The sequence below is a fragment of the Rana temporaria genome, chromosome 1 (assembly GCF_905171775.1).
Source record: "Rana temporaria chromosome 1, aRanTem1.1, whole genome shotgun sequence".
NCBI classification, from domain to species: domain Eukaryota; kingdom Metazoa; phylum Chordata; class Amphibia; order Anura; family Ranidae; genus Rana; species Rana temporaria.
The window spans coordinates 560702137-560774225 of record NC_053489.1 but is presented as its reverse complement, the minus strand read 5'-3'; the positions used below and the strand labels follow the sequence as shown (position 1 = coordinate 560774225).

The following is a 72089-nucleotide window of genomic DNA, read 5'->3' as shown; positions in this document are numbered from 1 at the left end:
GGAGGAGTACAACTGGGGGGGATCTGTAGTGGAGAAGGATCTTGGGGTTTTGGTAGATCATACGCTCAATAATGGCATGCAATGCCAAGCTGCGGTTTCCAAAGCGAGCAAAGTCCTTTCTTGTATTAAGCGAGGTATGGACTCCAGAGAGAGATATCATTTTGCCCCCCTGTACAAATCATTAGTAAGACCTCATCTGGAATATGCAGTTCAGTTTTGGGCCCCAGTTCTCAAAAAGGATATCGGAAAACTGGAGAAAGTGCAGAGAAGGGCAACCAAACTGATAAGAGGAATGGAGGAGCTCAGCTATGAGGAAAGATTAGAGGAACTGAATTTATTCACTCTTGAGAAGAGGAGAATAAGGGGGGATATGATCAACATGTACAAATATATAAGGGGTCCATATAGTGAACTTGGTGTTGAGTTATTCACTTTACGGTCAACACTGAGGACAAGGGGGCACTCTTTACGTCTAGAGGAAAAGAGATTTCATCTCCAAATACGGAAAGGTTTCTTCACAGTAAGAGCTGTGAAAATGTGGAACAGACTCCCTCCAGATGTGGTTCTGGCCAGCTCAGTAGATTGCTTTAAGAAAGGCGTGGATTCTTTCCTAAATATACAGAATATAACTGAGTACTAACATTTATAAGTAAAGTTGATCCAGGGTAAATCCGATTGCCTCTCGGGGGATCAGGAAGGAATTTTTTCCCCTGCTGTAGCAAATTGGATCATGCTCTGCTGGGGCATTTTGCCTTCCTCTGGATCAACTGTGGATATGGAGTTGGGTGTATGGGATTGTATTGTGTTTTTTATTTTGTTTGTTTATTTATTTATTTATTTTTTTTGTGGTTGAACTGGATGGACTTGTGTCTTTTTTCAACCTGACTAACTATGTAAGGTCCCCAACTCATCTTGATCCCCCTTCCCCAAAAACATAATTTTATTGGGCCATCAGAGGTGGTGATGAATCTGATTAGTGATCCATTATTTTTTTGGGTCTTAAAATACTCTTTCAAATTAATGATATCCTGTTTTTGGCAAGAATGTTTTTGGATAATCTGATTGCAATGTTTGTTTGAATTTTTTATTTTTTTTACTCCACAGTTCCCTACTACACCACAGGAATGGCAGACTGTGGCATCAGAGTTTGCGCAGCGTTGGAACTTTCCAAACTGCGGAAGAGCCATTGATGGCAAGCACGTCCGCATCGTACCACCACCCCGTTCGGGATCCTATTACTATAATTACAAAGGGTTCCACAGTGTTGTGATGATGATGCGGTGGTGTCGGCCAATTACGAGTTTTTATTTGTGGATGTGGGGAAAAATGGGCAGATGTCTGACGGCGGAGTCTTTGCCCAGACCAAGTTCGCCCAACGGCTTCAATCGGATGACCTGGGATTGCCACCTGCAGAGGAGAATGAAGAGGGACTACCCTTTGTCTTTGTTGCTGATGAGGCGTTTGCACTGGGTACCCCACCTGATGAGACCTTTTCCCCAAGGAACCCTCACCCCTGAGAGGAGGGTTTTTAATTATAGGCTGGCCAGAGCCAGAAGGGTGGTCGAAAATGCATTTGGCATCATGGCCAGCCGGTTCCAATTATTCCTCACCGCCATCAACCTGGCGGAATACAAATGGAACCATGTCATCATCTGTTGTTGCATTTTGCATAATTATTTAACCACTTAAGGACCGCTCACTGTATATATACGTCATTTTTTTAAAGATGGATATCTCGGTAACGGCAGCAGGTGCTTCCACAACCGAGATATCCATCTTTTCAGTGAGCGGTCCTGTCAACGATAACCGTGGTCTCCGCAGCGGATTCGCCGCAAGATCACCATTATCGGCGGTGGGAGAGGGCCCCCCCGCCGCTCTCCCGCGCCCTCCGCCACTTACCGGAGCCGTCGGCAGCGGTGGAGGCGATCGGGTCCTCTCCCCTGCTCGGCTGGGATACGAGTGAGGGCAAGATGGCCCCCACCCGTCCCCATAGCATAGCAGGGCGTAAGTGACGTCAAAACGTCACTTCCGCCCATGCTTCTTAAAGCAATATTTTCTTGTTGTCATTTTTCCAAATGACAATTTGTTTGGTCTTTTTGACACCAGATCTCATAATTAAGAGGACCTGTCATGCTTTTTTCTATTACAAGGGATGTTTACATTCCATGTAATAGGAATAAAAGTGATCCATTTTTTTTTGTGTAAAAATTAATAAAATAAAAATAAATAAATAAGAAAACAAAAAAAATACGTGAGTAGCGCCTGCATATGAAAACGGTGTTAAAACCACACAAGTGAGGTATCACCGCGATCGTTAGAGCGAGAGCAATAATTCTAGCCTTAGACCCCCTCTGTAGCTCAAAAGATGCAACCTATAGAATTTTTTAAACGTCGCATATGGAGATTTTTAAGGGTAAAAGTTTGATGCCATTCCACGAGCGGGCGCAATTTTGAAGCGTGACATGTTGGGTATCATTTTACTCTGCGTAACATTATCTTTCACAATACATAAAAAAATTGGGCTAACTTTACTGTTGTCTTATTTTTTAATACAAAAAAGTGAATTTTTTCCAAAAAAAAGTGCGCTTGTAAGAGCGCTGCGCAAATACGGTGTGACAAAAAGTATTGCAATGACCGCTATTTTATTCCCTAGGGTGTTAGAAAAAAAATATATATAATGTTTGGGGGGTTAAAGTAATTTTCGAGCAAAAAAAAATGTTTTAATCTTGTAAACGCCAAATCTGAAAAACAGGCTTGGTCCTTAGGTGGTTAAAGAGACATTCTTCGAATTATCTATCCATTGTGCCTGATGAGGCCGTTAAACAAATGCCATTGCCGGCCCATGAGGCTGGCCCTATAGGCTTGGCCCCCCAAAGCGCCTGTGATGTCTGCCAAAGATATGTGGATTATTTTATGGGTAGGGGGGCCATTGCAATGCCTGATCTTTCCAAAAATGTATTTTGGAATGAAAAAGTCTTTTTTTTTTTTTTCTAATTTGGGTTTATTTGATCTTTCTCCTAGGTTATCTTAGTGCCATTGTAGTGCCATGTGTATTTTCCTTTACTAAATACCCATCATTGTTAATGTAAACAACACAAATATTTATTTGTTCTTTTAGGCAGCATTGATATAAGAAGCCACACATTGTTGAGTAGAAAACATTTTTTTATTGTTTCACATTTTAAATGTGTATTTTTTTTGGTGTTTTTATTGTTATTTTTTTAAAAGATATATTTTTTAGGTGAAAACTTTTTTTTTTAATTCCAAAAATATATATATATTTTTTAGATAGTATTCCAAAAATGTTTGATTTACAATCACATTTTTTTTTTAGAATCTAAAATGTATTTTTTTCTGGTTAAAACGCATGAACAATGTAACTTTTTTCGTTTGTCATTGTTCATACGTTTTAGCACGTAAAAATAAAAATTCAGATGATTCCCAGAAAAATAATATTTTTTAAAATACAAATAAAAACAAATAAAACATTACCAACAAACAAACTTAAAGTATAAACATTTTTTTTTGTTCAAACCCTCCCAAGAACATCAATCACATATTTTATTAGTTGCTCCACCCTTTTTGTATTTTCCCTTATCTGCCCCAAACTGGTGTTGATGTCCTCCAGGTCAGCAGAGCAGGCCATCACCTCGCCAATTAGCATCTGAGCGCTGTGTGTATCAAAGCCGTCCCCAGCCAGAAAAGCTCCTGAAATTTGGAAACACACAAAGTATTATAAATATGCAGGCCTACATCTATTACCTGAAGCTGTGGTGTATGACACTGACCTGTTGTGGTGCCACTTTCTCCTTCCTCCGCTTCTTCTTCCTCCACATCCCACGGGGGTGGGGCTTGGGTAGGAGGTGTGGGGTTTCTTGGCTCCTGTCTGGAAGCTCGTTGTCGTCCTATGAGATTGTAACAAAAGGGATACTTGAGTCAAAAAGATTTGAGGCCTGAAAGAGGAATATGAATCATTCTTATTGTAAGTGTGGTCCAATTGTCTGTTTTGTCAATACTTCTAAGCTGAACACATGATTGTATCCATTACCAAAGCTGCTACATTTATCTATTTTTGGTCAAGTTTCCCACATGGAAACACACCAAGTATCCACTGGGTCACCTGTGTGTGACACCCTAAATAGGTTGTTCTTGTGGCCAACACTTGTGCTACTGAGTCCACATGTATAACCAACTGCTGAGCATACTCTCCTTACTGTATATTGAATTCAGTTTGATTAGTTAAATCTAGTTAAGAACACATCTACACTAAAAAACACATAAATAGTTCAAAATGTCAAGTTTCATGTTTGTGGGCACAATAATTGGTCGTATGAGTCGTCGTTCATTCGCTCACTAATAATAAAATATGATCTTTTTGTCTGATACAGTGTTAACTACATTTGTCCATGCCTAAATAGGCATGATGAAATTTCTAAAACACTGTATCAGACAAAATTTTATTATTAGTGAGCGAATGAACGACGACTCATACGACCAATTATTGTGCCCACAAACATGAAACTTACATGGAAAATTACTCTCTTTTTCTAATGACTCTTTTAATCTTCTGGTATTGCTCCGGCTCTCTCAATTTGATGTCAGACCATCTTTTGCGGAGCTGTTCCTGTTCCCCCCAAATTTGTGGTACAGACTTTTGACCACTTTGTCCATTATTTGGGCCTTCACCTTATTAGGGTATTTGTATGGGCCATGCTTAGCATCATAATCCTCCCTCCTCAATATTGCCACCATTTCCACCATCTCCTCAAACGTCATATTTGTGGCCTTGTATCTCCTGGATCTGGTGTGTGGTACTGCCTGGGTTTGCTCCTGGCTAGAGGTTGCCACTTGTCGAGTGTCCGCCATGTTGTCTTGCACTAGACAACCGAGAAGGGGCGGGGAAAGTACTAGAACGAACTTCAGGGGCGGAGAAAACGTGAGGAGCTTCACGCATGCGCAGTGTATAAAGGGATACCGCATGGGTCAAAACGACGTTCAGTGTGTGGAAGAAGGCGGAAGGAACGGACGTGTACAACGACGGTACATAACATGATTTTTTACTTTATTGATCAGTGGATGAGTTTGTGGCCAATATATGGTGAGAAATAGTGTTGAGCAGAATATGCCATATTCGATTTCGCGATATATCTCGAATATATATTCGAATATTCGAGATATATTCGCTAAATTCGAATATTCGTGATATTTTATCGAAATTAAATGATTGCGATTTTTCGCTATTGCGAATGCGAAAATAATTGCGATTTTTTGATAACTGCGGTAGGAGCACTCTGATTGGCTCAGAATATTCGTGATATTTTATCGAAATATCGCAACATGCGAATGCGATATTTATTGCGCAATTTCGAGAAATGCTGGAGGAGCGCTCTGATTGGCTCAGAATATTCGTGATATTTTATCGAAATATCGCAACATGCGAATGCGATATTTACTGCGCAATTTCGACAAATGGTGTAGGAGCACTCTGATTGGCTCAGAATATTCGTGATATTTTACAATACAAAATAATTGCGAATATTCGGCAAATGCGGAAGGAGCACTCTGATTGGCTCAGAATATTCTTGATATTTTACAATACAAAATAATTGCGAATATTCGGCAAATGCGGAAGGAGCACTCTGATTGGCTCAGAATATTCTTGATATTTTACAATACAAAATAATTGCGAATATTCGGCAAATGCAGAAGGAGCACTCTGATTGGCTCAGAATATTCTTGATATTTTACAATACAAAATAATTGCGAATATTCGGCAAATGCAGAAGGAGCACTCTGATTGGCTCAGAATATTCTTGATATTTTACAATAGAAAATAAAAAGTGTTTTGCATTGGTGGTGATTCTTTACTCTATCCATCTGTCACAGCCGTTTGTCAATCAAACACCTTGAAGATTGAACACGTTCATGCTGCATGCTTTGGACTTTTTTTCACTTCACATATCAAAGACATTTTTATGAAAGATTATTTTTCTATTATTGGGACTATATTTCTTTTATATATTTGTTTCACTGTGTATTTCACAAGTTATTTGCGCTTGCTTATTTTATAATTTGCCCACATGTCTTGTCACTAGACATATTTTTTATTCTTGTTGAGCGACTCCATTTTCTGTCTTGTATTAAATTATGTTGTATAACATTTTTGAGTTGCTGCTGTATTCTCCCCTTTTTTAAGGTATGCGCAATTTTTTCCTTCTTACAAAAAATAATAATATCAAACATACAAATATTCATAACAGAAACATACACAAAGCCCCCCCCCCCTTTTGCATCAGAGACAATCAGAGTTCTCCTACCACAGTTATCGAAAATTCGCAATCATTTTCGCATTCGCAATAGCGAAAAATCGCAATTTTTTTTTTTCAATTTGGCAACATAAAAGGATCGCCTCAGCTTAGCTACTCGGCCCAGGGTCTCTAATCATACCAGCAATGCTTTTAGACGTCGATAGGATGTGATCTGTTTTAAAAATCAAATTGAAAAAATGCGAATATTCGGAATTGCGAATATTCACCGCGAAATTCGAAATATAGCGCGATTTCTCGAATATGCTATATTCGAGTCGAATATTCGCAATGCGAATATTCGTGAGCAACACTAGTGAGAAAGTTTATTAGTAGAGGCTTGACTGACATTAGTTTTTTTTGTATTGATTTTGACGTGCAGAAAACACGGAAGCTTTCAAAGACCATGATTTTTTTTACTGAATTTGTGCAGAGATGGAGGGATCTGCCAATATTGTGGCAAACAAAAAGCAACCTTAATAAAAAACAAAGAGGGAATCAAGCACTGGAGGGCCTGCTTGCATTTGTACAGACAAATATCCCCACAGCAACAGTCAAGACTGTGAATAAAAAAATTGCGACCATTAGGGGCACATATAGGACTCAACGAGCGCTAGTCCTGATCTCAATGAAGTCTGGAGCTTCTGCTGATAAAGTATATAGGCCAAACCTCTGGTACTACAGCCAACTCCATTTCCTGGATGACCATCTGGAGTCCAGGGCATCCCTTTTTACCCTTCCCCCCAGAAGGAGCTCCAGCCTTTCCTGCAGCCAACCCTCCAGATTTTCTGTAATATATATTAGCATTCAAATTGCATCTGTCATGAGTTGAAAAATGTGTGTGATTTATGAAGATAAAAAATAAACTTGCTGCTGTGCCTGCTCCTAGGCCTGATCCTGCTCCTCTTCCTGAGCCTGCTCTTGGTCCTGCTCCTGGCACAACCTCGACTCCAGGGACCCAGCCTCCGTGGACTCGGGCTGCAGGGAAGACTGCAGGGAAGGGGAAAACCAAATCCAGGAAATGAGGAGATATGTGATGCTGCTATTGGTCCCAATTTTTTGGATCATATCCTTGGTTGTTTGCTGTGGGGAACTGCGTCTTTACAAATGCAAGCAGGCTCTCCAGTGCTGCTTTCCTGGCTTCTTTGTTTTTATTAACAGAGTTTTTTGTTTGCCTTCAGCCTTTATTTTATGTTACTTACACCAGAATAAATGGATTTTTTGTTTGCTGACAAAACTTGACCATGTGCTCTTATTAAAAATAGAGGGCCAGATTCAGGTACCTGCGCTGCGGCGTAACGTATATCGTTTACGTTACACCGCCGCAAGTTTTCAGCGCAAGTGCTCGATTCACAAAGCACTTGCCTGTAAACTTGCGGCGGTGTAACGTAAATGCGTTCGGCGCAAGCCCGCCTAATTCAAATGGGGCGTGTACCATTTAAATTAGGCGCTTTCCCGCGCTGAACGTTCTGCGCATGCTCCGTTAGGAATATTCCCGCCGTGCTTTGCGCGAAATTACGGCGCCCCGATGTGTTTTTTGAACGGCGACGTGCGTTGCGTCCTTTTGTATTCCCGGACGTCTTACGCAAAAAAAAAATTGAAATTCGACGCGGGAACGACGGCCATACTTTAACATGGCTGGTCTAAATCTAAGCCATGAAATAGCAGGCGTAAGTTTGCGACGGGAAAAACCAACTAGCGACGACGTAAGAGAATGCGACGAACGCGCGTACCATCGTAGATCGCCGTAAACAGCTAATTAGCATACCCGACGCAAACTCCACCCAGCGGTCGCCGAAGTATTGCATCCTAAGATCCGAAGGCGTACAAAGCCGTACGCCAGTGGGATCTTAGCCAAAAGCCGTCGTATCTTTGTTTTTGAATTACAAATAAAGATACGATGCGGCAAATTTGAAAGTACTTCGTACTTTTTCTGTGAATCTGGCCCAGGAGGGGACATTTAAAAAAATACAATTTTCTAATTAACAAGGGACACTAACCTCCTTATTGGGAAAATTATACTAAATAATAATGTTGTTGTGGTAACTTGACACACTCCAAAAAAATAAAATAAAATGGAAAGCAGTCTAAAATATTATCCAATTAATAACCAAAAAAGAAGAGCTACATTAAAAGATTTAAAATATACAGAAAACGTTTTAGAGGGACATCTGGCTTCCAAAAAATCATTAAGATTCATGAGATAACAATAAATAATAAAGTAACAAGCTTGTCATAACTATGTGAGAATATCAGCAGCAAAAGATTTGGATTAGTGTAGCATTAAAAAGAAGAAACGAATGCGCTGCATTACACGATGCAATAATTTACAACATAACGAATGTGCTATCTCCATTACGAACGCTAGTTTTACCAGAACGTGCGTTCCTGTCTCATAACTTGCTTCTGAGCATGTGCAGGTTTTTTCACGTCGTTAAAGCCCACACACGACCAATTTTTACAACCTGAAAAATTACAAAGTTTAAAACGTCGTGAAAAAATAGAGCATGTTCAAAAAAAAATGTGGCCGTTTTTCAGAACCCGAAAAATGCTCTGAAGCCCACACACGATCGTTTTTTAAATGACATTTAAAAAAAACGTTTTTTACAACCCGAAAAATGATCGTGTGTACGCGGCATTAGGCTGGATTCACACTTATGCATTTTTAGAGCTTTTTGCATTTAGCAGATTTGCACTACAGTCCATTTAACATGGTTTCCTATGGAACACGTTCTGTAGTGCAAATCTGCAAAATGCAAAAAACACAAAAACTGCATATGTGCGAATCCATTCAGTGCAGCATGTCTGCAATTTTGCGCTTACGGTTTACCAAAACCATATAATGTGAGGTCAAACCTAAACACTTTAAATTTGTATGTCATCAGGCAAGCCCTTGCACTACATAGTTGAAGGTAAATCAAAATTAAATTGAATAGGAAAGCTGTATAATGTATGGCCAATGTAACACTACCACCCCCCCCCCCCCACACACACACACACACACCAGTAGTGTATTTAGGTTTTGTGCTGCCCTAGGCCTTACTAAACTTCTGCACCTCCTAATTTAAATATGACCCACCCCTTCCTGTCAAGGCCACACCCTGTTTTTTTTTTTCATTTTCAGGGGGGGGGGGGGGGACACTAGTTCTGAGGGCCCTGGGGGTGGGCAATGGATTCCCTTAATTTGCATAGTTTTTCTCTCACATCCTGTTTGGCTATGGGGCAGGAAGTGAAGGAGAATCTCCGCAATTGGACAGGGATGGTAAAAAATAAGCTGACAGGGGCTATAACCCTCCCTTACTCTATCCAAAATGAAAAAAAAGTGATTATAGTTCTACTTTAACCACTTAAGGACCACCTCATGTAAATATACGTCAGCAGAATGGCACGGACAGGCACATGCACGTACCTGTACGTCCTCTGCTTGACGTGGGTCGGGGGTCCGATCGGGACCCCCCCCCGGTACATGCGGCGGTCGGTAAGCCTCGGGGAGCGATCCGGGACGACGGCACGGCTGTTCGTTTATAGCCGCCCCGTCACGATCGCTCCCCGGAGCTGAAGAACGGGGAGAGCCGTATGTAAACACGGCTTCCCCGTGCTTCACTATGGCGGCGCATCGATCGAGTGATCCCTTTCATTAGGGAGACTCGATCGATGATGTCAGTCCTACAGCCACACCCCCCTACAGTTGTAAACACACACAAAGTGAACCCTAAATGTTACAGCGCCCCCCTGTGTTTAACTCCCAAACTGCAACTGTCATTTTCACAATAAAGAATGCAATTTAAATGCATTTTTTGCTGCGAAAATTACAATGGTCCCAAAAATGTGTCAAAATTGTCCGAACTGTCCGCCATAATGTCGCAGTCACGAAAAAAATCGCTGATCGCCGCCATTAGTAGTAAAAAAAAATAAAAAAAATTAAAATGCAATAAAACTATCCCCTATTTTGTAAACGCTATAAACGCGATAAACGATTATTGCGATTTTTTTTTTTACCAAAAATAGGTAGAAGAATACGTATCGGCCTAAACTGAGGGAAAAAAAAAATTATATATGTTTTTGGGGGATATTTATTATAGCAAAAAGTAAAAAATATTGCATTTTTTTCAAAATTGTCGCTCTATTTTTGTTTATAGCGCAAAAACAGCAGAGGTGATCAAATACCACCAAAAGAAAGCTCTATTTGTGGGGAAAAAAGGACGCCAATTTTGTTTGGGAGCCACGTCGCACGACCGCGCAATTGTCTGTTAAAGCGACGCAGTCCCAAACTGTAAAAACCCCTTGGGTCTTTAGGCAGCATATTGGTCCGGGGCTTAAGTGGTTAAGCACAAATTTCTGATCATTTTATTGAGAGGACTAAGAAAATATAACCATGCCAATGGTACAACAGAAACATAGCACAGTGAGGAAGGTTTGTGGTTCAGGATGATAGAACAGTCAAAATTAGAAGCGCCCCCACACACACACACACACACGGCCATCTTAATAGCATCATGGGCCCCTGGGCAAAGTAATGCTCTGGGGCCCCTACAATGGAGACAGTGCAGGTAAACAGAAATCACATAGGTAGGAGGTAGGGGATATCTAGGGTGTAGAGGGGTCAGAGTTCTGGGGGGATATCTGCAGAGGCGGCTCTTTAATTAGGCAAATTAGGCAGTCACCTAAGGCCTCGCACTCACAGGGGCCTCACGGCCGCTTAACATTCCCAATGCATTACCCCAGTTTTGAGGGACAGGGGACCTTATTGCTGCTGTGCTCAGGCAGCGTTAAGAGCCCTGACTCAGAAGAGGGGCCGCCAGCGCCCTTAACAACCAGTGAATATCGGTGACACCACCCCTTGTGACGTCAATGACCCAGTATGCCCTCAGTCAATTATGTCACAAGGGGGCCGGTTCACCAGGTAATGTCACCCCGCCCCTTAGTTATTAAAATGCAGGATCTGGGGGCCACCCTGTTAAAGGGTGCTTCCAGATTCCGAAAAGTTCTCTGCCCGCAGACCCCCCCAACCACCGGCCAGGGTTGTGCGGAAGAGGCTCTTGTTCTTGAATTTTTTTTTCCCATCATGGGTGTGAGTGGGGCCCCATGTCAAGTTTTGCCTAAGGCCTCACAAAGCCTTGAGCCGCCTCTGGATATCTGGGATGTAGAGGGGCAGCCCGGGTTCAAGGACCAGCTGTTTTAAGGAAAGGGCAGGGGCCCCCATGCAGCTGGGGCCCCTGGGCAGTGCCCAGGTGTGCCCTCTCATTAAGACAGCCCTGCACACACACACAGTTGCGGAATGCCGGGCGGAAGCAGAGCGGCTGCTTTATGGGGGTGCTAGACTAATTTGCCTAACAGTGTAGTGCAAGCCGGCGGGGACTCTTTTTGTGCTGCCCCCCCTGCAAAGTGCTGCCCTAGGCCTGGGACTTGTTGGCCTAGGCCAGGATACAGCGTTGACACACACACACTTACAATGCTAGGAGTTGATTTACTAAAACTGAAGAGCACAAAGCTTGCTGGAGCTGTGCATGGTAGTCAATCAGCTTCTAACGTCAGCTTGTTCAATTAAACTTTGACAAAAAGACCTGGAAGCTGATTGGTTTTTATGCAGAGCTGCACAAGATTTTGCACTCTCCAGTTTTACTAAATCAATCCCCTAGTGTTCGAATGTTCCCCTGTACCCAGAGTGGGGGCACCCTAATACAGGAGGTGTGTTACTGGCCAGGTCACCAAGTGAAAACAGAATTGAAAAAAGACTAACTAATGCAGCTACCACTGACTAGCCGCTTCAGATGGGTGTGAGCGTGGGAGAGTGAGGACGTCTCCTCCCAAGCTCCCTGCTGTGATTTCGGAAACGAGCTCCAGACGGACCTGAGTCGGCATTTTTTTCACATAAAAAGATTAGACACAATGGCCATTAGTGGCCTCCGTGGAAGAAGGATGGGAGGTCCTTTTTTTTTTTCTCTCCTCTTTTTACACAAAAAGATCAGACACAATGGCCACTAGAGGCCTCTTTGATAATAGGATGGTGGAGGTTTCTTTCACTTTTTCTCTCCCTCTCTCTTGCCTTTTTTCTTTTCTCTCGGGGTATAGTGTGTAGGGTTAGAACGGATATACTCCACAGTAGTTAGGGGAGATGTGGAGGAGGGGAGGTGAATCTTAATTTATCCCTTTTTTTACTTTAAATTTTTTTTGTTTGTTTGTTTGTTTGTTTTGGGGGGGGGGGTAGAATAATCGATAATGCTTTTGGTAAAGACAATTCTGTCTAGGTTTTTTTTTCCTGCAATGTATCATTGTTTCTTATGTAAATGATGGAACATAAGAAAGTATAATGTTGTATGGAATGTTGTTGTCAATAATAATAAAACATTTTGATTATAAAAAAAAAAAACATGCAGCTACCACATCCAATATCGCTGCAATATATTGCATTTTTGGTTTCAGGTTTAACCACTTACAGCCTGCCCGCCCTCATTTTACGTCGGTATTTGAAGAGGGATAGCGTTGTTATGGCAGCAGCTAGTTACCATAACCCGGTATGCTCTTCTTCAGTCTTTGGGCTGTCTGCTTTGGGCTGTTCGCTAGCACCCCCCCCCCCCTCTCAATCTGCGGTGTAGAGGAGGGGAGAGGAGAGATGAGTCTGGCCATGCAGCTGGGACCGCTGGACATCGCTAGCACCAAGCTTCAATCCCCCCCCCGCTTCTCATTCCGCGGGGCAGAGGAGGGGAGCTGTGTCACTGTGTACCCATATAGCTGGAACTGCTGGACTTTAGCTAGTAGCCTAGCACCAAGCTTCCCCCCCCCCCTCTCGCTTCTCACTGTGCGGTGCAGAGGAGGTGAGGGAGAGGAGATATGTGTCTGCTCAAGCATCTGATGTAAGGGGGGCCTCTGTGCAACCTCTGATGTAATGGGGGGCCTCCGTGCAACCTCTGATGTAATGGGGGGGCCTCCGTGCAACCTCTGATGTAATTGGGGGGCCTCCGTGCAACCTCTGATGTAATGGGGAGGCCTCCGTGCAACCTCTGATGTAATAGGGGGGCCTCCGTGCAACCTCTAAAGTAATAGGGGGGCCTCCGTGCAACCTCTGATGTAATGGGGGGGGCCTCCGTGCAACCTCTGATGTAATGGGGGGCCTCCGTGCAACCTCTGATGTAATGGGGGTGCCTCCGTGCAACCTCTGATGTAATTGGGGGGGCCTCCGTGCAACCTCTGATGTAATGGGGGGCCTCCGTGCAACCTCTAAAGTAATAGGGGGCCTCCGTGCAACCTCTGTATAATAGGGGGCCTCTGTGCAGGCTCTGATGTATAATAGGGGGCCTCTGTGCAGGCTCTGATGTAAGGGGGGCCTCTGTGCAGGCTCTGATGTAAGGGGGGCCTCTGTGTGGCCATGACAGGTCCTCTTTATACTTCTATATACATGTATAGAGCTGTAGCGCTACCCCCTCAGGAGCCGCTGGTTGATTTGGGATCGGCGTATTAAGTTACCTCTAATCGTTGTCTAGGGGTGATGGTAGTGAGTAGAGCAGTAAACGAATGTCCAATCAGCGGATAAGGTTTTCTGAAGGCTTTATTTCTCGGCCCAACACGACCAACATTAACATGAGGTAGGACAGAAAAGGTTGATGAAGTAAGAGAACCTTGCAGTATCAGGCCTGGATAAGAGGAAAGCAATCCTGCTCTCAGTAGTAGGAGTTACAGTTCATTGCCACTCCAGCCAGAGTGGGTGAAGTGCCCCCGGACAGACTCCTGCCACGAGCCTGGCAGCCGAAGTGTCACTTTAAGGATGCTGGGAGGAGCAGGTCTCTGCCACAGACCTGGCTCTGATGGGGCCTCTGCCACAGGCCTAGAACTTGGATGAGCTAAATAGTTGAGCTTATCCTCCCAGTAAATGTGCGCTAGGGTCACTGGTTGACAGTGGAAGTGTACCTGTCAATGTCCTGGTCACCAGATCCCCGGTGGTTCATTCAAGTCTCTCAGACAACCTGCCTCCGGGTTCTCCTTGAGCCGATCCCCCACCGCACGGCATACAGCCTGGGATCTCCTCAGTAGAAGGGGGACCCAGTCAGTCACTGGGGCCCTTTTGTGGCATCAGTTGCTCCAGGCCAGGAGGGTCCAGAGTCTGGAACTCCGCGTTGCGTGCGACCCCAGGCCAAGTAGGCCATAGTGGTGGGGCCCGCAATGTGCGCACACCCTAAAGGTGGGTGCCGCACCTGGAACCAGGAGCCCGCAAAGAACCAAGAACGGCTTCCACCACAAATACTCCCTCCCAGCATGCACAGCAAGGCTCAACTCCTCCCATTGGCTGCTGGGAAGAAGCGGCTCCGCCTGGACCTCTCTGGTGCCACCTGCAGGCCAGAGATGGTACTGCATCCCTGGAACGCAGTCTGACCCACAGAACAATGCATATTTGGCGACAGATACATTTAACACAATTAGGAATGAGAGCAAATGATCTATCTCATTCCCCACTAACTTTAGCGTAGTGCCTTTACTGAAAGTAAGGGGGCGCTACAGAGCCATGACAGGTCCACTTTAGTTATCCTGATATAAAATAATGAATGTGGGGGCATTTTGGTGGGCATTTTTTTGGGGGGGGGGGGCATTTCATTCTTGGTACCAGGCAGAACAATGTCTTGGGCCGTCACTGACTGCAAGATCACTTTTATCGGTGGCGGGAGAAGGGTCCCCAGCTCCCGCCGCTTTGGTGCCCTACACCCGAGCCGCCGGCAGCGGCGGAAGCGATCGGGTCCTTTCTCCTGTTAGGTGTGGAGACGAGTGAGGGGACGTCAAAACGTAATTTCCGCCCATAGCTCTTAAAGCAATATTTTTTATTTTTTTTATTTTTTAAACTACATGTTTTTTTATTGCATTTTAGTGTAAATATGAGATCTGAGGTCTTTTTGATCCCATATCTCATATTCAAGAGGACCTGTCATGTTTTTTTCTATTACAAGGGATGTTTACATTCCTTGTAATAGGAATAAAAGTGACACAATTTTTTTTTAAAAAGAACAGAGTAAAACTTTTAAGTGCCCCATCCTGCCAAGCTTGCGTGCAGAAGCGAATACGTGAGAAGTGCCCTCATATAAAAACAGTGTTCAAACCACACGTGAGGTATCGCCGTGATCGTGAGAGCAATAATTCTAGCCCTAGATCTCTTCTGTAAGGCCCCTTTCACATTGAGGAGTTTTTCAGGCGGTAAAGCGCTAAAAATAGCGCTGCTATCCCGCCTGAAAAACTCCTGCACTGCAGACTCAATGTGAAAGCCCGAGGGCTTTCACACTGAGGCGATGCGCTGGCGGGAGACAAAAAAATCTCCTGTCAGCAGCATCTTTGGAGCGGTGAGAGGAGCGGCATGTATACCGCTCCTTCACCGCTCCTTCCCATTGAAAACAATGGGAACCGCGGCAATACCGCCCGCAATGCGCCTCTATAGAGGCGCATTGCGGGCGATATTAACTCTTTATCGGCCGCTAGCGGGGGTTAATACCGCACCGCTAGCGGCTGATACCCGCGGCAATTCCGGCGGTATAGCGCCACTATTTTTAGCGGCGTTATACCGCCACCGCAGCTCCCGCCCCAGTCTGAAAGGGGCCTTACTCAAAACATGCAACCTGGAGATTTTAAAGAATAAAAGTTTGTTGCCATTCCACGAGCGGGCGCAATTTTGAAGCGTGACATGTTGGGTATTAGTTTACTCGGCGCAACATTATCTTTCACATTATAAGAAAATTGGGATAACTTATTCAAAACGGTCAATTTTTTCCCAAAAAAGTGCACTTGTAAGACCGCTGCACAAATACAGTGTTACAAAAAGTATTGCAACGACTGCCATTTTATTCTCTAGGGTGTCAGAAAAAATATATATAATGTTTGGGGGTTCCAAGTAATTTTCTAGCAAAGAAATGTTTTTAACTTGTAAACACCAAATCTCAAAGAGGCTCTGGGCTTAGGTGGTTAATAACGCTTTAATGTAAAAATAAAATAGTAAATTAATGGATGTGTGGAGATCTCCAATCGCAGCCCAGCACCTGATACAGTAACAACTGCACAGAGCGCGTGCGGCTCCAGGAGGTGTCTGACATCAGCGGTGACAGCGGTGAACCCTTTCTGTTTATTTTTGCTACATTTTCAGTGATATATTGTACAGGCATACACTTATGGTTTCTGTTTTACCTGCTATCACTTGATTACATTAAGACATCACTGCACTATCATTTGCTTGTTGATTTTTCTTTCATGTTATCTTGCTGAGACGTTTATCACCCATACAATATCTGGAGGAACTGATGGTGCATATGCAGAGTCTTCTCTTTGCCGTGGCAGGTTTGCACCCCTTGAGGGTAATACTAGCCATTTTTGAGGCATCTTTTACTTGAGCTGTTTTTGGTGCACTTACACTCAGGTTCTGATCACCTCTTGTGCTATCTGGGTCCACCAGTGCTTTTTTTCTGAGTTGACATATCTACTCATTAGCGCGGTTTTCATCTTTGTTAGAACTACAGTTCACGGTTAGAGATAATTGAATTTATACATACATACATACACACACACACGTGTATATGTATGTATATATATATATATATATATATATATATATAAAAATCTCGCACACACACACAGCTGTGCTCATAAGTTTACATACCCTGGCAGAATGATTTCTTGGCCATTTTTCAAGGAAAATTAATAACACAAAAAAAAATTTCACTCATGGTTAGTGTTTGACTGAAGCCATTTATTATTATCATCAATCAACTGTGTTTATTTTTTAAGTCTTAATCACAACAGAAACTACCCAAATGACCCTGATCAAAAGTTTACATACCCTGGTGATTTTGGCCTGACAACATGCACACAAGTTGACACAAAGGGGTTTGAATGGCTATTAAAGGTATCCATCCTCACCTGCGATCTGGTTGCTTGTAATTAGTGTGTGTGTATAAAAAGTCAATGAGATTCTGCACTCCTGACAGACCCTTGCACCTTTCATCCAGTGCTGCACTGATGTTTCTGGATTTTGAGTCATGAGGAAAGCAAAAGAATTGTCAAAGGATAAAACAGGAAAGGGATATTAAAAGATATCCAAGGAATTGAGAATGCCAATCAGCAGTGTTCAAACTCTAATCAAGAAGTGGAAAATTAGGGGTTCTGTTAAAACCAAAGCATGGTCAGGTAGACCAACTAAAATTTCAGCCACAACTGCCAGGAATATTGTTCGGGATGCAAAGAAAAGCTCACAAATAACTTAAGGTGAAATACAGGACTCTCTGAAAACATGTGGTGTGCCTGTATGGTCGAGTCGCTAGAAGAAAGCCATTACTACGCAAATGCCACAAAGTATCCCACTTACAATACACCAAACACAGAGACAAGACTCAACCCTTCTTGCACAAAGTAATTTGGAGTGATGAGACCAAAATTTAGCTTTTTAGGCCACAACCATAAATGCTTAATTTGGAGAGGAGTCAACCATTCCTACTGTGAAACACAAAGGTGGACCGCTGATATTTTGGGGATGTGTAAGCTACAAAAGGCACAGGAAATTTGGTCAAAATTGGTGGCAAGATGAATGCAGTATGTTAATTAAAAAATACTGGAGGAACATTTGCATTCATCAGCCAGGAAGCTGCTCATGGGACGTACTTGGACATTCCGACATGACAATGATCCAAAACACAAGGCCAAGTCGACCTGTCATTGGCTACAGCAGAATAAAGTGAAGGTTCTGGAGTGGCCATCTCAGTCTCTTGACCTCAATATCATTGAGCCACTCTGGGGAGATCTCAAAATGTGCAGTTCATACAAAACAGCCCAAGAATTGACAGGAACTGGACTGGAGGCTTTTTGCCAAAGGGAATGGGCAGCTTTGCCATCTGAGAAGATAAAGAGCCTCATCCACAAATACCACAAAAGACTTCAAGCGGTCATTGATGTTAAAGAGGGCCATTTGGGTAGTTACTGTTGCGATCACTAACCACAAGTGAAAGAAAAGTTTTTGTGTCATCATTCACATTCTCTGGAAAAATGGCCAAGAAATCATAAATTCTGCCAGGATATGTAAACATATGAGCACAACTGTGTATATATGTGTATGTATAATTTTTTTCACATACTGTGTGTGTGTGTATGTATATATATATATATATATATATATATATATATATATATATATATATATATATATATATATATATATATATATATATATACACACACATACACACACACACACACACACACACACACACACAGTATATTAATTTTGTAATGACAAAATAGATTACCGTTTGTAAGCAGGACTTCAAAGAATCTTTAACTCTGTTCTTGTTATTGACTCCTTTATCAAAGCATGACCCCGAGCTATATACTACATGAATACCTGGAAAATAATTTAGCGCACTGCGCGTCTTAAAGAACGAAGTGGACTACCATTGGTGACCTTGCATTTTTAAAATACTAGTTTCTTGATTCCCATGCCGATTCTTGGTATGCTTTCCCAGCCAGTGACCCATACAAGTATGTAGAGCACACAGTTAAAATACATGGAATTCTAAGCACATTCTGCTCTAGAAATCAAAAAATAGAAGGAAACCAGGTGGACTTTGGGGTGCCAATCAGACAGACAATATAAAATTCTTACTTATTTTATTACAACAGTAAAATCACATAATTAAAACATGACGAAATATCGTTCAGATACCTCCCATAAGGTTACAAACACCAAAACATGTCAACAGTTAATTCTTGATACACAATTGTAGATGGGGTGTCTTCCATGGGTAGGTAATCTCTCAAGGCATTTCACGGAAACACCTTGCTTCTTCAGGAAGTGAGGGGAGCAAGATTAATTGAAATATTACACAGTTCATAGTACAAAACAATATATACATATAACAATAATTATAATCCATAATAGAAATAGGCTCACCTTGTACATTGAACGGTTAGGTGTTCCAATTATTCTAGCTCCTCTCACCTTCTTGAATAAGCTGGGTGTTCCTGCGAAACACATTGACAGATTGCCTACCTATGGAAGACACTCCATCTACAATTGTGCATCAAGAATTTAATTGCCTGTTGTTGAGACATGTTTTAGTGTCTATAACGCTATAGAAGGTATCTGAGGGAGGTTTCTTATGCACACTAGTGTATATGTAAGGAACAGAGTTAGACCGCAGTACAGTGATATTAATTAATTAAACCTGACCTGCTGCTGTCTGATTGAGAAATCTCAACATGAAAAAAGTGAAAGAAGGACAGCGCTGTGCCCAGGTGTATGCTAAACTAATCCATCCAAACAAATTTGTATATAATAAACAGATGTGACCCAAGACAATCCTATAATCTCTCTTTTAGGCGTTTCCATTGTCCTGGTGCTCCAGGGCCTTATAATGTAATGGTGATAATTCTATTTTAATCTGAATAATTTAATAAAAAATATATTGTGATGTGTGACCACACTAATGTTGATAAAAGGAGCGAGTAACTAAACCCACATAAACATCCACTTTAGTCTGTGTGTATCTACAGTGCCTTGCGAAAGTATTCGGCCCCCTTGAACTTTGCGACCTTTTGCCACATTTCAGGCTTCAAACATAAAGATATAAAACTGTAATTTTTTTTGAAGAATCAACAAGTGGGACACAATCATGAAGTGGAACGAAATTTATTGGATATTTCAAACTTTTCTAACAAATAAAAAACTGAAAAATTGGGCGTGCAAAATTATTCAGCCCCTTTACTTTCAGTGCAGCAAACTCTCTCCAGAAGTTCAGTGAGGATCTCTGAATGATCCAATGTTTACCTAAATGACTAATGATGATAAATAGAATCCACCTGTGTGTAATCAAGTCTCCGTATAAATGCACCTGCACTGTGATAGTCTCAGAGGTCCGTTTAAAGAGCAGAGAGCATCATGAAGAACAAGGAACACACCAGGCAGGTCCGAGATACTGTTGTGGAGAAGTTTAAAGCTGGATTTGGATACAAAAAGATTTCCCAAGCTTTAAACAGTGGCATCAATGGGCACAGTGGCATCAATGGGCACAGTGGCGACAAATAAAGGGCACAGTGACTGCATTTGATGGCATGGCACAGTGGTGACAATTGATGGCACAGTGGCTGCGTTTGATGGCATGGCACAGTGGTGACAATTGATGGGCACAGTGGCTGCATTTGATGGGCACAGTGAGGCTGCAATTGTGTTTTTTTTTTCGTTTGCGCTCCCTCAAAAATTTTGAGCACCAGCCGCCACTGGCTCTCACGCTTTCATACTTACTGGTCACTGGAAGTTCAACATGGCACCTCATGTCAAAGAACTTTGAGGATCTGAAAAAAAGAATTGTTGCTCTACATAAAGATGGCCTAGGCTATAAAAAGATTGCCAAGACCCTAAAACTGAGCTGCAGCACAGTGGCCAAGACCATACAACGGTTTAACAAGACTGGTTCCACTCAGAACAGGCCTCACCATGGGCCACCAAAGAAGTTGAGTGCATGTGCTTAGCATCATATCCAGAGGTTGTCTTTGGGAAGTAGACATACGAGTGCTGCCAGCATTGCTGCAGAGGTTGAAGGGGTGGGGGGTCAGCCTGTCAGTGCTTAGACCACCACCAGACACTGCATTAAATTGGTCTGCATAGCAGTCGTCCCAGAAGGAGACCTCTTCTAAAGATGATGCACAAGAAAGCCCGCAAACTGGAACCTGTGGTCTGATGAGACCAAGATAAACTTTTTTGGTTCAGATGGTGTCAAGCATGTGTGGCGGCAACCAGGTGAGGAGTACACAGACAGGTGTGTCTTGCCTACAGTCAGGTGGTGGGAGTGTCATGGTCTGGGGCTGCATGAGTACTGCCGGCACTGGGGAGCTACAATTCATTGAGGGAACTATGAATGCCAACATGTACTGTCAATACTGAAGAAGAGCATCCCCTCCCTTCAGACACTGGGCCGAAGGGCAGTATTCCAACATGATAATGACCCCAAACACACCTGCAAGACGACCACTGCCTTGCTAAAGAAGCCGAGGGCAAAGAAGATGGACTGGCCAAGCATGTCTCCAGACCTAAACCCTATTGAGCATCTGTAGGGCATCCTTCAATGGAAGGTGGAGGAGCACAAGGTCCCCAACATACACCAGCTCTGTGATGTCGTCGTGGAGGAGTGGAAGAGGACTCCAGTGGCAACCTGTGAAGCTCTGGTGAACTCTGGTGAAAGAGGGTTAAGGCAGTGCTGGTAAATAAATGGTTGCCACACAAAATATTGACAATTTGGGCCCAATTTGGACATATTCACTTAGGGGTTTACTCACTTTTGTTACCAGCAGTTTAAACATTAATAGCTGTGCGTCGAGTTATTTTGAGGGGACAGCAAATGTACAGTTATACAAGCTGTACACTCACTACTTTACATTGTAGCAGTAATTTCTTCACTGTTCTAACACGAAAATCTATAATAAAATATTTTCAAAAATGTGAGGCGTGTACTCACTTTTGTGGGATACTGTATGTATTATGGTTTTAATTATTTATGTGATTTTACTGTTGTCGTAATAATAAAAATGTCATATTGTCGGCCTACTATTGGCACCTCAAAAGTCCACCTTGTTTCCTTCTATTTTTTGATTAGTATAACAGGATATTGGTGTCATTGGCAATCCTTGGCCTGTTAAACTATTCTGCTCTAGAAATATGCATCTAAAAAGGTTTGGTTTATAGACATTCACAAGTTTTATTCTCTATGGTATAAACCTGTTTAGTATGCAATCTTTATTTATTTTAGCTCTGTATCCATACTTGGGCTACCAAGATAGTTTGACTGTATACCATATTTTAAGCTTAGTTCTGTGCAACTTCTGTCTTTTCGGATGACCATCACCAGCTCAAGCACTGGGGTCAATTAAATAATATTTTCTCTTATGTGAACATATAGGGAAAAAAAGAGTGTTTGGGACTTTAAATTGAAATTATGGCCTGGTAAGGCCATATATATATCCATCCTTATCAATGTAAAAACGGAGCAAAGGGGCGGGACCTTAAATAAAGCACATGGTTGCAATGCGGTAAATTGGTGGGCGTATACAAATTTTAAATCTGTTTATATACATATTATAGACACACACACACACACACACACCGTATATACTCGAGTACAAGCCAAGTTTTTCAGCCCTTTTTTAAGGGATGAAAATACACCCCTCGGCTTATACTCGAGTCAGTGTACCTGAAGGGCTGTGAGCGTCCATTTTTTAAAAGTCGTAGCTTCCCCCGGTCCCTTCCATGATAGGAGTTTCCTAGCAGGCACGGTTCAGTGTTTTCACCCATCACAGACGTTCTCTTGTCCGAGGATGAAAAGACGTCCATGATTGGCGGGACACTGAACACAGTATCTGCTGGGAAACTGAGTCCGAGGATGAGAAGACGTCCGTGATAGGCTGCTGGGAAACGCCTATCATAGAACGGGACTAGGAGGAGACCTCAACTTTTAAACAATGAATTAAGACACCCGCAGCCTGTCAAGATTTTCAGGTACACTGACACGGGCACAGGAAGGCTGCAATGGGCAAAGTGAGGTTGGGCACAGTGAGACGTGCAAATGGGCATTGTTGACCCTCTTTTCCGCTTACAGTAGCTGCTGCATTCTCACTCTAGGCTTATACTCGAGTTAATAGGTTTTCCCATTTTTTGGGGGTAAAATTAGGTACCTCGGCTTATACTCGAGTATATACGGTATATATATATATATATATACATATACATACATATACATACATACATACACACACACACATATATACATACACACACACACACATACATACACAAACACACACATAATTAGCTTGATGTCAGTTTGGAAAGGATTCAACATGACAAAAACACGGGTAAAAACATGATACCACGTAATAAAATTCCACAACACATCCAATTCATATGGGTACATACGTAAATAGCATTGTATTGCCTGCATGACCTGTGGCCTCTCTGGATCAATCATGATAAAAAGATAAATGAAACACACTGCATAAAAAAACTGCCAATATGGTGGATTGTGGAATTCTAATATGCAATACCATGTTTTACCCATGTTGAATCCTTTCCAAACTGACATCAGCTAATTATGTATGTATGTATGTATGTATGTATGTATGTATGTATGTGTGTGTGTGTGTGTGTGTGTATATATATGTATATATGTACATGTGTGTATATGAACCGATTAAACTTTTTCTACGTCCACCAATTCTCCTCATTGCAACCATGTGCTTCATTTAAAGTCCCGCCCCCCTTGCTCTTTTTTACTTATGTAAACACAAATGACCGACACCACTCACATCTGGAGACAAATAGAAATGTCAACATGTTTTTTTTAGCAAATAAAACTGCAATTAATATTTATTTATCAATCCACAGGATAATTTTTCTTTCTACATTAGACAGATATATCAGTTCCATGTTAATAACAAAAATGAGAAAACTGCGCTGTTGTAGTTAACATTCTTTCCGCTAACAAACAGGAAACTGAATCATAAAATAAATCTGTTGTATAAAAAGATAGAAAAAAATTATATTCATTTTAGATTTTACCGCAAATAAAATATCCCCTGTATAAAACATAAACAAAGCTTTCTTTGGGAGAGATTAGTAATATCTTTATTTAATAATTTGCATAATAATTATTTTAAAATGCTCAAGAAGATATAAAACTCTGAATAGATCTAAATTGTAGAGATCTATTGTACCTTGGTTTGAGCAGGTTAGTAAAAAAAGGCTCTTTTAATAAATTACAATCATTAATAGAACTATTTATATTTTACTCGGAACAGAACCTTTACTGTTGTAGCAGGCCATTGCCTTAAAGGGCTGGTACTCTCTAAATGAGTGTTTCAGTCTAATATAGATGCTGGAGAATTAAACCGCCCAACTGTTTTGTATCCATTCTTTGGAGACTAGTGGCAAAAAGCTCTTTATTTGCAGGTCTGCACATTGGCTACAGCTGCTAGGAGGAGGTCCCAAGCTCCATGTTACATTTAAATTTATTTTATAGTATAAGATTCCAACAGCAGCTGAAAGTGGGTGAGGAAACCCAGTCTAAGGCAGACACAGTCATATATTATGCAATTTTTTAACCAAACCAAAGAAGATTTGGAATTTGCATGTCTCATCCAAGTATCATGGATGTTAAAAATTGATAATTCTATAGCGTTGGTCAGAGAAATATTCACTCATGATGGACAAATTCTGTTTGAGCACGCTGCAAATTAAATAATGTTTTAATTGTGCAAGCATTTGAATACAAAGAATTATGCTTTTAAACATATTATTGTTTAAGTATAAATCTTTGTTGCTGGAAATGTTCTAGCATTATTAGTAAAAGATCTGTGTATGGCCAGCACTATGTATACTTTGGAAAGCAAATTAACTTTCAAGGCAAGATTCCAACTAAAACTTTTTAATGCAGGTGTAGTGGCAATTGACTGCCTATTTTTTGTTGCCAATCAGCTACTCCTTGATTAAAGTTATATCAGTTTTGCATTAAGCAAAATACCTATGTGTTAAGAGAAATGCATTTTCTACAAAACTGCCTGGAGTTTTTTTTTTTTGATGATCACCAACTAAGGCATTTGTAGAAGAGCGAATATTTTTTTTTCCCGTACAGAAAACATTGTAGTCCCTCTTACAATTATCTTTAACTGTAAAGAAAAACATATTAGAATTAGGGAAATCTTTCAAACATCTCAAAAACATTTTTCATTAGGTTAATAAATTATCAAGTCAAAATTGTGTGCTTTTAGGGCACACAGTAAAGTTCCTTATTTTACCCCTATGTCTGCTCAGTCATTTACAACAAGCTATTTTAAATTACTGCCTGATAGGGTTTCCAAATATGTTGAAATTGCTATGCATCAATGTGGAGCCCTGCCTTTTCCTCAGAGAAAAAGGAATGTCCCTTTAACTGTACATGCTTTGAAAAAAAAAAAATGTTTGACAATCGACAGTCTGACTGGGTTGGGGAAGAAAATTGTTGCGCAAATCGGCAGATTTCACAGTGCCTGGGAGCAGTTTATAGCCACCATAATAATAATAATAATAATAAAAAAGTACATAAGATGTGCAATCTTTCTGCCAAGTCATAGCTGTCATCATGAACAGACCTTTGTGTCTGTAGGGTGCTCTTGTATCTTTTGGAGAACATGCAAATATACCGAAATCTTGTTATACTGAATACAAGCCAAGCTTGGGTATACCCAACATAAGGCTGTGTAAATTGTGGCCCCCCAAAAAAATGTAAAGGAGTACAATAAATGGCCACTTGCCTTCTGTTAAGTGCTGATTTTGTAAGGTGCACAAGCAGATTGCAAATGGGCTACAACTGTAATATAAAATATACATATTTACAATATAGAACTTTTTAATATTTTTTCTTTTAAGGAACAAGAATGATACTCCTGCCATATCGCACTTCCCAGTCCACGCTAAGGCCTGTGTTGACTTGAATCTGTATTGGTCCTGTTCTACACTCATCTTGCAGACCTTTTTTTTGGTAGACCTTAATCCTGAGAAAAATCTTCGTCAGTATCCACGGCAGCTTTCTACACTGACTGATTTGATTAAATCAAAACGGCATGTTAAGGGCAGAAAATGATAATTTAATAAGATGACAAAATTCCTTTTCTTTCTTCTCTCCCGGAAAATAAAAATAAAAATATATGAACAAGTCCTTCTAAAAAGTCTTAAGGCTCGACTGAGTGATATCTGATGTTTTCTTAATAACTGTGGCTCTGGTTTCATGGTCTTTCCGGGTGATAAGTGTTGAAGAACTGGCTGTCTGTAAAATGGGGTTTGGTTCTGGAAATATGGGCCAGTTGCTATTATAGGGCATGGGGAACTTCTCCTCCTTTATTGTAACTTGGAGATCCGGCTTGTTAGACGTTACAAAGGTCTGCATGCCCGGGAGGTTATAGAGTGCTCTTGGGCTGGTAGTCCGTACACACTCTCTGTTTTCACTGTTCCTTTGATTTTGCAATCGGCTCTGGAATCAAAAAAGAAGAACTATATGAGGCAGTGTTATTTTCCCTATTACAATGCATTATCAGATGGCATTAAATTGGAAACTAAAATGCCTTAGGGTAAATCTTCTTTTAAAGTAATATTTTAAATGCTTATGCGTTTTCAAAACGCTGTTTTATGTTTTTCACTATATGCATACAGTCTGTTTTTTTTTTGTTTTTTAAAGGGCATAATACATGACAAAAGATTACCAGAGTACAGATCACGGGCTCCATGCCTTTTGGCTTGCTTTGCCCGACTTAGGGTTTGTTCGCATCAGGTGCATTCCCACCAGAGGTCAAGTCATAAAGCCTTGTTCCCTATGAGGGCAGTTTACACTACTGCATTGCAGAATGTTCTTTCAGTGCAAGCCCTGAAACATCATAGAGAGCATCCAAAAAGGAAAATTCAAAGCACCCAAAAAGGAACAAGTTGCTTAAATGAATAATTCTCTTGTGTGTGCAAATTTCACCTTGAACTGCTGGACACTGTAAAATACATGGTCACTCTGCAGGTGTATTGACTAACACCACTCCTTGGCTCAATTGCCTGTGTTATTAAAGCGGAGTTCAACCTAAAACAGGCATGTCATTTTTTGGGGGGGGAGTGGGGGCTTCAGGAGGAGAGGGACTTCCTGTCCCACTTTCTCCTTCTACCCAGGGACCTCTTAGGCGATACACAGCACATCACAGGGCATGGGGCACACAGTAAGTCACATCAGGCGGTACACAGCAGGGCATGGGGCACATAGCAGGGCAATGGACACATCACAGGGCATGGGGCACACAGTAGGGTACATCAGGGGGTACACAACAAAGCACAGGGCACATCAGGAAGTACACAGCAAGGCACAGCACAGGGCACACAGTAGGTCACCTAACAGGGCACACAGTAGGGAACATAAGGGAGTACACAGCACATCACCACAGTAGAGCACATCACAGGGCACACAGTAAGTCACATCAGGCGGTACACAGCAGGGCAAACGACAAGAGTCTTTCATTCATTGTTGTTTGTGCCAATTTACCCTGCAATTGTATGAAGGAGTTCTGTGTTGATATGTATGATAATGTGTATTGTAGTTAGGGAGTCACATCAGCTGCTTTAAAGGATTAGTTATTTAGCTTGTGTTAATTTATGTTTCTGGTTACAGGTGTATTGTTAGAGTAATATGAGCAGGAGGGAAACCTCCTCTTTAACTGTATATAAGACTGTATTCTTGTTCTAATAAACTGTCAGATGTTTTACCCTACACTGAGCTATGACTAGTGAATAGGAAAGCTAAGGGGTCTTGGATTGTGTGGCACCGGACAGAGGAAGCATTTACGGCGGACAGACTCATCTTGAGTACGGGGGTCCATCACAAACTATTCTGCCAGGTTCACAATTCTAGCTGGTTGCCTACCAGCCTCCTTAAAAAAGCTGTGGCTCTATGCATTTTTCACATATAAACATACATGCTCATCCTATAAATGAAAATGTTTTCATCCAATATTTATTTACTTTCAACCACTGTCTTCCCATTCAACATGGGCTTTAGCTTATATACTAAGGAAAAAGAACAGTGTCCAACAAGCATTTACAAAGCTTATGGCTTATTGCAAGTAGATTTTCTGAAGCCCTTGAAGCACTCATGAAGTTCATGTATTGGAGTGGTGAGCATGGATCCCAAAATATTTGTAGAGGCAATTTTTTTAAAAATAGAATAAACATGGTTTACTCACCTGCTCTTCTGCATTCTGAGAGTTGTCTTTTGAATCCAGCCTTAAAGTGGTTTTTAAAGTGGTTTCAAAAGTAAAATGTTTTTTTACCTTATTGCATTCCCCCCAAAAAATAATTTGAGCCCTGTATCGATCCAGGACTGCGCCTGTCTGCTGGTTTTCTCTCCTCTTACCCTGCTCTCACAAACTTAGCTTAGAGCAGCGGGAACACTTGGCTCCTGGTTCTGTCAATAGGACGCGCAAAGCCCAGCTCAGGATCAATTCCACACATCTGTCCCCCTAGCAAGTACTTCTAAGGGGCAGAAACAAAAGAGGAGGAGCCAAGATCACTGGTGGGGGACCCCCGAAAAGAAGGTTCGGGGTTGCTCTGTGCAAAAGTATTGCACATTTTGCACAGAGCAACCACAAACCTTCTTTTCCGGGGTCCCCTGCCAGCGATCTTGGCTCCTCCTCTTCTGTTTCTGCCCCCTTAGCAAGTGCTTGCTATGGGGGCAGATGTGTGTAATTGATCCTGAGCTGGGGTTTGCGTGTCCTATTGACAGCAGCAGGAGCCAAGGGTTCCCACTGCTCCAAGCCAAGTTTGTGAGAGTAGGGTGAGAGGAGAGAAGACCAGCAGACAGGCACAGTCCTGGACCACTTTTGGGTGGAACTCCGCTTTAAGCTGGATATGCATACTCCGTTTTTTTGTTCAACCAGTAGCTTAAATGAGTGGGGATCTTTGCCGTGCTATGGTATTCTGACAGGGGGACCCCTCACATCCACTATCAAAATACACTGATCAGTGCTTGCAGCCATTGGCTGCAAGTGCTTATTGAATTATGGTTTGCCAGTGAGATTGTGCAACAGAAGGTGGTCATTAGATGGGCTTCTGTTGAACAGAAAGCGGTACACGTCACGAAAGTCAGCTGGTTCCTGGTAATCCTTATTACTTGAAATATTCAGGGTTATTACTTGAAATATTCAGTGTTCCTGTTAAAAGATATGCAGGTAAACCCAACCAAGCCCAATACTTCAGTTTTTTGCAGTGCAGTTCATTTTCGCAAAATGCCAAGACAGAAGACACTACGTTCCACTTCAGGGTTGTAATTTTTTTTTATATTTTTCCACTTTGAGTGTACTTTTCCGTTAGGTCGCTCAGTTTTTATGCATAGTACTATAATATCAAATTTGGAGAAACTTATTTATTCTAACAGCTTCAAATTTTCAGTACGAGTCTTGCACTAGATAGGGTAAAAGGGAAAAACATGACACTTACCACATTTTCATCATCGCTGGGCACGCTATCGGTTTCACTCTCTAACAAAAGCAAAATGAATAAAAAAAATATTAGATTAAAATATAGTGTATCAAACTACAATACTGTCAATAAATATAAGCAACACTCAACATGAGTGTATTACCTTTACATCACAAGCATAGCCAGGAGGGGAAAGGGCTTTCAGTCACTGTGCAAGGATCATGGTTCTTGCAGGAAAGGAATATAGGTCTATTTGCTTAAATTTCTTGCAGAACAAAAATTTCACAACACAAACTTTTATTAAACACTGGCTCAAGTCCATGTGAACTTGTAGAACAAGTGTTGTTAAAGGGGTTGTAAACCCTTGAGGTTTTTCAAATTAAGGCAGTGGTCATCAACCCTGTGCTCAGTAAGATAACTGAAACACAGGTGATATCATTTGCTGCTCAGTGATTGCAGTATTCTAGTCTGCATCTCCCGAAGGTAATAGATACAATTTGGCCGGTTACTGGGCCCTAAAGACAGGGTTGATGACCACTGCATTAAGGTGAAAAACCTCCTGTGATGCAGCAGGCCCCCAGAGCCCCCCTTTTAGCTCCAGCCAATGTTTCGGTCCTGATTGGATAGATTTACAGCAGCAGGAGTCAATGGCTGCGCTGCTATCAATCCAATTACATGAGAGATGGGGGAGCGGGGATGAGTCCTGCTGTCTGTGTCAATGGATGCAGCAGCAGGACATGGGAGCACGCCCACATGAGTGCCCCGAGGGAGAGTAGCTCTCCAATGGTACACTCGAGAAGAAGATGAGACAGGAGTGCCACTGAAGGACCCCAGAAGGAGGAGCACCAGGGACACTCTGTGCAAGACCAACTGTACAGAGGAGGCAAGGTTTAATTTTTTTTTTAAATGAGCCTTTACATATCCTTTAACAAGTGTACGTAATAAAAGAAGAAGAAGATCTAAAATGGAAGTGCAGGCTTGTAATAAAACCAAAGAAATCAAATCATTGAGCATTTCAAGGGGACAACTTTGCTATAACATCAAGGCAAAATACAACACAAAACTATAGTGAAAATGTTTGGTGGCATAATATATATATAAAATATTGAAATATCTTATTAGTAAAATATATATATATATATCTTCAATAGAGGTTCTTGTATGCATCAGATTTGGACCACTTGAAGGGCCAACATGATACAATGATGAGGGTGAATGTGGACCACTTAAATTATTCTGAGGGCAATGAGAATCCTGATAGAGGATCTGTATATACGTTTCCTTTGGCAAACTACACCTTTCAAACTGCACTTTCAACAACACTATTCATTTTAAAGGAAAGGCTCATTGTGATTTTACTCAATATTACCTTTGGCAGCTAGGGAAATAATTAAAAAAAAATGAGCTGTAAGGCAACAGTAATCTTGTCTCACATTTGGGAGACCGTGGGGGTTATTTAGTAAAACTGAAGAGTGCAAAATCTGGTGAAGCTCTGCATGGAAACCGATCAGCTTCCAGGTTTTATTGTCAAAGCTGAACTTAGAACCTGACTGGCTACCATGCACAGCTGAACCAGTTTCTTAGTGCACCAGTTTTAGTAAATCTACACCATTGCTTCCAATCTGCATGACCTTTGGCTGATACAAACATAAATTCAAACCCAATTTAAACTGAAATGAGGATTAGCAGAGTGTACAACAGACTGCTTTATAGCTAAAAGTATACCATCCTTTACCTGCCAATGTTTTTGTTTTAAACCTACGTATAAACAATAAGTACATGAAGTAGAAATGAACACAGGAAAGTGCGCACAATGAATGCAAGCACGTTGCTTTTAAAGAAAAATCTATGTATTTTTCTAGTTTAAAATGACAAAGAAACTAACAATAGTCCAGTTACCATGGAGCCAAAGAAGAACCAAAGAAGAATTATTTGCTGAACATGTACATGCATTTTCAGCACTCCCAGTAAGCAAAATGAAGTCCTAGCTTTGGAAAGGTTTAGCTTTATTTTATCAAACTCCATTCTGTTACCCTCCTCACTGCATTTAGATGGCTCGGAAACTTAACCTTTGACACCGATTTATCAAACAGACTCATTTTATTACTTTCCTGTTTTTTTTTTCATTTTTCTCTTTGTTACCCATCATGCATGTGTGCATTAAGCTTGTTTACAGCTCTGTGCATCATTATGTAGCTTTTCATGCCTGTCAGTCATCAACCATGAAGTGTCGATCTTTTGTGGGTGTAGTTTCAGCATGCCTTTTATTCTTATAATAAATTGTGAACCCAACATTCACACGGCTAGCAAGGATTTGCACAGCTTAATAAGCAGTATATTGCTTAGTGTTGAGTAATTTTCCTGTTGTTGAGCTACCAAGAACAATAAAAGGTAAAACAAAAACAGAGAACTGCATATGCTTGTGCTGATTTAAAAACTAGTGTCTCTTCTTCATGGCACAAGGGTACAGAAAGCTAAACCATGTGCTCATAATTTAATTGTATACTGAAGAAAAACTAAATACCGTTAGGTAGATTCAAAGAGATTGGACTAACTTTAGGGCGGCCTAGCCTGTTTAGGCTACACCGCCGTAAATTAACTAGGCTAGTAGTGATTCTCAATCTACTTACCTGCTAATCTACGGCGGCGTAGCCTCAAACGAGCGGGCGTAAGGGCGCCTAATTCAAATTGGTTGGAGGGGGGCGTGTGGAAATGAGGCTTGACCTCACGTTTGACGTTTTTGCTACTGCGCATGCGCCGGGCGCCTACATTTCCCAGTGCGCATTGCGGCTAAGGACGCCGTACGGGCCTATTGATTTCGACGTGTACGTAAACGACGTAACTCCCGATTCGCGGACGACTTGCGCAAACAACGTAAAAAATTCGAACCTCGCGGCGGAAACGGCGGCCATACTTAACATTGGCTAGGCCACTAGAGCATAGCTCTAACTTTAGGCCGCCTAAGGCCTTACGGAAAAGACGTTAATCGACTGCGGCGGGCTCGCGTACGTTCGGGAATCGTCGTAAAAGCTCATTTACATAATCTACGCCGGCCGCAATGGAAGCGCCACCTAGCGGTCAGCCAAAACATTGCAATCTAAGATAGTGTATCTCTGTTAGAGAATACACTTAAACATAGGTCGTGCAGATTCAGAGTTAGGTCGGCTTATCTGTAGATAAGCCGGCCTAACTCTTTCTGAATCTACCTACAAGTACCTAATATCTGGCTCACTCTGCTATTAGTCTCTACATGTAGGCACTGGCTATATGGAGATTGAGATTAATATTAGATAGATAGATAGATAGATAGATAGATAGATAGATAGATAGATAGATAGATAGATAGATAGATAGATAGATATCGAAAGTATTCGGCCCCTTTGAACTTTGTGACCTTTTGCCACTGTCATGGACCTTGCCTTGCAGTGCTGGAATGTTTCTACTTGAAATCCTAATTCATGTATATCAGAAGATGGGACATTACTGACAGTTCATTGCAGGACATACTGGACACATTACAAGTGGTTTAGTTGTCCTGACTAGGTCAATAGACAATGACCCTTCAATGCTTAGCTCAGACTATTGAAATGCTAAGTGGACCCAGCTTGTGAAATACCTTTTATTGTGTTCTGCAGGTTAAGAGCGGGTGTCAGAGACGACCCGTCTCTAGGAGATAATTACCTCCACTAAATGACTTTTAGAGTGTGTGTTTGAAGATGTATGTGTTTACGCTAAAAGACTTTGTATTGTTCTAAAGGTCAGAAGCCTCCTGTCAGGAGCATTGAATTAGCATTCTATTGTCTAAAGGAATGTAACCTCTCAGAGGTAGTAATTAAGTAGACCGGGTTACATTGATTACCCCCTGGGGCTTCCGTCTCAATATACAAGTCTTTCTATCCAAGCTATTGGACCAATCCCTGTTGACTATTTCAAGTCCTCATTTGCATGGTCAAGGAGGACCTGAGTGAAGACTGCATATACTTTACAATTGACCAATAGGAAAGCAGTTGTTGGGGGTGGGATGTTCCAAATTCTGTATAAAAGTGTGCTGTGTACTTGAAAATAAAAAGAGTCCTGTTTGAACTTACATACAGCCTGCCTGGTGTTTGTTCTTAATGGGTCTGAACGGCACATAGCTGTAGTTTGGATCCCGGAACCTTGGATGACTGGACCATCAGACGTTGCAATCTGCAAGCTGATCCAATAGAAGCAGAGGAGTGTCGGGAGAGCAGAACCGGGCGAGAAAGGGTCTCGTCACAGCCACATTTCAGGCTTTAAACATAAAGATATAAAACTGTAATTTTTTTTGAAGAATCAACAAGTGGGACACAATCATGAAGTGGAACGAGATTTATTGGATATTTCAAACTTTTTTAACAAATAAAAAACTGAAAAATTGGGCGTGTAAAATTATTTAGCCCCCCTTAGGTTAATACTTTGCTGCGATTACAGCTATAAGTCGCTTAGGGTATGTCTCTATCAGTTTTGCACATCGAGAGACTGAAATTTTTGCCCATTCCTCCTTGCAAAACCGCTCGAGCTCAGTGAGGTTGGTTGGAGAGCGTTTGTGAACAGCAGTTTTCAGTTTTTCCACAGATTCCACAGATTCTTGATTGGATTCAGGTCTGGACTTTGACTTGGCCATTCTAACACCTGGATATGTTTATTTGTGAACCATTCCATTGTAGATTTTGCTTTATGTTTTGGATCATTGTCTTGTTGGAAGACAAATCTCCGTCCCAGTCTCAGGTCTTTTGCAGACTCAATCAGGTTTTCTTCCAGAATGGTCCTGTATTTGGCTCCATCCATCTTCCCATCAATTTTAACCATCTTCCCTGTCCCTGCTGAAGAAAAGCAGGCCCAAACCATGATGCTGCCACCACCATATTTGACGGTGGGGATGGTGTGTTCAGGGTGATGAGCTGTGTTGCTTTTACGCCAAACATAACGTTTATAGCTAAAAAGTTCGATTTTGGTTTCATCTGACCAGAGCACCTTCTTCCACATGTTTGGTGTGGTTTCCAGGTGGCTTGTGGCAAACTTTAAACGACACTTTTTATGGATATCTTTAAGAAATGGCTTTCTTCTTGCCACTCTTCCATAAAAGGCCAGATTTGTGCAGTATACGATTGATTGTTGTCCTATGGACAGGGTCTCCCACCTCAGTTGTAGATCTCGGCAGTTCATCCAGAGTGATCATGGGCCTCTTGGCTGCATCTCTGATCAGTCTTCTCCTTGTATGAGCTGAAAGTTTAGAGGGGCGGCCAGGTCTTTATAGATTTGCAGTGGTCTGATACTCCTTCCATTTCAATATTATCGCTTGCACAGTGCTCCTTGGGATGTTTAAAGCTTGTGAAATCTTTTTGTATCAAAATCCGGCTTTAAACTTCTCCACAACAGTATCTCGGACCTGCCTGGTGTGTTCCTTGTTCTTCATGATGCTCTCTGCACTTTAAACGGACCTCTGAGACTATCACAGTGCAGGTGCATTTATACAGAGACTTGATTACACACAGGTGGATTCTATTTATCATTAGTCATTTGGGTCAACATTGGATCATTCAGAGATCCTCACTGAACTTCTGGAGAGAGTTTGCTGCACTGAAAGTAAAGGGGCTGAAGAATTTTGCACGCCCAATTTTTCCGTTTTTTATTTGTTAAAAAAGTTTGAAATATCCAATAAATTTCGTTCTACTTCATGATTGTGTCCCACTTGTTGTTGCTTCTTCAAAAAAAAAATAGTTTTATATTTTTATGTTTGAAGCCTGAAATGTCGCAAAGTTCAAGGGGGCCGAATACTTTCGCAAGGCACTGTAAATTGTGGCCAAGTAGTACCCTGAAAAAGTCTACCTCCATAAATCCTGCACTTCATGACATTTGACTGTGCATGGGCACCTCTGTTCCAGTAGCATCATAGCTGCATGCACAATAGAACGAAAACTAGATAGCCGCACTCCAAATCACTTAAAAAAGTTGTCTTTATTTTTCAACTGTACACACAGTCACTGCAACCAACAAAACACAGTATGGCCGACGCGTTTCGCACTTAGTTAGTGCTTAGTCATGCCATGACTAAGCACTAACTGTAAGTGCGAAACGCGTCGGCCATACTGTGTTTTGTTGGTTGCAGTGACTGTGTGTACAGTTGAAAAATAAAGACAACTTTTTTAAGTGATTTGGAGTGCGGCTATCCAGTTTTCGTTCTTCTATTGTGTTATCATCAGCATTGCCAGCACCTTGGTGGTTCAACAGCCCTTGATTGCTCACGGGGCTCACCTGAAGCCGTGAGAAAATGTGTCTGTTAATCATAGCTGCATATCTGCAGTGTGAGATCATCTAAGCCATATGCAGCCCACTCCTACTTCTGATGACTGCTACTCTCATGTGATTTGAAGTGAGAACTGTATTTCAAGGATTACCTTATCTTCTGCTTTAACAATTCTCTAGATCTTGACCTATTCTACTTCTCCTGCAGCCTCTTGATAATTCCCCTCACAAATCAATTTATTACCAGTGATCAGAGCACAGGTCTTCAGAAAGAAAACCCATGTTCCTCTACCAAGATGGCTACCTCAAAACAAACACATAGCAAGGAATAAGGCATGGTAAAACAATTTCAGAGTGTGTACAGGTAATGCTGGTTACTAGTCCTGTATCTTTAGCTTGAAATTCTGGGGCACGGTAGCCAAAAGCACAGGCTCAATTTAATACATTTGTCATTACACGACTGTAAGGTAGTTACTCCTCAGCTATAGTGCTTAAACATGGTATGCAATGTTCCTTATTCACCATCTGTAAGGTCAGTCCTTGGGTCTAGATGTTGGAGTAGGAGAAGAGTACTAAGCGAAAACTTTTAGAGGACACTCTGATGCATACACATTCCTAACGGTGGTCAGCCCTTGGATCTAGTTGTTGTGGGAGTAAAAATAGTACTAACTGAGCAAAAACATTTAGAGGAAACCATAATGCCTACACATCTCTTTGTGTAATGGTGGTCAGTTCTTGGATTTAGTTGTTGTGGGAATAAGAGAAAAGAGTACAAACTGAGCAAAAACATTCAGAGGACACTGATGCATACACAACTTGACTTCACTACACATATGGAATGAAGTTTGATAAATTACCTTCAAGAATATACAAACTAGTAGCATTACTTCTTTGTAGAGAATGCGCAAGCCACCTATTAAATAATATTACCTAGCCTGTTAAGTGGCTGCTTGGGAGGTGACAAGTGCACTTCTTTAAGGAATTATACTGTACTCACTAACCTTCGTATGAAGAGACTGGGGAGATCTGCAGTGGATAATGCTGAGAGGGATATGGTGGCTGCTCATCACTTTCTGTCATTACTTCAACAACTTGACAAACATCAGGAGGGTTGGTGACAATCATTTCTTCCACCATGCTGTTGCTATATGCCGTTCCATCTGCAACATGGAAACACACAGATTACATATTACATTGTACAAGCCATAAGCACTGGTAGGCTTACCAACTAATACACGATGCATACATTATAATCTGGTTTATGTTTCTTAAAAATACAATAAAGAAGTTTACATAAAAAGAGCAGAACACCCCCCGGTCTCCTTTGTCCTTTTTCTTGATCTCCTGTACCACCATCTGCAGTCTCTGACCATCTCCTGTACAATGTCCCCAGTCTCTGACCATCTCCTGTACCATGTCCCCAGTCTCTGACCATCTCCTGTAGTATATCCCCAGTCTCTGACCATCTCCTGTACAATGTCCCCAGTCTCTGACCATCTCCTGTACAATGTCCCCAGTCTCTGACCATCTCCTGTACAATGTCCCCAGTCTCTGACCATCTCCTGTACAATGTCCCCAGTCTCTGACCATCTCCTGTACAATGTCCCCAGTCTCTGACCATCTCCTGTACAATGTCCCCAGTCTCTGACCATCTCCTGTACCATGTCCCCAGTCTCTGACCATCTCCTGTACCATGTCCCCAGTCTCTGACCATCTCCTGTAGCATATCCCCAGTCTCTGACCATCTCCTGTATTATGTCCCCAGTCTCTGACCGTCTCCTGTAATGTGTCTGCAGTCTCTGATAATCTCCTGTACCATGTCCCCAGTCTCTGATCATCTCCTGTACCACCGGCGCATAATGCACGTCACGAGTTGCCGAAAGAAGCCGGACTGCGAGTCGGCTCTATACGGCGCCTGCGCACCGACGTTCGGCTTCTTTCGGAAACTGGTGACGCGCATTATGCGCCGGTGGGAAGCTTTTGTCATCACGTCAATCACTTAGCCTGTGAATAGGAAAGCCCACTCCCGCGGGATTCACTACCCGAAAGCCGGGGGGTAAAATAGCGATAAAACGGTATGTACGGCAAAAAAAAAAAAAAAAAAAAAAGAAGATCATCATACTGTCAGTGTTAGAAGTCAGCTCAATGTAATGTTAGAATTTTTTTTAGGGTGAACCCCCGCTTTAAAGCAAAACATAGGTACAATTGCAAACTGTGTTGGTTTCTTTCTGATATGGAATTAAAGGGGTTGTAAAGGTTCGTTTCTTATTTTCTAAATAGGTTACTTTAAGCTAGTGCATTGTTGGTTCACTTACCTTTTCCTTCAATTTCCCTTCTAAATGTTTTTTTTTCTTTGTTTTCTTTGTCTGAATTTCTCACTTCCTGTTCCTCCTCAGTAAGGTGTTCAGTAAGCTGTTCTAAATGACTTTCCACCGCTCGGATGATGGTGGAAAGCTTACTGAGGAGAAACAGGAAGTGAGAAATTCAAACAAAGAAAAAAAACATTTATAAGGGAAATCGAAGGAAAAGGTAAGTGAACCAACAATGCACTAGCTTAAAGGAACCTTGTAACGGTCACCACCGTTTACGACCTTCCATCACATCCACGACAGCTTATCGACACTCCACAATCAGGCAAACGAACGAGACCCATAAGAATTCCCCCCAGAAACGAGACACACAGCTCTTGTTTGAGGTTTAAAACAGGGAATGAATCTTTATTTTCTGCACATGGTAACACATTCCTCTTCAAAATACATCCCTCCCACCCTTGGGAAACAGGGTAGGTTAAATTGTCCAATGACAATGGTGATACAGGTCGGGTGTGTTCAAACTTCTCCTTCAGTAAACAGTCTTAGCAGGGGGGGGGGGGGGTTGCTGGAGTGATTCCCCCCCTTTCCTCACAGCAAGACGCTTTAACATCCCATAATAGGTATGCAGACTGCCTACCAAGCTCCAATCCACATAGCAGACTTAATTACCACAATAGACAATGGAATGCAATCACACCCCACCCCTTTCATCACAGCAAGCTTACTAGTATACATCAGCCAACACACAATATATATACAATATCTGACCGCATTAAATGTGACTAGCACAGACCATAGTGGGGTGACTAGCACAGACCATAGACCTTGTGCCCCTAAAGTGACTCCCGTTACATGGCTCCCCCCTTGTGGAACACTCTGGCAGACCCGGCTTGATCCTTTTCGGGTCAACTTGGGGATGTCCGGAACTAGGAGGCCGGGATAACGTCTGTTTGCCGGGATAACCCATCAGCATTGCCATTTGGCTTACCAGGTCTGTAGCTGATGGTGAAGGTGAATAATGGAATTCAGTTCAGGAAAAGTCACTTGCTTTGCTCTCTCAATGGCTCCCAAAACCTGTTGCTGATGCTCTTGGGACAGATACGGCACCACCTGCGCGCAAATCCCATTTAATCTTTTGACAATTTCAGCCTGTTTGTGCATTTCAATGTTCAAGCCACGGGACATCTCATAATACATGACATAGTGTCGTTGCATCTCTGATTTCTCACTGGCCAACTTGTCACATTCCCATTTTAGACTGTGATATTGTCCCGGATCTACAGTACATGTTGGGGAAGGTAGTCTTACCCGGGTCTCAGCAGCAAGCAAGTTGGTTCCAGCAACGCGGGTCTGGGCACAGGTAGTCACTGTGTGGGCTTCAGCGGGGCACATCGGGGCGTACGCAGAAACAAGGGGGGCCAAATCATTCCCCAGTAGTACATCTGCTGGCAAATCCTTCATCACCCCCACATTCACATGTCCCGAACCAACCCCCCAATCCAGGTGAACCCGGGCAACGGGTAGCCGGAAGACGGTGCCTCCCGCTACTCTTACGGCTACAGTGTCTCCGGTGTGCTGGCTCTCTGGGATGAGTTTCTTCTGTAGCAGGGTCATCGTGGCCCCCAGAATCGCGTAGTCCATTGGCTACCTTTCCATTGACCCAGACAGTCTGCCTGTGTTGCTGCCTGTTGTCCTGGTTAGCTGCTTGTATCGGATCTGCCTCGTGCAGAACGCCCCAATGTTCTTCCTCCTCAACGCAGTGGGCCGCAGGCATGGATGTGCGGGGGTTCCCCCTTTCTGGCTGTCTCCATGACTGTGACTGCCTGGGTGGATTCAATAGACAGTCTAGCTTTCTGTGTCCTAGCTGTTTACACCCAAAACACCTGATGGACTGTGAGTTGTCCTGGGAGTTGAACCTAGGCTTCTGAGGATAAGTGGCCGCTGGAGGTGGTGTTGTAGGACGGTCCGACTGGGGTTTGTAGGCAATAGCCGGCAGGGGTGCCGCTGATCGATAATCCACCCGAGCTGTGGTCTTGACCACAGAGTTGTCCAGTTTGCGGGCATCTGTGTATTCGTCCGCCAGGCGAGCTGCTTCAGACAGGGAGAAAGGGTTTCTGTCCCGGACCCATTCTCTGACTTCCCGGGACAGTTTGTCAAAGAAGTGCTCCAGCAGGAACACCTGCAGCACCTCTTCCCCGGATTCTGCTTGGCATCCATCGACCCAGTGGGATGCTGTGCGGTGTAGGCGGCATGCCCACTCGGTATATGAGTCTCCAGTCTGCTTGCTCGTCTCTCGGAACCGCCTCGGTATGCCTCCGGTGTGACGGCATACCTGGCCAAAAGTGCTTCTTTAACCAGTCCATAGTTCATAATATCCTTGTCTGGGATGGCCCTGAACGCTTCACTGGCCCGGCCGGACAATTTCCCAGACAAAATGGTAACCCATTCCTCTGTGGGCACCCGGTGTAGGGCACATTGCCGTTCAAAATCAGCAAGGTACCCATCAATCTCCCCTTCAGTTTCAATGAAGTTCTTAAAAGCAGCAAAATGTATCTTTCTCCTTTCAGCTGGTGCTGCTGTGACTTCTGCTGCTGCGGAACCTCTTTGCCGTAGCCAATTTGCATCCACAGCAGCTATAACCCGGTCTATGATCTCCGGTGGAGGGTTAGGACCATAGTGTGCCAGTCTTAGTTTGACAGCCCGATCAAAGCTTGCCTCCTCCGGGGTCCTGTCTGTTACGCTGGGCCTTTCCGTTATGTTGGGTCTTTCCGCTCCATCCATTTGGACAAGTTCTGTGATCATGTCCATCTTTTTACGGTTGCTGGCCGGTCTGCCCCGGCTCTCCAGTAAGTCCTTGAGGGTGGAGCGCTTCAGCCGTGCATACTGAGACTCCATTGTCCTGTGTCCTTGTAGCTGTCCTTTAAGCGATGGAATTATCCCACTGCTGCCACCACTGTAACGGTCACCACCGTTTACGACCTTCCATCACATCCACGACAGCTTATCGACACTCCACAATCAGGCAAACGAACGAGACCCATAAGAATTCCCCCCAGAAACGAGACACACAGCTCTTGTTTGAGGTTTAAAACAGGGAATGAATCTTTATTTTCTGCACATGGTAACACATTCCTCTTCAAAATACATCCCTCCCACCCTTGGGAAACAGGGTAGGTTAAATTGTCCAATGACAATGGTGATACAGGTCGGGTGTGTTCAAACTTCTCCTTCAGTAAACAGTCTTAGCAGGGGGGGGGGGGTTGCTGGAGTGATTCCCCCCCTTTCCTCACAGCAAGACGCTTTAACATCCCATAATAGGTATGCAGACTGCCTACCAAGCTCCAATCCACATAGCAGACTTAATTACCACAATAGACAATGGAATGCAATCACACCCCACCCCTTTCATCACAGCAAGCTTACTAGTATACATCAGCCAACACACAATATATATACAATATCTGACCGCATTAAATGTGACTAGCACAGACCATAGTGGGGTGACTAGCACAGACCATAGACCTTGTGCCCCTAAAGTGACTCCCGTTACAAACCTATTTAGAAAATAAAAGACGAACCATTACAACCCCTTTAAGCAAGCGTAATTGCAAAGTTGCCACCATCTAAGAGATTTGGCATGTAAATAGGACACTGCCGACTCCAAACACACAAAGCCACAGAAACAAACATCAATGGTCCTTGGACACCAAGTTTTTAGGCAGTTGTCAGATGTATAGCGTGTTTGTATTGTTATTTTTAAATTTTTCCTTCTACACACAAACCGTTGCCTTCAGGTTTCTTCAGGGGTGTCTTGGCAAATGCCTGCAAATTGCCCAAAAATGTCTTGCTTTTAGTTACACAAAGCCACCGATTTTTATTGTGCACCCTTACAACCACCGATGTCCTAACAACCAATGATGTCATCAGTTGATAAGGATGTCGGGAGCACCTGCACAGCCTGGTTTGGACCTCCTCTGCCCCTCTTCGTCAGCTCTGGGGTCACATTAGCTGAATGAGGGACAGAAACAATGCAATGCGTATCAGTGTGCGAAGGTGTGTTTGCTTTTGGAAAAATAAATTGCCTCTAATGTAAGGTGTCCTACCTGTGTGAATGTTGCTACTGTCACGTCACTCGTGGCCAGGTGACAAGTGCACCCTGTTGGGGTCAGGGATGCACCACAGGGAAGTGAACCCTATAGCCGACTACTGCTAGCAGAGAGGAAGCGTAACCCAAGAACACCCAGGGCGCGGAGTCCAAGACCCAGTTTTGTATTCACCAGAGCCTCTGATGGTGAGGATGGCCTTGGCCGCAACTGGATCCAGGTCGCGACCCCCAAGATTCCCTAGGTCACACTCCGCAGGGAGAGAGGGGAAGCAGCCAGCAGGACAAACAGTGGTGATGGGTAGGCCGAGGTCAGGGCAACAGGCAGACAAGGATAACCGTGGGACAGGCAAATGGTCAGGGGCACAGGAAAACAGCAGAAGTCAGGAACAAGCCAAAAACGGTACACGGAAAGATGATCGTAGCACACTGCAAACAGGAACTTAGCAAACTACACTGTTGAACAGCACTGCAGACCTGTAGAGCAACGGTTAATATAGACTTCCTGGGATGGCCTGGGTGGGGCCATACAGGAACAGGAAGTGATAAAAAGGGAACCAGAACAGGGTCAGGCCTCTAATGCAATCAATCATGGGCGGGCGGTTTCCCTACTTGGCCGGACTCGTTTTCATCGGTCCCAGCACCAGTCACCCAGGTCAGGGATTTGGGTATCATCTTGGACGAGAGATTAACGCTACGACCACAAGTAAACCAGGTGGTGAGTTCTTGTCACTTCCACTTGAAACTCCTGAGGTCGACTTTTCGCTTCATTGAAGAATCGCACAAGATCTCTATGGTTAATGCCATTATCGGAAGTCGATTAGATTACTGTAACGCTTTGTACCTGGGTTTACCTAATAACATCATGCACAAACTACAGCTTATTCAGAATGCCGCTGCAAGGCTACTCACGGGTGTTGGTCGTCGTGACCACATCACGCCATCGCTGAGAGCCCTGCATTGGCTACCCGTGAAGGAACGGGTTCTGTTTAAGACTGGTTTGCATGGTGCACAGGGCTACCCATGGCAAGGGGCCAGTGTACATGCAGGAAAAATTCACCAAGTATGTGCCCAACCGTACCTTAAGAAAAATGGGGGTAGTGGCGCTACAAAGCAGTGACACGTTTGTGGAAAAAGTCCGCTGTACAGGTTGTAAGTCCTTGTTAATAAGTCCTTGTTGTAATAGAAGATAAACAATAAAATATAAAAAAAAAAAAAAACCTGGGGATGATGAGTGGTGAGGAGGGGAGCGGAGAGAGGACACTGTTCTATGAGAAGCTGATTGTCCCAAACGCTGTTCCGGGGCAAGCCTTCCAAAAGTAGGGGAGACCAGAGCAAAGACTCCAACATGTGCAAAAAAAGAAAGGAACAGAGGGCGCCTCCTGGTTAAGCGTCATAAAGCTTTAATATTACATAGATTACAGTGTAGACTTACATATAAAATAATAGAATCCAATGTGAAGATTCAAGCGATGGGTCCTGAGGGGGATGTGACGTCTAACCGAGCCAGTTCTTGAGCCGATCGTGCTCCCGGGTGAACCTCCTATGTCGGACCGTCATGTAGCGAGGAGAACCAGCTGGTACGGAGGACTAGTTGGAAACGAGGCCAGGAGCGCAGCGTGAGCCGTGGTGACGTCACTATAATGCAACGACGTTTCGAAGCAGGCGCTTGCCAGTGACTAAGCGCGCTCCTTTCTCAAGCATCCCCCTCAGGACCCATCGCTTGAATCTTCACATTGGATTCTATTATTTTATATGTAAGTCTACACTGTAATCTATGTAATATTAAAGCTTTATGACGCTTAACCAGGAGGCGCCCTCTGTTCCTTTCTTTTTTTGCAACCGTACCTTAAGGTCGGCTAATTCGGAAACTTTGGTGATCCCTAAATTTTGAAAGAAAAAATGCGGAGGCACGATGAGTGCAGTCCAGGGAGCACAGTTTTGGAACTTTTTGGAAGTTTTCTAAAATTAAGGCTTGAGAATGATCTTTTTAAGTTCAGGAAGCTTCTAAAAACTGAGCTTTTCAGTTAAGCCTATGGAATTACATAGGTTTTTATAGTTCTTTGATCTGCTAACCATTTAAAATTTTGATCTGTTCCGCTGCCTGTGTGTTTTTTAGGTTGTTGCTCTATTGTTGTTCTCGGCGCATCGAGGCCTACGGGTAACTGACTGCGTTTTGTACCATTTTGTACTTTTAAGAATTTTTATAAATAAATAAATAAATAAATAAATAAATAATGAGCAGATGGAAACACAGGTAAGCTGCCAGGCTATTGCATATCCATGACATAATGTAAAAATATTGGTTTAGTTTATTACATTTTAGAATGGAGTGCCTCGAGATATGCATAACTTTAAAATGTGCCTTGACTTTAAAAACAAAAAGTGAGAAACACTGAATTGGGGGGGATAGAGCCAAGATTTCTGCTGCACTGCTGCAAATAATACCTGGCACTGTAACTCATCTCTTGTGTGGGCTAGTATATTAGCATGTCTGTAAATCCAATGTAAACCAGGGATTTCCTTTCACTTCCCGTTATGGCTCTGAGGTGAAGGGAAATCTCCCCAATGGGACAATTGACAAGGGCTATAACCCTCCCTCTAACTCTATCCAAAATTAAAACAATTTTGCCTTTAGTTATACTTTAAACTAAAAGTTTAAAGCATAACTGAAATCACACTTTTTTTTATCTTTGTAATGTCCTGATGTACAGTACCTTATCATTTTTAACCGAATATCACTTAAAAAAAAAATGCCCTACCACGCCAGTGCTGGCAGAGATGGGAAAAGACCACATCCCTTATCACAAGTGTTCTTCTGTAGACCTGAAGTGCTATGGAAGAGAGTGCGTTTTTTGGCCAGATCTATAAGATTACAGAGCGCACTGATCCCTGTTGGGAAATTTGAGGTTTTTATGCATATGGGATTTCCATCTCGATGTGTCCATCTGTGATCTGGAGTCATATATAAAGATGACAGTCCAGAGAGGATCATACAACAGCACTTTGATACCTTCCAGTAAACCTGAGGGTCGATTGTGACAGCGAGCTGCTTTCCTATGAGATTAAGCACTGTGTTTTTGATTGCCACTGTGGATTTATAGATGTTTCATGGACTATACTTTTTGGATGGATGTTTTGTATATTTTTTGGTATGATATACTATTCACATGTTTATAGCTGCACGGGTTTAAGCAGGCGTTCCTTTGCTATTGACTAGATAAGACTGTAAACATTTAGATTGTTAGTACAAAGTCCATCTGTGTTGGCACCTTTGATTTTTATTCTTGTCTGTGTCCCTGCTTGGAAGATCCCCTCTCTATATTTGTTCGGATGAGGATTATAACAAAGGAGGGGCAATTACATAAAATACAAAATGCTAAAATTGTCACAAACCAGTAGGGAAGGAGTAAGCTTCCATCGGTAACACCTATATCTATATCAAAAGGTCTAAAAGGGGATCGCCCATATTTTGGAGAGAAGATCTACTAAAACATAAACAGCAAAAAAAAGGAACTAGTATGGGCATGAACTTTTACCTACTCTAGTCCAAAACTTATGACAAAAAAACAATATGACATTTACAGAAATAGGTGCAAAAGACTTCCTTCTTACACAAGGAAACTCATGCTAATTGTGTTGTGTTGTCAATACTGTACAGCCCATTTTGCTGGACTGCAAGAAAGACTACGTAAAGCCTTCAAAACATGCAAGAGAATCCAAAAATGTAGATACAGAGTTTCCATTGTGTGATCAGAAAACTTAAATGAGAGGTGGACAGGAACAGAAAAATAAATGACTCATTTTCAAATTATTGAAGTTAAAATTTCCCCCAATGTTACTTCTGTCTGTATAGACCAAACTAATCAGTACTCAAAAAGCAGTCAGAAATTCCACTCATGTATTGATAAAATGCAGCAACAACGTTTGAGGGCCAAATGCAGCGTCATGATACTTCTTGTGCAGCACTCGAACCCCAGAGGTCAATAGTGGGAACAGGGAAAAGGGATTGCAATAGCAGTAATCTCCTATAACATGTTCCTAGTCTATGTCCGTGTCCCGCAGCATGTCTGCAGCCTGCAACCACATCTGTAGCATTATTCACAGTCTATGACCACCTCCTGTAGAATGTCCACAAACATATTATAGCATTACACATACTGAACATTAAAGCGGAGTTCCACCCAAAAATGTAACTTCCACTAAGTATTGGTGACCCCCTGACATGCCACATTTGGCATGTCATTTTTTGGGGGGGGAGCGGGTACCCTGTTTTTACAGGCACCCAGCTCCCACCTTCTCTTCTGGCACCACAAGGAAGATCACCTCTCCCCCTCACAAGTCCCAGAAGATTGCCCGGTCATTTACAGCGTGCAGCGCGGCTCACGCATGTGCGTGCCTGGCTGGGAAGCCACAGTCAGGGAGGGAGAGAGAAGGGGGCTTTGTGCACCTGCATCGCTGGACCGTGAGACAGTGAGTGTCTGATTATTAAAAGTTAGCAGCTACACTTTTTGTAGCTGCAGAATTTTAAATGGGTGGAACTCCGCTTTAAACGTGGCCCTTTGGGATGTAAGGGGCTGCAGTTGAGGCCCATCTATCTCGCTAATCTAAAGCAAGGTTATAATATAAAGAAAGAAACAATGTGCTTTAACATACCATGAGTTGGCCACATCTTTTACCTGTGGACACTTACGCCGCGTACACACGGTCGTTTTTTGTCTTGTAAAAAAAACATTGTTTTTTATCATGAAAAAAAACAACGTTTTTCAAACTTCATTTTTAAAAACGACGTTGCCCACACACCATCGTTTTCTGAAAATGCTCTTGCAAAGCGCGGTTACGTACAACACGTACGACGGCACTCTGTTCCATTCAAGCTCGCGTCATAACTTGCTTCTGAGCATGCGCAAATTTAAAAACGTTGTTTTAAACATCGTTTTAGCCCACACACGATCATGTTTTATGACACAAAAAAAACGACATTTTAAAAAACATAAAAAATTGAAGCATGTTCGAATTTTTTTTTGGTCGTTTTTTTAGATAACAAAAAACGATGTGAAGCCCACACACGATCATTTAAATTACGTTTTTAAAAACGTTGTTTTATTTCATCACAAAAAAACGACCGTGTGTACGCGGCATTACAAGTAAACCACCAAGTGAAGGAAGGATAAAGAGGGCATCCTAAGCTACAACTTCCATATTCTTGCAGGTAAATAAATTCTTAATAGGCAGGATGCCTCAAAGTGCAAAGACACATTTAAACATGCAGTGAACTACCTCTAGCTTCATAAGGATACGGCAGTTTAAACACTCACCTACAATATTTACAGTGCTATCAACTTCTGGTCTTAATGTCGAACATATCAATGCATATTGTGGATGAAAAGTATATGCTCCATTCATCAAAGGCAACGCTCTCTGGCCAATATCCTCCTGTACAAAACACAAAGGATTAAATAAGTCTATCCAAGCATTTTTTTTTTATTATTTCTTCTACCAATGTGACCTTTGCATTAGAGATAATTAATAAAGATGGACAGCACATTAAAAATAAAAATGTGGTTTCCTACTTGTAAAAATGGCCCCTTTACAATTAATTTGAAAAAATTATGCTCATGCGGTACATCACAGCTTTTTTCCCCATTATCAAATACACAGCTTTAGTGCTTTTTAAACCTCCTTACTAGTCAAATTGAAACTGAAAATTTTATCACAAGATTCTCATAGTTCCCCGCCCCTAAAGTGTGTTTTTAACATTTTGTGGTTCTTTTTTTAAATACTTTGAAATAAATTTGTACACGTCACCACAACAAAGATTAGTACACATGTTTTTTTTTGCTTCAAACATTTACATATGAAGCATTATTGAAAGACCAATTTCAAAGAAAGACAGATGGAGGAAAGTTCAGCACTTCTGTCAGGTTTTATTGCTGCCCGAGTCCCTAATGGGGACATTTCACCTCAATTCCCTTTCAAGACAGGCAAATCTCTACAGAGATTCACAACAAAAAGTATGTTTTTCCTGTCACAATGACAACTATGCTACCCCCATCCTGGATCCATCCTGTTGTGCCTGTGACCCCCAGTGGGGTCACAGGCACAAATAAACTCTTTGTTACGCTCTAATTTGTTGGCTAAAGTTAGGCTCAAATGATCTGGTATGGCGTGTCTTAACCGAATCATGTAAAGCAGGGATCATTTGTGCTTAGTAACAAAAAATGTAAGTGGAATTCCAGGCTATTATCAACTATGCTTAAACATGCTCTCACCACCCCTCTAAATCCTATACAAACTACCCTTTAAAAGAAAGATGCTTACACTTACCCATTCTCAGGGCACTCTGATTGGGTAACGTGATCGTTTCCCAGTGGCAGTTTCAGGGAAGAGGAGAAACAGCCGACAATGGATGCCCCATAGGAAGTCTATGTGTGGCGTCACTGGCCAGAAATTTCAGCCATTGTTGGTGATCTCTCCTCTCCCCTTGTAAGAAAAATTGCATATTTCATATTCCTTATTATTGTTGGCCTGACAAATATCTAATAAAGCCTCTAATATCTTGGTTATTCTGGTTAAATGACTATATGGACAAGCCGCCACACCATTCTCCATTCAGGAATGTGCCATTGTGTGATCTCTCTTTGCATAAGTCAAAAACAACCCCAAAAACAAATATGACTGGGATGCAAGACCCCTAAAGCCAACCACTAGGGAGATCAGGTGACTGGGCTGGAGTGCTCCAATTATAGGTAATTATAAGCATCTTCCATTCACAGGGTAGTTCATATCCCATTTAGAAGGGAGGGTGGGATCAGGTTTAAACATAGTTAGTAGTAGCCTGGTATTCCACTTTAACCACCCTGACGGTATGATGTCAGATTTTTTGCGTCTCAAAGCGGTACATTGTTTTGCATATAAATTTGGCCTTTTCATATTATAGGCCTGTAATTCTTAGAAATAACACTTAAATCTGTCCAAACAAGAGTCTAGTAGACATCCCGGTTATGATAAATTTGAAGCAGAAAAATCATAAAACATAATAAATAACTATAAAAAAATAATAATAATATAATAATAATAATAATAATAATAAAATTAATTTCCCCACGATTCACTATAGCTCAATTCTGCAAGTGTTCCACTTTATTATCACTGTTTTCTAGCTGTCTAAAACCACTTTTTGACGTAAAAGGGACACTTTTTGGTTGCTATGGACAATCTCAAGTTTCCAGGCAGAAAAAAAACTGTATATACACACATACATACACACACACACACACACACACACAATATAAAACGGCATGCAGGGCATTGGACAAAGCACTAGGAAAAGAAATGGATGTGAAATTATTTCATACAGTAATGTAATCTGTAAGATTACAGTGTACTGTATGTGTTATGAATTTTGTACTTTTTGAATTTGCTACCAGGCTCCGCCGCAATGCTCGCAGGGAACAGAGCCTGGCACATAGGAGGCATCAGGCGGAAGACACAGCCCACAGACACAGTGGAGGGACATCGCAGGATCCTGGTGACAAGGTAAGTTACCTGGACCAGGATCCTGAGATGCAATCCCAAGTGTGGCTTGGGGGTTACCGCTAATGGTACTGAAATGTAACCCCGAGCCACACTCGGGAATACCGCCAGGGAGGTTAAATAGTGTTTTCAGTTTGTAGTGCTCAGAATTTAGTTCCACTTTATGTTATTGCAGGCAGTATGAGATAAAAATCCAAACCTTCTCTTGTTTTATTTTTTCTTCTTTTGCTCTTTTTCCTGAAAGGGAAAGCAAAACAGAAATGAGTTTAGATATTAGGAAGCATAACCTGTATCAGAACAGTCTGCTAATCTGCATGCAGGGCAGTCTTATTTTCTAAGCTAGCAACCTCAAACTAGATTTCATTAGGTAATTATTTGTGTCCATGTCAGACTAAGTAATTTCCATAAGAAGTGTTACACAATAAGTCTTTCTCCATCTGTCCTGCACATATATTGTAGTGAATACACTGGTGTAATACACTGTAAATATGAGTACATATGCAAATAAAGATCTTTACTGGCCATAGTTATGTTAAAGTCCTTACAAACATTAGATAACAGTCTCCCATTCTGGCTGTTAGTTGTGTTAAGAGGTTATAAAAGCCTGGCAGGTCGGTATTGTTCTCCTCCGACGTAATCCAATGCGGGGACTACCTGCAGTAGGTGTATTGCACTTTTTTCCTAAACAATCTACAAAGGGATTCTTTCTTATGAAACTTAAAGGGGGTTGTAAAGGAATTTTTTTTTTTTCATAATAAGCATCCTTTACCTGCAGACATTCCTCTTTTCACTTCCTCATTGTTTTGTTTTTGCTCAGAAGTTGCTCTATTTCTTCTCTGTTCTGTTCACTTCCTGCTTGTCTGATTGTTACTCACCACCGTGAAGGGAGGATTTACTGTGGTGGTCAGTGACGTGCTCACCCCCTCCTGGGAACTACATCTTTGCGGCAGGGCGCTCTCTACGTGTTAGAGACTTCAAGGAGGTGTGAATTACTGGGCGTGCCGCAATTCATACTGGGAAATGTAGTTCTTACATGAACGAGCGCCGCAAACCAGGAAGTGAATGAGAGAACAGAAACTAGAACGCCAGAGGTGATATAGATGAAGAAATTTAATGGGTATTTACTTGTTTTTTAACAGAATCATTACACTATTCTGTCAGTCTACCTTGCAGACATTAATTTTAGGCAAATATTTTTTTTTCCTTTACAACTCCTTTAAGGAATCCTATTTATAGACAAAGCTGAGCCAAGATAACAATTTGTTACCAAGTGAAGTAATGCTATGGGTGCCAGCTCCAATCTAACACACTTGCCTGTTGGATCATTCATAGTAATATACGGAGAATCGAGTATGGCAGAGTGACAATCCTAAATAAGATTTTCCCAGACAAATTCTTTAAAACAGAGCCTGTCCACCCAAAACAGAGCATTCCATGTGATTGTAGGGAAAACACAAAATTCACATATGGTAGTAGGAAATGAAAGTGAGGATTGTGAAACTCACTGAGCTAATAAGTAATAAGAGAAGTTATAACAAAAAAACAAAACAAAACAGCAAGCATATAAGGTTGTTGCGATGCTATAAAACTATGCCTGAAAATGCTCTGAATGCTGATCCTGCCATTCAAATGCTGTGCTGCAATGATTGATAAGCAAAAAAGTGACTAGATTTCCCATACTGCGCATTCAAGTTATGCCATGGGGATTTCTTTACAAGTGTGCAAGGGCTTTGTTAAAAGCTGGTAAGACCAGAGTCAGCCCTTACATCTAAAACAAGAACCAAATGAGTCAAAATGAATGATCATACGCAGGCTAACTTGAAAGATGTTCTTTAACTAATACACATTGTGGCAAACTTGAAAGAGGACCTATAAACAATACTTATTCAGGAAACCTGCTGAGTTCAGATATGCAACCGTAAAGTACGATGTACATATTTTAATCATTTGTGCTAATGTTTACATGCATAAGTGCAAAGGTACTCTATTGCGCACAAGAGCTTACTTTGTCATAGCAAACAGTAGGGCGCAAGGCGGCAGAAGTTGCCTGTATCCTAGTAACAGAGGATGCTAGGCAGTAGGGTTGTCCCGATACCACTTTTTTTAAGACCGAGTACAAGTACCGTTACTTTTTTTTCCCCAAGTACTCGCCGATACAGATTACCGATACTTTTTTTTGTGTCAGTATTTTTATTTTATTTTACAATTTAACATTTTTCACTATTTTTTTTTTTACAATGCTTTCTTGGGGGGGGGGGGAATGGATGTGTCAGTGTGTTTTTTTAATATGTATTATTTTTTTTACAATTAATTATTTTTATTATTTATTGCATTTTTCTTTCTTAGCCCTGTTGCGGGGCTTTGGTGAGATATCAGGGGTCATAACAGACCCTGATATCTCACCTTTGAAAAAGAGAGAGGGACTAAGGACACAGATTCCCCAGTCTTTTTCTCAGCTGCACTAAAAATGAATGGACAGGAGACAGAGGCTCCTATCCATTCATAACACAGTTTACGATGCTCAGTCATATGAATTGACAGAGTCAGTGATCACCGACTGTTCATTCGGAAAAGGTAGGAGCCAGGATTAGCGGCTCCTACCACCGCTCTCCATCCTGACAGAGGGGGTGGAGGAGGACATGGAGGGGGACACAGAGCACGGAGGGGGGAAGCAGCAGCACAGAGGGGGACATGGAGCATGGGAGGGGGAGAGCAGAACAGAGGACAGCAGCAGCACGGGAGGGGGAGAGCAGAACGGCAGCGGCACGGAGGGGGGAGAGCAGAACGGCAGTGGCCGGAGGGGGGAGAGCAGAACGGCAGCGGCACGGAGGGGGGGGGTGGCCACAGGAGGCATGGCAATGGTGGGAGAGAGCAGAATGGATGGGGGAACTGGAGGAGGATACAGGAAGTCAGGTATCGTAAGGTATCAGGTGACATTTCCACCGAGTACAAGTACTCGGGCAAATGCTTGGTATCGGTTACAACCCTTACTAGGCAGCTTTCTTGAGAAGCCACCTGTGTCCGACAACGGAGGAAGTTGGACAGGAATAGCCACTTGCTTCCAGCAATGGAGGATGCTACGCTTTTGCTGCAAGATCTTCTATACCAATTGCTGTATTTTTCATATTGCTGTGTACCATAAGGCCTTTGTCAGCTTTGATCATTTTAATATAGCTAGAGCCCCACAAGACCCACAGTTACAGTATTCGATTTAAACCCACCAAAACCGACCTCACCTCAGGATTTTGCTGAAGGAGAATCTCCTTTACTAAACAAAGTTACATTGAACAATGATCTCCTCTCTTATTCTAGATCAGTCTATAATAGAGCAATGTTACATTGATGAGAGCTATAGAACTTTGCATAATAATGATGTGCAGACAGCTGTAACTTTTGTAACCACTCAGGAATCAAGTCAATAAAATGTAATATTTTGGTGGTTGCTGTGGAACACAGAATTTTATTGTTTTATGCTCATACATTAACACACTCAAAAGTATCTAAGGCTAGGTTCACACTATTGCAGGTGCAAGGTGGTGTGTAAATCACACGTGTTCCCGCATCAAAAATTGCCTGCTTTTAAGCAGGGGCATGGGGGTGCCATGAACCCTTCAATGGCACCACCCATGGACCGAAAAATGCAGTGCTGTTTGCCGAAGCACCATGCAATTTTTCCTGCTGACAATTTTCCCTGCATTTCAGCAGCCCATTCAAATGAATGGGCTGATGTGGCCCACATAAACATGGTTGCAGGGAAATGCAAAACCTGTAAACCTAGCCCAAAACAAGTGTTGTCACTACAAATTGAATGATGGGTCACCAAAGTCACAAATAAAAGATCATAGCATACCTCTCTTTGAAGGTCTTTCTGCTATTGGTATCATCCTGTATACCCTGAAGGCATTATTGCCTTTCTTCATACTTTTGTCTTTTACTTCTTCTATATCCGGTAATGAGTTCATTGCACACCTAAAATTTGCCTTCCATGTTTTTGGATCTGGTTTATCTATACCAGGCTGATACTTCCCTATAAATCAAGAACATATATAAATTATCAGATAAAAATATCTATAGCAGGGGGTCTTAACTGCAGGTATGGAGAATGGGAACCAAATGACTTGGGCATGAGAAAGAATCTCTGAATCATTTAAAAAAAATTAAAAATGGGATTTAATGCATTATTGAACTTCTAAGTAGAAAAAAAATCAACTTGATGTGTCATATGAACACAAGCAGCATTGACAGTAAATGTATCTCAATTCCATGTTTTAATTGCACAAAACAGCAAAAGTCAAACTATAGCTTGTGTATTTGTCATTTGCTGTTTTCATATGAAGAAATAGGATAAAAGCCTTATGTTCTTTTCAGAATTTCTGACTAGTTATCCATATGTACAGTAAAACCAAACCATGGAAGTCTTTCAAAGTCATGTTGATACAGTCTGGTGAAGGGGGTATGAGGACATAATGGGCAATCCATTGGAGGTCTTTAATTATAATATATACACACACTCACATATAGAGCAGGGCCTTCCGATTCCTCTGTATTGAATTGCATTGTAACTGTACTGTCTGCCCTCAAGTTGCAAAGCGCTGCGCAAACTGTTGGTGCTATATAAATCTGAATATTATTATTAATAATAATAAAACTAACTACATACATATTTTATTGATGGGTAAATTCTAGATATACACGTGCACGCCCATTTAGTAACTAAAGCAGAAGAGCACGCAATGTAAGGGCAGCATTCTACCCAAACTCTGAAAAAAAGCCACAGTGTGTTAAAAGACCTTTTTTTATTTATTTTTAGCTTGTATATTTATTTGGAACTTGCAACACTAAATCTATTCGGTCTTGCCATTGGTCCGTTTCATCTGAAATGTAGATGGGCTGTGCCCAATAAACTAGCCTACCAACATCACCCATAATTAATAATAATAATCCAGGTCCACACTGCTGTGAAAAGCAGCAGGACTCTTGAGTAAGAGAATGAGAAAAAATTTGGTCCGAGTTTTATTCACACGATATTGTCATTACATGCCCATCAAAGAGCTGATGATTTCAGCCATTAACAAAGGAGATTAAATAGTTGAGACGCAATATGCTTTTAAGTGTCATGTTGACATGCGTTGAATACCTGTATGAATTGCCCAGTTTCTGAACAGAGGAGCATCTTTGTCCACATCCCACCCATGACGTGCTGCTTGCATCCATGGAATTCTGGAATATTTTCATTTCCTGAAATTAAAAGACATAAAAATAGATATTTCCATGGCCACAACTACATTAATGAAAGCAAACCTTTAACAGAAAGGCAGAAACACTGGCAGTGATGCAAACAGGCATTCCCATACTTACTATTATCTTTATTAAAACAGAAATGATGAATTCATGTATAAAAAGAGCTGAAGTGAAGATAACTATTACTAATGGCATATCTCTCTTTTCATAAAACACATGGCAAAATACACTGCACTCTGTGTAGTAAAATTCTAGTGGACTTTGCTTATCTTACAATGAGAAAGCAAAACTTCACATCCGGCCTCTCCATGCAGAGCTGGCTGAAACTGATAACAGTTTGAAAACACTTTCCTGAAACAAAGATGCTGTTCATACTGATGGCACTGCCTACCCAGTTAGATTATTAAACCTTCCACAGCAAACAAAGATAATACTTTTATATATAATATCCAAGCCTTTAAGTCAGCGTGCCTCATACACTGCACTACGGCTGCTTATAACATAGTAGGACAAAGTAGGGAAATCATGGGTGAATATCACATGAACACATATCCTGTTCACACCTGAGCAATTTACAAGTGCGATTTGAAGATTCCCCAAAAGTGTTTCAGCCCTAACACTAGGATTCTCTTATTTTTCAATGGTGCCTGTTCATGTAGTCCTGAGCGTAGTGACGTTTGATCTTGTCGATCAAAAAAAAAAGGCAAGTTTGGGCCTCAACAGCCTTGAAATGGATGGCCTGAAATAACGGCTTTCTATTGGCTTAAAATAGAAAGTAAGCTAAAGCCGAAAACGTGCATAAAAACACCTGTACAATTTCTAAACAAAAATGCTCAAAAGACGACCGAAGATGCTCAGCTCAAGTGTGAATGGAGCCAAATAATATAAACAGTTCTCCCAAAAGAAAAAAGTTTAGCCTTTGTCCTGTGAAAATGTTAAGGCTGCATAAGAAACGTAGGTGCACAGCACATGCATTTTCAAACTCAAGTGAATGGAACAGCTCAAAATAAAAAGGAGATGTTCCAATTCATGATTCTCTCCCGGGGCAGCGTTCCTTATACAGCCTTTAATTCCCCCTACACAGGTGTTGTTGTACATGCAAGTAGATGCACCGGAGAAAAAAGTGAAAATCGCCTACAAGTCAGACATGAAGAAAGTATAACAAAAAGGACAATTTTAAAGACACATGTTGTATAACTTTGGCTGTAACTTTAAGGTAAACCATGGGTCTCTAAACTTTCTAAAACAAAAAAAACAGTATATTGCCGTTCCGGCTGTTGGCAGCCAGAGTGGATATTTTCCTGGCATCAGCAGGTGTAACTAAATGGTAATTAATCAGCGCAGACAATGCTCAATATATAAAAAATAATAAATAAAAGCAGCTGAACACTCAGGGACAACATATAAAATCCCAGCATCAATAAAATATAATAAGAATAACAATTGATTGCACACAAAGAAATATGAAAAATCACATGGAGCAGGGCACACAGATTCCCAAAGGGTGTCCACTTGTGTTTCTACATGTACAGCTATCCTCATTAAATGGACCCCTGAATTAACAGATGGGTCATATGCGCTTTCCCATAAAGGGTAAAAAAAAAACACTTGCGATCCTCTGACCTCATATTATATTGTATTGGTAAAAAAAAAAAAAAAAAAAATGTAATGTATGGCCAGCCTTACACAGCTCCCCCCAAAGTACAACCAGCTAATAGAACCTAACTTTTTTCTGCTGCAGTTAATCAACACAGCTAGGTCACCCCCTGCCAGCAGCCTGACACTGGCTAGTGAAGGAGCAGCAACAGGCTGCTGAGGTCATCTCTGTGCTCCCTTCCTTCTGTCAGCACATGTGAATGCTGGACATCTGATTGGCCGCAAGTGCTGCTGATCCCACCCCCGGTGTAAACAATGCTGTACAGGTTTAAATAAAAGTAAAATATAGGTATTTAAAGTGGAGGTTCACCCTATAAAAAATTCTAACACTACATCCAGCACCCTGCTGCATATAAAATGACACTGACCTTTATTTATTTTTTTCCCGTAGATATCGTTTAGCCGTGGAATTCACAGCGGCTTCCGGGTAGGGAATCCCGTGGGAGTGGGCGTTCCTATTGACATGCCAATCAATTGACATGCTAAACGACGGCGCACACAGCGCGTTACGACTTCCCGAAGGAAGCTCGGGTCGGCTGGCTCTATTCAGCGCCTGCCGCCACCGGCACCGAATAGAGCCAAGGCCGACCTTTCAGGAAGTCGTCACGCGCTGTGTGCGCCGTCGTTTAGCATGCCAATTGAATTGGCATGTCAATAGGAAGCCCCACTCCCGCGGGATTCCTACCCGGAAGCCGCGGTGAATTCCCCGGCTACACGATATCTACGGGGGAAAAAAAAATAAAGGGTCAGTGTCATTTTATGCAGCAGGGTGCTGGATGTAGTGTTAGAAATTGTTTATAGGGTGAACCTCCACTTTAAATTGGTTGCATCTAATTTTTATTAACATTTTTATTTTTATATACGAATGAGTGTCAATACCTGCCTAGAACTCAGCTTACATGCTATGCATACATTTTACCTGTGGTTTTTGCTTTTTAGTTCATAGCATACCCTGTTGACAAAGTAAATATAGATGGGAGTAAACTACATTTTCTTTCTGTTTAAACACCTCAGGATGAACTAGGCACAAATAGCTCTTGCGTAGAAATATATACTGTACATATACATGTCCAAGTTTTCAAGAAGAAATACAGTATTTTGCCTTGTGATATCTGGACTGACAGAAACACTGGTTTATTACACCAATCTATACATTCCATGAAAAAACAAACATTCTGTGCATGTATTTCTTATTCTCCGCTAGCACAGATATAAAAATCTGGACAACTTTCCCCTGTCATGGCTATGTATTGTCATCTATAGCACTTAGGTGCCATTAAAATTATAATATTAGAGAATAGATTTTATGGTGTTCCCATACCTTCAGGACAGGAAATACATGGACAAAGCTTGGATTCTTACATCTGTGTGTGGCAACTCTTCTTAGCACGTCTTGGCCTCAGATCTAAACCAAGAACATTTCTGCTTCCTTAAAAAGCAATGGCTATGCAAGGCTTTGTTCTGTGTTGGCAGGCTGTCATGCTAATCCAATGGCTTTGGTACTTTCCAAGGCACCGACCTAATACAAGCATGCAGCCGACTCTTTCTAATAAAAATGTCTTCATAAATTTAGGCCATTATGTATTCTGCTATATATTTTTGGTAAAAAAAAATTCAATAAGCATATATTGATTTGTTTGTGAAAACGTTATAGCATCTAAAAACTATGATACATCAGGGGCGATCAAAGGGTTTCACTGCGTGCCTAGCCAGGGTTTGTGTGAACTGCGTTAGGTGCTTTTACTGGGGGGAAAGATGGAATTAATTTCCTGCTTTGCAAGGACACAAATTCCATCCCTTTGCCCAATCCCACCCCCGTCAGAATGGCGATCTGCCTTGTTTACATAGGCGGATCGCAGTTGTGTGTCTCTGCCTGATAATTGCGGAACCCAGGTTACCTTGGAGAGCACTGGAAACTCCTTGTCCAGCTCCCCCCTGGCCCCTCCTATGTGTAAATCATCTTGCGTCAGTTAGGGGCACAGTGTGACTGAGAATCACAGACTGATCTGTGCTCATCAGGCTCGCTATACAGCCACACTGGAATGTAGTATATATGTATATATTGTGTGCTGCCTCATGCTGTTGGACTATTTTCTGGGATCGTTTGGGGTGTGGTTGTATTCCATTGTGTCTGTCTGCCTTATCCTTGGTTGTAATATGTGGCTCTCTACATTCAGACTGGAGGAAGCGGTATATGACGAAAGCACTCAAGTGGAGTGTAGGACGTTTTGTTACACTGGCGGACATAGGGTACACGGCACCCACCGACCTCCATTGTATGTAAGAACGCATGCAAAGCAAATTTTTTCTTAGTTTAGGCCAATATGTATTCTTCTACATATTTTTGGTAATAAAAAAAAAAACCACACAATAAGCGTATATTGATTGGTTTGCGCAAAAGTTATAGCATCTACAAAATAGGGGATAGATTTATAGCATTTTTATTATTTTTTTTACTAGTAATGGGCGACGATCTGCGATTTTTATCGGGACTTGTGACATTATGCTGTAAAAATTTCACTGGCAGGGAAGGGGTTAAACACTAGGGACGATCAAGGCGTTAACTGTGTTTCTAGTGTGTTTCTAACTGTAGGGGGATGGGACTGACCTAGAGGAAATGACAGATCGCGGTTCCTAGCTATTAGGACCTCACGATCTGTCTCTTGTGCCCACTATCGCTCGCGCCCGTTGGTCATCGCGGCCGGCGGTCACGAGCTTTGGCACCCCTGCGATGCAGCGTGCCTGCTATCCCACTTAAAAGGGACCGACATACACCTACGGCGGTGCGCGGAATCGTGCCGACCTGCCGCCGTATAACGACAGCAGCTGGTCGGCCAGTGGTTAAAGAGGAAGTCAAGCCAAAACACTTCTTTCTATTGGGGAAGGGTTTGAACGCCAACTGAAATTTTTAATGTTATACAGAGCTTCGTTAGAGGGATTTATCTCCCACTTCCTGTCCTGATGACAACAGTTTTACCAGACAGGAACTGAAAATTCTGTATAGCCCACAAAATGTCACTCTACTGTCCACTTTTGATGTGAATGGCTGATATTTTCACACACAAATATGTATCAAGTATGATATTTTCCATATAGCCAATAACAGAACTCATGATTAAATAAACATTCTATTTTGTATGCATAAAATAGCCTTACAAAATATGTCAATTTAAAGCGGTGGTTCACCCTCATTACCAACATTTTAGCATTAAATTAGGCATAGTAGCGCGAGCTACAGTATGCCTGTATTTATTTTTTTAGCCCCGTACTCACTGTGCAATCGTATAGATAAGATTCCGACTCCCCGCGGGGAATGGGCGTTCCTATCCAGAGGGAGGATGATTGACGGCGGCTATGGCACGTCACGCTCCCCGAACATAGCCGGAGTAGGTCTCGGCTCTTCACGGCGCCTGCGCACAGACTATGCGCAGGCGCCGTGAAGCGCCAAGTCCTATTTCGGCTATTTGCAGAGAAGCGTGACGCGCCATAGCCGGCCGTCAATCATGCTCCCTCTGGATAGAACGCCCATTCCCCGCGGGGAGTTGGAATCTTATCTATACGATTGCACAGCGAGTACGGGGCTAAAAAAATAAATACAGGCATACTGTAGCTCGCGCTACTATGCCTAATTTAATGCTAGAAAAAAAAATGTTTTATTAGGGTGAACCCCCTCTTTAAATACCATGCTATTTTTACCATGACATTTTCAAATCCAAAATAGCGGTGTAGTGACAGGGGTAGCAAAGCCAAAAACCTCTATAGGTTTACAGAAGAATGCCCCCCCCCCTTCATTCAACCAACAAAGGTATCATTATTACAAAGTGAAAGAGATTTTCAGATTCGGGTGCGATTTCAGCCTTCTGTAGTCAAATCCGTAAACTATGACTTATGAGTTGGCTGAGCAAAAACAATCCCATCTGGGGTGATCTATGTAATATGCAAGGATTTTAACAAACTTGCTAACAGACGCCCTACTTTTTTTTGCTCTGAAGAAATCGCCATTTGTTTGACCCTGTCCTTTGAAGACGAATTCTGAACGGGAGAGCCTGATTCATATTAATTAGCTGGTGCACACTCAGTGTCCTAATGAGAAAAGCTGAAGTATCTGCATCCCTTTAGAAGTACTTAACCTTTGGGGAGGGTCACCAGAACTGAAACCTATTACAGGGTGTGTCTGAAATTTGACTTGTATCTTGGCGCAGGAAAAACAGTGAGCCAATCACAGAAGCAGGAAATGTTGTTATTTCTTGGGCTGTCTGTACACCAATATTGTACAGAATGCCTCCAGGTTACCATACTGCATTGAATTTTACAGAAAATTACAGAAGGCTGTAGACTGAAAAGGAAACATAAGCTTTAAAAACATGAAATTACAACATGGCTTGTAAAGCAATTGTAACCCTTTAACACTTTTAGTACAATGATATGTCTAAAGCAGGGGGAAATATGCTAGAGATGTCACTACATAGAGCTTGAGGTACAGACTGAAATATTTAGAATAACTTGAATACCAGCTGGGGAAAATAAGTGTGACGTACACCTGTTGTCAAATTAAAAGCCAAAAAGAGAGGTTTGCTCAGTCTTAAGTTGGCATTACTTTAGTAGAATCTTGTATGGAAGTTCCTATGAAAATTCTTACTTGGAACTTTCTTTCTTGCCATCATGATTTAAACAATTTCAGTCAAAAAGCCCTTAAAGGATAAGTTTACCTTTGGAACAGGTTACATATTCCACCCCCGCAATTCAGTAACTGCCTGCCCATATCGGAGATACATACAGTGTACTGAGAGTCTGCATGATCTTAACATTAAAATCCATCATCTGAGGATTGTGGGTGTGATGCTTTACAGACTGCAGTGTGGAAAAAAATATATATATATATTTTTTAACCTTCTAAAATATGTGCATTCATTGGGGGGGTTGTTGAGGGGTAGCTCTGTACTAGAGAGGCTTTTGTTGGGGATGTATATTGTGTTGAAAGGAGAGCTTTTTACTAGAGAGATGGAGCTGTTGGAGGGAGAGCAGTGTACTGGAGGAGGTTGGGAAGGGGGCTCTGTACTGGGGGAGGGAAGGATGTTGACAGGAGAACCTTGTACTGGGTGAGGGGGATAATTTGGGGAGAGCGCTCTGTACTGTGAGGGTATTTGGGAGAAGAGCTTTAAATCGGGGGGAAGCAATTGGGGTGAGCTCTGTACAGGGGGATTCTGGGGGGGGGGGGGGGTTGGTTGTACACTGGCTGGCCTGTGTTACTCCTAAGCCTTGTGTCCTCTACAATATACAGTTCTGAACCTTACACCAGGGGTTGACAAATTTGCTTGGAATCTAGGAGACAGCTAAAAAAGTTAGGAGCCAGAAACGCACCCTGTCCCGCCAAGCTTGCGCGCAGAAGCGAACGCATATGTGAGTAGCGCCCGCATATGAAAGCGGTGTCCAAACGACACATGTAAAATATTGCCGCGATTGGTAGAGCGAGAGAAATAATTCTAGCCCTAGACCTCCCTTGTAACTTAAAACATGCAACCTGTAGAATTTTTTAAACATCGCCTATGGAGGTTTTATAAGAGTAAAAGTTTGGTCGCCATTCCACGAGCGGAAGCAATTTTGAAGCGTGACATGTTGTGTATAAATTTACTCAGCGTCACATTATCTATATATATAAAACTCAACGTTGTGTGTGTGTGTGTGTGTGTGTGTGTGAGTTGTTATGTATGTATGTCTGTATGTTCCAGCATCACGTCCAAAACGGCTAAAGATATTAACATGAAACTTGGCACACATGTTACTTATAAGTCAGCAACAAACATAGATAGGTGGTTTAACCCTTACCCCACCCCCATTTGCCATGGTCGGGGTTTTTCTTTAAAGTCCCATTCAACTCTATGGGAAATGCATGTTACTTCACTACTTCAAACGGCTGTAGATATTTCGATAACACTTGGTCACATGTTACTTATATGTCCCACTTAAACTATAGGATAGTTAATTTATCCCTTAACTACCACCCCCATTTTTGAGGGTCGGGGTTTTTGTTTAAAGTCCCATGCAAATCAATGGGAAATGTATGTTCCCACGTAACTTCTGTACGCCTGGAGATATTTCAATAATACCTGGTACACATATTACTTATATGCCAAATAAAAATATATGACAGTTAAATTAACCCTTACCTACACCCTTATATAAAAGATGGGTATATTTATATTCCTATGATTTTCCTCCCCAAAAGGTTAAGATAGGAAGACCGGGCAACGCCGGGTATTCAGCTAGTCTTTCACAATATAAAAGAAATTGGGCTAACTTTACTGTTGTCTTATTTTTTAATTGGAATAAAGTGTCTTTTTTACCAAAAAAGAGCGCTTGCAAGACTGCTGCGCAAATACGGTGTAAAATAAAGTATTGCAAACGACCGCCATTTTATTTTCTAGGTTGTTAGAAAAAAAAATGATTATATATATGTTTGGGGGTTTCTAATTAGAGGGAAGGTAGATGCAGTGAAACCACAGGGGAAGCTCCGTTAGCATTGCTGGTTGTCTTGTCATGCCACAACAAGATGGCGTCAGATCAATGAAGGAAGCATAGGCCTGCAGAAGGCTGCAAAGCCGCGGCCTTAATTACCGGCCGCGGCTTTGCGGCTTCTTTCCCCAGGCCGCTAATTGTGACCTGAGCCCGGATTTTGACGAACTCTGCCTTACACTTTGTATTACAACTCCTGAGCCCTGCATCCTGAGGGCAGGGGTGGTAGTGAGTAGGGTAAGAGTTTCTGCACCTAATCTCTGTGCAAAAATGCCTGCTGATGTGTACATATTTTGGATGATTTTTCCCCCCACAAAAACACATTCACAGTTAGGATTTCCATTGTTTGGGAATTTGCCTTCTGCTCCTACAGACATTTTCATTGTTACTTTTGAAAATGAACATAGCTTTGACCCTATCCTATAAACATTACAAAATTGAAGGAATGTTTCAAAAACAAACAAAAATTCTACTAGTGTATGGGCAGCTTTATTGGACAGTGTAGCAGACAATGCACACTACTACAAATGTAACATGGATGTGCTTGTTGCAGTTATTTACTGTAGATTTGTTGGCATAAGTTGATGTACTAACATTGCAGCCAAGTGCGAGGGAAATAGGTTTTGGCTCAGTTTCCTCTTTCAAAGTTAAAGCAAACTTGGATCAGCCAGAATGAACATCCTTTGTTTTAAAGTGTATTTTAAAAGTGAGTAGGATGATGACCAACACATTTAACTCCAGCTTTCTGAACTAGGAAAGAGGAACATTTAGGCTCCATGCACACTAGCAAAAAAAAGAAGAATTGATGAAAAATGCTGACAATAGCATTTTGTGCTGGCTAGTAGTAGCATTTTGGTAAGTTTTAGAAGCTTTTAGGCGTGTTAGCATTTTATTAGCGTGTTTACAGTGCAATAAGAAAACAAAAACACTTGAAAGAAGCCGTTCTATCCTCGCCTATTTCATGTCCCCTTCCGTAAGGACGCCAAATATGCATTACTCCATTGCCCAATCCCGGGCCTCTTCTCTCACCAGCAGAAATTAGCCACATACCTATTTATCGCTGCCAAGCGGACAATAGCGAGGGCCTGGAAAAAACCTTCTGTTTCATTTCCAGAGTTCAAGAATACCCCGACGACTCTTATCGATCCATGAAAAGATGTCTAGCGTCCTCCATGACTCTCATGCTAAATTTCTTAAGGTATGGGCCCCGCGGTGGTCCTATACACCCCCTAGTTTGCACCCGTCTAGTCTGGGGCTCTAAATTTAATTTGTCCTTACTTCCAGCCTGAGGGTTCTTCCTTTTTCTTTGTTTCTGAGCTTTTCCTCACTGCTCTGCTCTATTCTTCCCCTCTCTTTCTCCCTCTGCTGTGCATGTTTTTTATTTATTTTTTGGTTGTTTTCTTTGTTTAGTTTTGTTGTTTGTTTTTTTTTTTCGTTTTTTTTTTCCTCCCCCGTTTTGCGGATAACTCCGCCCCTCCCCCTTTTACCTGCCTTGGCCCCTGGGTCCTTCTGGCTCAGGCATAACGCACTGCCCCCCCTTCCCTGGCTGGGGAGACGGTGGTAATTTATAATTAGTTCCTTTTAATAGTATATATTCTATTATGTGCTTTTGTGTATACTATGTTTTATGTCCATATCCCTGCGTGGGAACTGGTTGTCTGTTTTTCCTCTTTTTTTTATATATATTTTAATAAAAATATTGTACCAGGAAAGAAGCCGTTCTAGTCGTTTTAGTAGCGTTTAGAAGTGTTTCGCATTTTTTCTGCCCAAAAACTCTACAAAAAAAAATATTTTATTCTAGAAGCATTATTCAAGCTTAGCGTTTGGGAGCAGAAAAATAGTGTGCATGGACACATTAGTATAACATTATTACTTTCTAGGAGATGGAAAAAATATTAGCTTCTAAGAGCATAAAGAAAACACTAGTGTCAATGGAGCCTTAGAACTAAGTCACAGGCAAAAAAAACTGCTCATACTTTCGTGATTTCAGATTGATAAGATAGGCCGCATCTGTAATAGCTCAACACATCATTGCACTTTGATCTTTTTACAGATATCTGTTAAAGCCCAAATGAGGAAAAATAGATACATTTATTTCACTAATGCAACTTAAAAGGTGAAACTTATATATGAGATAGTTCAAGCCATAATTTGTCATAATTGTGAAGACTATGGTTTACAGCTCAAGAAAACCCCAAATCCACAATCTCAGAAAATTTTAATATTGTGAAAAGGGTGCAATATTTTTCTAGGCTCAAAGTGTCCCACTCTAATCAGCTAATTAAGCCATAATACCTGCCAAAGGATTCCCGAGCCTTTAAATGGTCTCTCAATCTGGTTCAGTAGGAATCACAATCGTGGGAAAGACTGCTGACCTGACAGTTGTGCAGAAAACCATCATTGACACCCTCCATAAGGAGGGAAAGTCCTCAAAACGTAATTGCAAAAGAAGTTGGATGTTCCCAAAATGCTGTATCAAAGCACATTATAGAAGTTATGTGGGAAGAGAAAAGTGTGGAAGAAAAAGGTGCACAAGCAGCAGGAATGACCACGGCCTGGAGAGGGATTGTCAGGAAAGGCCATTCAAAAGTGTTGGGGACTTTCACAAGGAGTGGACTGAGGCTGGAGTCAGTGCATCAAGAGCCACCACACACAGACGGATCCTGGACATGGGCTTCAAGTGTCATATTCAACGCAGCTGTCTACCAGGAGATTTTGGAGCACTTCATGCTTCCTTCCACAGACGAGCTCTATGGGGGATGCCGACTTCATTTTCCAGTGGGACTTGGCACCTGCCCACACTGCCAAAGGCACCAAAACCTGGTTCAATTACCGTGGTATTAATGTGCTTGATTGGCCAGCAAACTCGCCTGATTCGAACCCCATAGGGAATCTATGGGGCATTGCCAAGAGAAAAATTAGAGACATGAGACCAAACAATGCAGAAGAGCTGAAGGCCGATATTGAAGCATCCTGGTCTTCCATAACACCTCAGCAGTGCCACAGGCTTATAGCTTTCATGCCACGCCGCATTGAGGCAGTAATTGCTGCATAAGGGGCCCAAACCAAGTACTGAGTACATATGCATCCTTATACTTTTCAGAGGTCTGATATTGTTCTATGTACAATTCTTGTTTTATTGATTGCATATAATATTCTAATATTCTGAGATTGTGGATTTGGGGTTTTCATGAGCTGTAAGCCATAATCATCACAATTATGACAAATATCACGGCTTAAACTATCTTGCGTTGCATGTAATGAGTCCATCTCATATATTAGTTTCACCTTTTAAGTTGCATTAGTGAAATATATGAACGTTTGCACGATATTCAAATTTTTCCATGGAAGGAATTCACATAATCTATGGCATAGGTGTCAAACACAAGGCCCGCTGGTCAAATACGGCCATCCAGGCCATTTCATGTGGCCCATGCACCTGGACATCTAATCTTACAGATACAACCGCCCCTTTTGAGGACAATCCTAATGCTGATGCGGCCTACGATCAAATTGAGTTTGACACCCCTGATCTATGGCCTGCCTCAATCACTGACCTGGAACAGGTGTGCAGATCAATAAAGTTATAGAAGAGTCAGAAGTTCTTATACGACGACTTGCTCACATATACATTAAAGCCTGATGGTCAGCATAACAGGAAGCAGAACTATTATTTGGAAAGGAGAGGTCGGGCATCCTTAAAGGAGCAGTAAAGGAAAACATTTTTTTTTTTTTGCTGAAATGACTGTTTACAGGGTATAGAGACATAATAGTTAACTGATTCCTTTTAAAAATGATTAAAAATCAATCATATAATGTGCCTGCAGTTTAGTTTTGTTTTTAAACTAGTTTCATGTTTCTGTGAAGTACAGAGACACACAGAACAAAAACAAACACAGGGCAGTGTTTGTTTTTAAAATGAATCTGATTGGTTCTGAGGAGTTTTAGACAGTAATCACACCTTCTTGATCATGAACCACAGTGAGAAGCTTGCATGAGTTTTTTCATAAGAAGCCAGACAAGCAGGAAGTGTAGAGATCAGAGAAGGATTACAGCTACTTCAAAGCAAAAACTAACAATGAGGACATGAAACCAGGACTGCAGTAAGGTAAAGGCAGCTATTTAGCTAAAAAAAAAATCCTTTAGTGACCCTTTAAGTCTCCATGCTTCCTTCAGGTCAGGTTTGCTTTCCTTTAAGTTTGGTCTTCGTATTATTTAGGCTATGAAAAGAGCAGACATCTGCCCTGTTTGTTATAGCTCCACCCACAGTAAATTCTAATGCATTGAAAACATTTTCTCCCTCCTTCTGCTCCAATCTTAAACAATGTATGCTTGGGTGAGCTATGTGCACATATTTATGGGATAGCCATTTGACCAACTTCCTCCTGCGGGTCAAACCTTTCCTAAACAATGTTACACTGTCGAGTGTCCACAGACAGCTTGAGAGATCTGTTCTATTCATTCATATAACCGTACCTCTTCCCCTAGTGTCTGAAAGAATAAAACCTCTCTGTAATGTCCTATCCAAGAAGAAATATCATTGAGGTGGACTTAGCAAAAGGTTAATACATCAACAGTGTGGAGTATACAGGCCATGTTTCAGTTGGGAAGCTCTCTTCTTAATACAAGCTTAGACTGCTGTATGTTTTATTAGAGTGCGTGGTATGCTAACTGGTATTAAAAAACAATGTTGGGGGCCCTGGTTTAGAATTTTTTTCATCAGGGCCCAATGGAGTTTAGCTACACCCCTGTTCCTGTGCCTTCATGTTACAGCAAGTACTATGTGTACAGAAAACAACTCAATGTGACAGCTACTCGACCCAGTACAAGCTTTGACTTGACAAACAACTCCATAGCTTGGGAAGTAAAAGTTAATTATTATTTTTTTTTGCACTCATGAAGATTTACTATCCAACCTGCAGCCTAGGAACAAGTTAACTTAATTCTCATCTTCAGTAATACACAGAAAAAAAAGTGATAAAGAAAGATCTCATTTACAATTTTTATTGACAGCTGTTCTATTTAACAAGTGATAAAAATATTGCGTAATCGCTAACAAACCTCAAATGCATTATGTAAACCTTTTACAACATTTAATGATCCAAGAGGAAGTTCCAACATAATATCTCAACATTGTATATGTCTGATGTATTTCCTCTTGAAATTGGAGATTGTGCAATGCACTTTCATAATAAGACATAAAAACATAAATTATTAAATAAAGACTGTGCTGCAGCTAGTGTGACAGAGCTACATAAGATCACAAACATTTTCAGACTTCAGTAAAAGCATAATTTTAGCCATTTTGTGATAACCTATGCTTCTAGAATCAAATATTTGTACAGTGTGGATGACAATGTAACAATGTCAATCAACCATTGGTTTTGGGCACCAGTTCTCAAAAAGGATAAATCGGGAACTGGAGAAAGTACAGAGAAGGGCAACCAAGCTGATAAGAGGCATGGAGGAGCTCAGCTATGAGGAAAGATTAGAGGAACTGAATTTATTCAATCTTGAGACAAGGAGAATAAAGGGGGATATGATCAACATGTTAAAATATATAAGGGGTCCATATAGAACTTGGAGTTGAGTTATTCACTTTACGGTCAACACAGAGGACACGGGGGCACTCTTTACGTCTAGAGGTGGTTCTGGCCAGCTCAGTAGATTTCTTTAATTAAGAAAGGCCTGGATACTTTCCTAAATATACATAATATAACTGGGTACTAACATTTATATGTAAAGTTGATCCAGGGAAAATCAGATTGCCTCTCGGGGGATCAGGAAGAATTTTTTTCCCCTGCTGTAGCAAATTGGATCATGCTCTGCTGTTTTTTTGTTTGCCTTCCTCTTGATCAATTGTGGGTATAGAATTGGCTATATGGGATTGTACAATATTTTTAATTTTATTTATTTTTTATGGTTGAACTTGTGTCTTTTCAACCTGACGAACTATGTGTAGTTGAGCATCATGGGAAATGTAGTTCCAGAACATCTGGGGTGCCAAGGTTCGCCATCACTGCCCTATACAGACGGCCCCTGGGTTATGAACAAGTTAGGGACTGTAGGTTTGTTCTTACGTGAAATTTGTTTGTATGTCGGAACAGTACATTTATAATGCCGCGTACAGACGGTCGTTTTTTGTGATAGAAAAAAACGACGTTTTATGTGATTTTCAAAAACGGCGTAGCATACACACCATCGTTTTTTCAAAATGCTCTAGCAAAGCGCGGTTACGTTCAGCACGTACGACGGCACTCTGTTCCATTCAAGCTCGCTTCAAAACTTGCTTCTGAGCATGCGCGGGTTTAAAAACGTTGTTTTAAAAGTCGTTTTGCCCACACACTATCATTTTAAATGACAAAAAAAACGACGTTTTGAAAAAAGACATAAAAAATTGAAGCATGTTCGAATTTTTTTTTGTCGTTTTTCAGAAGACATAAAACAACGTTTTCCCCACACACGCTCATTTTAAATGGCGTTTTCAAAAATGTCGTTTTTTTTCCATCACAAAAAACGACCGTATGTACGCAGCATGAGTGTAACTCCAGCCTGTGCAGTGATGTGGGATGTTCTGGCTGCTTCTGCGCATGCAGTCATGTTATTTGGGGCTCATGTGGCAATGCAGTACTGCAGTGTGGGATGTTTCTGGTGCTGCAAGATAGTTGCTCGGCTGTACCTGGGACCAGTGTGGAGCGCAAGCGGCCGGCAGTGACGTCACGCTACCTCCGTTCGTAAGTAGGAGTTATTCGCAACTCGAGGACTGCCTATAGTAAGGCGCTGCATTTTTGGGCGTGTAAGAGCAGATAAGCACCATTGGATTCAGTGGACTGCTGAACACCACAATTTGGACACTATTTATAAGGTATTCTAGCCAAGATAAGAAAATAGATTTGCTTACAGAAAAATGACACAACATCATAAATCTCAGGGTCAGGGTACAACCTATGGAATCCAAAAATCAATATTTGGGCACTGCAGGTAAATAATACATGGAATTGTTTTTGATGGCATCGATTCTGTTGGATTCCTTTAAGAACCATCTTTTTAGGGGAAAAGAGCAATCACAGACATTGACTTGGGGATCAACTACAAGCATTTAGGCAGCATGCAAGTGTCAGAACCACCACCAAAATGGGCCTTTATTGCTGAACAAGTAGTTTAATAGTTTTCACCCAATAAAAGAATGGTGGGGGGTACAAAGGAGTATGGCAGCAGATTCCACTGAACTAAACTAGGATTCGACCTTCTGCCAGGCACTATGCCGCAGGAGCAATAATCATAAAAATAATGCTGGCAGCAGAATGGTGGGTTCAGTAAATCAAAATTCTTACTTTTTTACTTTTTAGACATTTGTATTACAGAAGGAAAAGATTTTTGACTTAATCCCCCAAGTAAAAAGGCTACTTATTACTATTCCTGAACTATATAGTGCCACAAAACTCAGTAGCACGGTCTTCAAACAGGACAACAACAATGTTAGGGAAACGCTTCACAACATTAATAATTAGGACAGTACCTTATTTAGCCATTTCAATCCTGGGATTCGATCCGCATTTATCTGTTCTTCTAACCACGGCCGCATCCGCATCCTTTCCACAGGCATTTTTTCCAGGTTCAAGGAATGACACTGCAAGAAATGTATTTAAAAAAAAATGTATTCAACAGGTAAAGTAACAAAGTGATATATTAACAAATAAGGAGTTTACCAGATACAACCAAGTATGTAAAAGTGTTTTAAAGGCACTGTACACATTTAAATGTTTTTGCTGTTTTAACTTGATATTAAAGTGGTTGTAAACCCGGAATTTTTTTTTTAAAACACCTGCAAGACAAAGCCATAATGAGCTAGTATGACTAGCATACTAGCTAATTATGCATTACTTACCTTAGAACGAAGCCCCCGAAGCTGTCCTCGTCTCCCCCCCTCCGGCCGCAGACAGCTGTGATTGGCCGGAGCGGCGAAGACGTCACTCCGCGCATGCGCGCGGCAGCCGGCAAAAACGTCATTGCCGTTTTTTTCAAAGGGGATTCTCACTGCGCCGTTGTCTACGGCGCGCATGTGCCGTAGACAACGGTGTATACGTATTGGCAAATATCTCCTAAACTGTGTAGGTTTAGGAGATATTGCAAACACCTACAGGTAAGCCTTAATCTAGGCTTACCTGTAGGTGTAACTTCTTGGGGGGGTTTACAACCACTTTAATGTGTTCCTATTCCCCGTGTCATTTATTTGCTTTAGCTTGTAACGACAGGATCGCGTGTTGTGGCTGCACTTTCGTGGTCGATTGATTCCCCTATGTCCATGTATTCATTCACCTAGCTTATCCCTATTCGCTAATGCCTAGCACACACACAATAAGAATATCAGACAAATGATCGTGCTTTTTTTTTTTTTCATGTTAGTCTCATATCGAAAACCAGTGGAATACTAAAGTTCCAAAAATTCTCATATGACAGAATACAACTTCGGAAGCGATTTAATGTATTGTATCCTTTCATTTACGAGCATGCGTGGTCTTGGTCACACAATTCTTGTGTGTACAAATACTATACTAATTACAAAAAAAGACTTACCTTACGTGAAAAAACATTTGTGCTTGTCCCTTCAGATAATTTTGCATGAACTGTCGTGATTGGCTCTCGAAAGCTATGTACCAATGATCAGATTATCGGGTGATCGCTTCAAAAGGCGGTATTTTTCGTGCAATTTTCCCATTGTGTGTTCTAGGCCCTTTTTTTACTGGGCAGATTAAGTTTCGAACAGCAGGGAATCCGCTCAGGTATCCCCTGCTGACCAGAGCACAGAGGGCGGATGACACATCCTTTTGCTTTCAGTTTTTGCAGGACGCAGGACACAGAGCCCACTCTGCTCTATGGGTGGGCCGGCGTAAACAGACTCCGCTGTCCATTTATACCTGGCTACCCCTTGGATCCGATCTGCCTAAACAAGAAGGGGACAGGATCCTCCTCTTTTTTTTTTGCAGACTGGATTGGACTCAGAGGTAGCCTATCCAAAGGAATGCATACCCTTCCAATGAGGTTCACCGGAAAAAAACTAACTGGTAGACATGATCAAATTGCCCATGTTAAAGGAGTCTAAGGGATGGGTAACTTCTTGTTCTGGCAGCTTCCAGTATATGCCTCACCATTTCCTCTGGGCATCTCAACTA

General features: G+C 41.8%; 1 protein-coding gene across 1 annotated transcript; it reads right to left on the bottom strand.

The window, feature by feature from the left end:
* Positions 1 to 23658: 23658 nt before the first annotated feature.
* LOC120921393 (interferon regulatory factor 2-like) lies at positions 23659 to 70582 on the bottom strand. The gene is given in 9 exon segments (XM_040333985.1): positions 23659 to 26314; positions 29308 to 29348; positions 36558 to 36716; positions 47289 to 47406; positions 49706 to 49743; positions 53357 to 53533; positions 54644 to 54725; positions 54727 to 54744; positions 70436 to 70582. Coding segments are annotated over 9 exon segments (1029 nt in total). The 5' UTR covers positions 70523 to 70582; the 3' UTR covers positions 23659 to 26005.
* Between the last annotated feature and the right edge of the window lie 1507 nt (positions 70583 to 72089).